Source organism: Meriones unguiculatus, chromosome 16 (assembly GCF_030254825.1).
Source record: "Meriones unguiculatus strain TT.TT164.6M chromosome 16, Bangor_MerUng_6.1, whole genome shotgun sequence".
Taxonomy (NCBI): Eukaryota; Metazoa; Chordata; class Mammalia; order Rodentia; family Muridae; genus Meriones; species Meriones unguiculatus.
The window spans coordinates 5,046,193-5,112,158 of NC_083363.1; the positions used below are offsets into that span (position 1 = coordinate 5,046,193).

At 57.4% G+C, this 65,966-nt stretch overlaps 2 protein-coding genes across 11 annotated transcripts; both read left to right on the forward strand.

The window, feature by feature from the left end:
• The first annotated feature begins 27,754 nt into the window (after positions 1 to 27,754).
• Cdkn1a (cyclin dependent kinase inhibitor 1A) lies at positions 27,755 to 34,124 on the forward strand. Of its 2 annotated transcripts, none has more exons than XM_021633485.2 (3): positions 27,755 to 27,887; positions 32,244 to 32,691; positions 32,799 to 34,124. In XM_021633485.2, the coding sequence occupies exons 2-3, from the start codon at positions 32,250 to 32,252 to the stop codon at positions 32,846 to 32,848; spliced, it is 492 nt and encodes a 163-aa protein (XP_021489160.1). In that variant the 5' UTR covers positions 27,755 to 27,887; positions 32,244 to 32,249; the 3' UTR covers positions 32,849 to 34,124. The 2 variants fall into 2 exon arrangements, with proteins under 2 accessions (XP_021489160.1, XP_060225165.1); XM_060369182.1 differs by lacking the exon at positions 27,755 to 27,887 and adding an exon at positions 27,927 to 28,063.
• A 4,363-nt stretch (positions 34,125 to 38,487) lies between these two features.
• Positions 38,488 to 60,287, forward strand: Rab44 (RAB44, member RAS oncogene family). 9 transcript variants are annotated; one of them, XM_021633488.2, is made up of 14 exons: positions 38,488 to 38,619; positions 42,304 to 42,522; positions 45,797 to 45,905; positions 47,121 to 47,295; positions 48,549 to 48,695; positions 49,067 to 49,157; positions 49,530 to 49,625; positions 50,164 to 50,351; positions 50,865 to 52,249; positions 55,827 to 55,908; positions 56,378 to 56,492; positions 57,270 to 57,371; positions 59,164 to 59,240; positions 60,053 to 60,287. In XM_021633488.2, exons 2-14 carry the CDS (start codon positions 42,316 to 42,318, stop codon positions 60,141 to 60,143), a joined length of 2,865 nt encoding a protein of 954 aa, XP_021489163.1. In that variant the 5' UTR covers positions 38,488 to 38,619; positions 42,304 to 42,315; the 3' UTR covers positions 60,144 to 60,287. The 9 variants fall into 9 exon arrangements, 7 of the variants coding, with proteins under 7 accessions (XP_021489163.1, XP_021489165.1, XP_060225166.1 ...); XM_021633490.2 differs by having other exon boundaries at positions 57,277 to 57,371; positions 60,053 to 60,190; XM_060369183.1 differs by lacking the exon at positions 60,053 to 60,287 and adding an exon at positions 59,865 to 60,040.
• The last annotated feature ends 5,679 nt before the right edge of the window (positions 60,288 to 65,966 follow it).

Below are 65,966 nucleotides of genomic sequence, written 5' to 3' on the forward strand. Positions count from 1 at the left end.
TGTCACGGGCTGCCTCAGACCCCTCTCTGAAGCGGAGGATGGCCTCGAACTTCCCATCCTCCTGCCCACCCTTCCCAACTTCTGGGATTACAGGTGTGTGGTGCAGATGGGACCCTGGGCTTCTTGCCAAGTGAGCAAGTGTTCTACCCACTGAACTACCCCCCACCCAGGTACCCGCTTCCCAAGCGGCCTCCACCAGGAAGACCGAGGCCCAGGGGAGGCCCAGAGGCCGCAGCTGTTTATCTTGGCAGTCATGAGTAGGCAGTTGTGAGTAAAGATGTGGTTAGCTCCTTTGTGTGCCATAACTGTTGGTCCAGCTTCCCGGGCTGGGCTGGGTGATGCTGTGTGTCAAACCTCCATCTCTGAGGGATTCTGACAACAGTGGCCGGAGCACCAGATTCCTACGCTCAGGCAAGCCGGCCCAGGAGCCTCTCGGGTTGGAGAGGTCTTGAGAACAGATAAGCTGGAGCCCCAGCAGGAGACAGACCCTGGGAGAGATGCTGACGGGAGGAATTGCTTAGACCCTGGGGGAGGGGGGGAGGATGTTGAGTGTTGAGGTGTCCTGGTCAGCCCAAACCCAGGAGGCCTTCTGGGCTTCCCAAGGGCCAGAGAAGGAAAGGGAAAGGCTGGTGCTGGAACCCAGAACTTGAGAATGGGCGGCGGGAGGGTTGCCTTCTGGAGGCACAGTGGCTCAGCAGGTGGGTCTGAAGGGAAGCTGGGGGAGCTGCTCTGCCCACTCCTGGACTGCTTCCGGCGCTGGGTTGGGAGGCAGAGGCGTACTGTTTGGGGGCCCCGACTCTGCTCACACTCCGTTTTCCCCCCAGGTAGGGCCAGCCCCGGCGCTGTTGGCTCCATTGATAGATAAGCAGTTATTGAACGGCCCTGGCCACAGCCCCGGGTCTCTGGAGGCACTGCCCAGCAAGAGCACCCACTGTTCCTGGAAATCCCAACTGCTCGTTCTTGTCCTCGGAGGCGCGGCCCTGGTGGCCTCAGGCTGGCAGCAGGCTTGAGCCTTACAGACAAAGGGAGGGGCACATGGGTCCCTATAGAGTGTGTATGCTTCTGCCAGGATGGTTTCAAGTTTCACTCTTGCTCCAAGCACACCTTGCCTTGAGCTCACTTACTATTACAGATGGGGAAACTGAGGCACGGGGATGACTCTAAGCAGCTGATCAGAGCACAGATGTGAGAGGGCCATAGGGAGGGTCCCTGGGAGGCAGTGACTAACTCATTCATTCATTCACTCATTCATTCATTCATTCAGTAATTCATTCAGTAATTCAGTAATGCTTTAGCCAGGTGTGGTAGCACACGCCTGGAGTCCTAGCTGCTCTAAAGGATGAAGCAGCTGGAGGATTGCTTGAGCCCAAGAGCTTCAAGGTGGCTTAGGCAACAGAGCGAGACCCTGTCTCTAAGATAGACAAATATAAGCAAACCTACAGACTGGTAGGCAAATCACACATATTCCACCAGACCCAGGGAAGGTTCCAGTAGGAGGCCCTCTGGGCTACATAAGACTGTTTTTACAACAGAGGAGCATGGGACGGGGACAGGACGGGGATGGACAGACACACAGGGACAGGAAGAAGAGATGACAGCCGTGACAATGGTGATGTTGTGGAGGACACTGGAGAAGCCTAGCTCACCCTTGCAGACTTTTTGGTCCCTGCTCCTGATTGGTGTGGGCAGCTGGCCGGCCCCCAGTGCGTTCCTGGTTCCAGCCAGGCAGGCGCTCACTTCTGATGTCAGCACTTTCTGATGTCAGGCCCCTGAGCCTGCATGTCTCAGCCTGCCATCTTGATTTCTTTATTTTGTGTTCACTACACAGGGGTACACAGTGACACCCTGTCTCGGGGGCAGGGATCTGAGAGAGAGAGAGGATCAGACATCTAAGACCATCCTTGCTCCCAAGGAAGATCAAAGCCAGCTTGGGATACTTGAGACCCTGTCTCCAAAGAAAATAAAAGAAACAGATTAGAGGGAAAAATCCGGACAGTTCAGCGACTGCCTCTGAACGGAGATAATAGGTGATTCTAACACTAAAATGACCCAGTGTTACTTTCGAGGCCGGAGGGAGTGGGTCAAGTACAGTCCTCAGAAATGACAGTTGGGTTCGGGAGCAAGATTATGGGTCATTTCTGTTGTTTTGTTCAGTTTTCCAAACGTCTCATTATGTGGTTTCGATGTTATTTCAGCCAGAACAAAACCAGCTCTGCCACAGGCAGATAAAGAGCCAATGTTCCTAATGGCTTAAAAAGGCCCAAGGGGCTGCTTGGGTGCTGGCAGATTGCTACTGGTGACAGGTCAGGGCGAGAAGGGAAACCATTTAGACGGGCTGAGGATTCCGCTTAGCTACTAGCCTGCCCAAACTGGACGTGGGGGTGCACACCTGTGATCCAGCACCCTGGAGGTGGAGGCAGGAAAGAGCAGCAGTTCAAGGTCGCCTTCCTTGGCCACGTGGGGAGTTCAAGGCCAGTCTGGGCTACATGTTACAAAACAAAGCACTCTGGAGCACTGTAACCCTTCAAAAACACCTTCCCCGGCAGATGTTTTCAGAGCCCCGAGGGCTGAGCTGGGGGCCGGAGAGCACCGCTGGCAAGATCTAGGCCCTGCCCAGTCTTCGGCTCAATCTCCCACAGCATTCCAAGGTGGGGTGCTCTGTAAGGATGCCAAGGGGGTCCAAAGGAGGCCCGAGAGGAGCCAAATCCTGAAGTCTGTGGCGAACTTTGCAAGGAACAATATATTAGGAGCTGGAGAGATGGCTCAGGAGCTAAGAGCATTTCCTGCATCCAGCACCCACACTGGGCAGCCCATAACTGCACACAACTCTAGCACCAGGGGCTCTAACACTCACTCCTGTCTCCACGGGCACCCCACACGCCACAAAGACGTTCACACAGAGATACACACAGAAACAAAAAAAAGTGAAAACGTGGTGTGCCCACACAAGGGGATAGCATTCAGCTAAAGCGGACTAAGGTACCGACACACGCAGCGATGCGTGGATGAACCCAGAACCGTGTTAGAGTATGAGAAACAAGCCAGACGTGTGTATATGGTGTGTGTTACATGGTTTCTTTAAAAAAAAAAAAAATTTGTACCTATGTTTACCTACATGTATGTATGTGTAACACATACATGCAGTTCCTGCAGAGGCCAGTAGAGGGGGGCAGGTCCCCTGGATCTGGAGTGCTAGGTAATTGTTAGTTGCTTGACTTGGGAGCTGGAAACGAAATCCCCGCCCTATGTCTTCCAGTTGTTTGGGGCCAGCCAAGGCTACATAGCAAGACCCCGTCTCAACAGCAACAAATTGTTTCCACAATTAACAATCAAAAGTTAATTGCATAGTAATCTCTCTCTCTCTCTCTCTCTCTCTCTCTCTCTCTCTCTCTCACACACACACACACACACACACACACACACTGTATTGCTCTATAGCACTGGCTGCCCTTGACTGATGTTGCAGCAATTCTCCTGCCATGGCTCCCGAGTTTAGATGTCCAGAATTTCAGAGCTCACTCCGAGCCGGGGCAGAGCGAGGGGGAAGGAAGAAATCCTACCTCGTCTCCCTCATTCCCCTTCTTCCTGATAGGGAGGAAGGACCTCCAGCCAGGGCCTTAGATGTTCCTAGCCAGCCAGGTTCAGCCAAATTCTCCCTGCCTGATAGTAGGGTGACAGAGAGAAGCCATTTTGATGACTGTAATGTGACAGGAATAATTGACTCCTTGGACACTCAGATGAGAAAATCTTGTTTCTCTCAGGAGACTCCCCGTGGGAACCACAGAGGGAAGGGACTGCTTTTGGGAAGAGGGGATCGTGGTTTACTCTTGTTTAAACTACACGGGACAGATAAACAGTCATTCATGAACAGGGGACCACCTCTGGCCACTCTGCCCCTCCTTCCCCCATGTCTCATGGGGATGGGGGGTTATCACACAGGCATCCTCGCCTTTCCCTTCTCCACCCGCCCCACAGCCCAAAGGCCCAGAGGCAGCTGTGCCCTCTCGGTCAGGAAAACAAAACGGCAGCTTTGTTGAAAATGCTCATCCATGTGGGAGGGCCTGAGAGAGGGGCCATTGCCGGGAGAGCCCTGCATCTTTCTATCTCGTCTCTCTCCCAGGAAGCCAGAGGGTCACTGAGCTGGAGCTGGGAATATAGAGGCGAGGTAGACAGGCAGAGACACACGCACGCAATACACACACAGATACATGCAGAGACACACAGAGATACAGAGAGAGATATGTACCCACAGACACAAACAGAGACACCGAGACACAGAAACACAGAAAGAGACAGAGATAACAGAACAACCGGTCAGGGCCTAAACGTTCACAGAGCAAAATCCCACCCACCCTAAAGCCTGACTTTGAAGATTTAATGTCAGCACTTGGGAGGCAGAGGCAGGCAGATCTCTGTGCCTTCCAGGCCAGCTTGGTGGTGTACATAGCGAGTTCTAAATCATCCTGGGCTGCATAGTAACTCTCTCTCTCTCTCTCTCTCTCTCTCTCTCTCTCTCTCTCACACACACACACACACACACACACACACTGTATTGCTCTATAGCACTGGCTGCCCTTGACTGATGTTGCAGCAATTCTCCTGCCATGGCTCCCGAGTGCTGGGTTTGTAAGATTACCCCAAACACTCACACTCGGCATGTACATGTGTGCATGGGAGTGCGCACTCGCAAGTCGCGAGTGTGTGTGTGTGTGTGTGTGTGTGTGTGTGCGTGAGAGAGAGAGAGAGAGAGAGAGAGAGAGAGAGAGAGAGCACGCGTGTATGTCGGCATCTCTATTCTTAGCTCTTTGGGGCCATCATTAAGGAAAGTCAGGGTCACTTGAGCATGTGTCCTGCCGGGCTGTGACTGTCAGTCTGATAGGCCAGCTGGCCACGCAGTGACTAACGTGGCCCCGAGGCAATGGCGGTGGCGTGTAACCTGTACAAAGGGCTGATTCACAGCCCAGCGGGACGGGGAGGGCTGTCGCAAGCCTGCATGCTCCTTAGGCTGGGGCACGATTAAAACCCAGTTGTTTACTTCTGGAATTTTCCATGTAATCTCTTCGGGCCGGTTGGCTGGTTCGGGACATCCCGGGAGGCTGAAGGGGCGCTGTAGATTGCCCACCACCCCTTGTCCTGGACTCACCCCTCCTGCTTAGGAGGTGCTGGGGATGGAACCCTGGGCGTAGCGTGTGGCAGACGAGTGTTCCACCCACTGAGTCCCGTCCCCAGCCCCAAGGGGACTTGTGTGTCCCGAGGTCAGAGTGAGTCAGAGCTTGCCGTCACTGGGGTGCCATTCCTACCTCGACACTGAGGCCCCTTGGGAGTTATCTCGTCCTCCCTTTCTGCTTTATAGCTGTGGAGGCCTGGCTTCAGGGAGTGAGAACGGAGCGGCCCCTCTGAGGACTAGCCGGAGGGCTTCGGCTCTAGCCCAGGGCTCCCCCCGGGCCTGTATTTGATCCATCATTCTGGGCAGTCTCTAACTGCCGCCACAACTTGCCGCCTAACCACCTGCGGACAGGAGAGTCCCAGGGACCCAGTCCTGCCAAGGGAACGCTTCCTGCCGTGTTTTGTTTTGGTTGGCCCAGTCTGGCCGAGAACTCACTAAGTGGCCCTCAATTCCTGATCCTCCTGCCTCTGCTTCTTGCGAGATGGGATTTCAGCCGTGTGCTACCAAGCCCGGCCTGAGCTGTGCAGGAGGCTGCTGGTTCTGCTGCTGCTCCTGTGCTCGCCTCCTTCCCCTTCCGCCCTTCTCCTCCCTTCCTCCTCTCCTTCTCCTCCTCCTCGGATTTCTTCTGGGGTGTGCGTGTGCCGTGGTGCACGCGTGGCCGCCGGAGAACAGCTGTGGCGGTGGGCTCTCCTCTGCCGCTCTTCTGTGTGTTTCTGGATTGAATGCCCCCTGAGCAAGCAATGGCTGCGTTGCTGCCCTCTGGCCGTGCCCTGAGCTTCCACTCAACTGCTGTGTAGTCGGGCACCTGAGGCCCTCAGGGGGACGATGAAGGTGGCTCGGGACATCCAGGGCGAGCGTGCTGAGCTCCGTGCTAACCCCCCAAATAGGATCGCTTTGCTTAATTCTCCTCTCGTCCTGCAAGGTTCGGGCCCGCACCCCCATTTCACAGTGATGAAACCAAGGCTCTCTCAGTGAGCTTCTGGCTTCTCCCTCCCCACCCGCCACTCTGAGACAGGGTCTCTCTGTGTAGCCCTGGCTGTCCTGGAACCTGCTCTGTAGACCAGGCCGGCCTCGAACTCTGAGATCTGCCTGCCTCTGCCTCCCTGAGTGCTAGGACTAAAGGCGTGTGTCGCCACCGCCCGGCAAGGATTCAGCTTTTAAATGAGCTGTCCTGGTTCAGTCCGGGAGTCCAGAATGAAATCAGAGAATCGACACCAAAAGCCGTCCTGTGACTGCCGCACAGGCGCACCAAGCCCCCTCCTCTCCTCCCATCTAAACGAATAATAGTTTTTTTTTTGTTTTGTTTTTTGTTTTTTTTTTACTGTATGTACGTGGGGTGGTTCCAATTCGACCGGCCCCAGAGGCTCGGACACAATTGATGCTAGAGTAGGTGGGGGAGGGGTCCCTACATCAGTAGACAGCGGGACACGGCGGGAAGCGGGACACAGCAGTGGGAGAGAAAAAGACCTGACGCTCCATTCCTGGGCTGAAAAAGAAATGCCCCAAACCTATGTCACAGGAAAAGAATCGAGTGCAGAGAAGCTATAATCACACATCTACACATCTACACTTCCTGTTCCCGGTTCCCATAAGTCCCCTCCCTGCCTCCTAAGCTTTTTTTTTTTTTTTTTAAATTTTGAGACATGGGGCCAGCTTAAACTTGCTGTGTCTGGAAGGATGACCTTGAACTCCTTGATCCTCCTGCCTCCGCCTCCCCAGCGCTGAGGTTGCAGAAGCACACTGGCCTGTCTGCTCCACCTTCCTCCGTCGTACGAAGAGGTCGGGGTTAGGCATGAGCTCAGCCCATGCCACGGTAGGTTCCTGAAGCGCCTGTCATGCTTCTGCTTCTCCAGCCCTGGCCTCTGGGCCTGGCATGAGACGCGGGGCATTCGCCACAGGAGAACAAAATGTCGTTTTCTTTGATGCTGAACCAAAGAGTATGAAAAGAGGGCTATGGGTGCTCTGTTCAGGCCTCCTCAGCTCCGGCTCCTCTTTCTGTGCTGTGCCCTACCTAAGAGCCTTGAACCACTTTCCACCCTCCTTGCAGCATTTGCTCCGGGGTGATGGGGGAAAAGCCAGCAGGCCTCAGGCATGAAGGAACCATGGTTGGGCACCCATGGAAATGTGACCGCCTTGAGTGAGGTAAACTCTAAGGCATAATTTACACTCCAGTCAGGCTGGGTTCAGGATTTTGCCACAAATTATAACCTTTCTTGGCTTTTGCCTCCTCTGTCCTGGCCCCCTCCCAGCCAGGATTCTCCTAGGAACTCGTCCTTAATAAATCACTTGCCCACAAACCCTTGACTCAGGGTCCACTTCTGGGGCACCTAACCTAAATACTTCTAACTCTTCACTGCTCAGCAGATGGCCACGTGACTCTCCTGTAGGAGGGGACCGGCTCAGCCCTCAGGGAGTCAAGCGCAGCCATGGGGCCAGCTCCCACCAACGGAATGTCCCCCGGAGTCCCTGACGCTCCACTGCCGACCGCTCACATGACCCCAAACTCCCTCTCTCCTCTGGGAAAAGCCCACGAGAGGGGCTTCTCCTTCAGCCAGGGCCCCAGAACGAGCCATGGCAAGGCAGGCAGCCCCAGAGCTGAGCGACTGCCAACCGTGGGCTGTCAGCAACAATGGGCCTTTATTGTTGTAAGGCCTGCAGAGACCTGGGGGCTGGGACTACCATCCCGCCGAACTGCTACCATTCAGGCTGAGCCCTACGGCTGGGGATGGATGGCGTGGGGACAGGGCCAGAGTCCACTTCACAGCCGTGGCCAGGCTACAGAGGCGCCCTGAACCCTAGTGTTCCCATTTATAGAGTGAAGAGGACATCACGCTCAGGACGGTGGCATGCGTCTGGAATCCCAGAACGTGGGAGGTGGAGGCAGGAGAATCCGGATGGAGTTTGAGGCCAGCCTGGCCTACAGGAGACCCTGTCCGGAAACAAACAGAAAGGGTGAGGTGATGAATGTTTCCCACCCAGGAGGTTATTGTGGGGGTCAAGCGAGTTAACATATACATAAAATCTTTCAGAGCAAGCCTGGCATACAGTAAATGTTTAATGAATATTAACTGAAGAGAACCTGAGTTATGAACGGCCATAATCCATGCTCAAGGCTTCACCCGATACCACTGAACTTGCTCGTGACCCCTCCTGGCTGTCAGTGGACTCCCAATCTTGTCTTATTTTATTTTTTTAAAGAAAATTTATCCTTCATTTGTGATTAATTGTGTGAGTGCTTGCACCTGTGTGGCTCTGAGGACCACCTGTGGGAGTCCCTTGTCTCCATCTGGGGGATGGAGCTCAGGTCCTCGGGGTTTGGAAGCGTCTTCACCAATGAAACCATCTTGCCGTTTGGCTCTGCAGGCAGCGCTGGAGAGCTGCCGCAGGTGGAATGCTTGGAACGGCCAGTCCTGATGTATACCGAGGAGGCTTCGGCCGCTCAGCCTGATGTGATCAAATATGCCTGACAGTGGTGGGAAGAGGAGGAGGAGGGATAGCTCCTATGGTGGGGGACAAGGGAAGGCGGGACCCTTTAGAATTTAAAGACCAATTTCCTCCACGGATGTTAGCCGTAAGGCTGACAGATATTTTGTAGTTAATCTTGATAGTTAGCTGGAGGGGCCTGTCTGGGTGAAGCTGTCAGGATTAAGTTCCCTGGAGTGGGCAGAGCCACCCTCACGGCCACTGTTCCATCCGTGGGCTGGGGCAGGGACTGAAGACACAGACACAGACATACATACACACACACAGAGAGAGAGAGAGAGAGAGAGAGAGAGAGAGAGAGAGAGAGAGAGAGCAGGCTGCGCACTGGTCTTCCCCTCTCTCTCTCTCTGGAAACCAGTGGCCGGCTGCCTCAGTCAGGCTCCTGCCGCCAGGGCGGACCCGCTGCTCAAAGGGATACAAAAATAACTCCTCTCTCGCTTTAGATACTTGTGTCAGCATGGAAAGTAACCAAGACACTGTTTATTGAGTTCAGCAACTCTCAGCTTGCGGGTCGCGACCCCGGGGCGGCAGAACAGCCCTTTCACAGGGCCGGTCTATCGGATATCTTGTATCTCAGCTATTTACTTGTGACTCATAACAGTAGCAAAAGTAGTTAGGAAGGAGCAATGAAAATAATTTCACGGCTGGGGGAGGTCACCACAGCACGGGGAACTGTATTAAAGGGTCGCAGCACTGGTTTGATTCCACCTCATAGCTTCTGGGAGGTGTCCCCTCCAGCCCCAATTTTTTTTTTTCCCAGCCGAATAAACCTCAGTTCCCTTTCCCTGCCCAGCAGGAAACACAGAAAGGCATCCAAAGGGGAAAAAACAGCCTACATTTTTGACAGGTTTGGGGCTCTGAGACTTGAAATTTCCGATCCACTTTCCTTAAACGGGGTCTGTTGCCAGCGTGGGCACCGGGGACCCGGGTGGGTATGTCTAGGTGAGTGTCCAGGGACGGACGGGCATTGGGAGCCTTGTCCCCTAGAGGCCACGAGAGGGGAGCTCTCAGCCACTCTGGCGTGGCCAGCGTGGCTCGACCCAACAGAGCCATGATTAAATGGGAACAAGACAAGCAGCCCAGCAGGAGAGGCGATACCAGGCCTGATGCCTCGGCTCCAGGGTTGACCCTGCCGCCTGCGGTGGGCGTGGCCAGGCCCCGAGCGCCCCGCCCCTAGAGCCTGGGGCAGAGTCACACTGGGCCACCGTCCTTCCCCTTCTCCCTCTGCATCCCACAGGCGGGAGGTAAGACATCACACACACACACAAACACATACACAGACACACACACACAGACACACACGCACACACAGACACACACACACATACACAGACACACACGCACACACACAGACACACACGCACCCCTATGCCTGCTCCCCCCCCCCAGACACTAGCATCTGCACACTCAACACTCCGTTCTGTGCTGGGGACGTAACTCACGCTCTTCGCCATCCCACCGCCAACCCAGCCCACGGACCGCCGCACTGAGCACGCGCCAACACAGACCGAGGCTAGTACTCGCCAGCTGCGGGCCTCAGCCCTCACGCCACGGCCAGTGGCTGCTCTAGGCCCATCGCACACCAAGCCCCGCTCACACATGCACATAGCCTATCTGTCGTGTTCTGTCCACGCAAGCGAGCTGTACATAGTACATACCACCAGAATAAGACTCTATTTACACCCCCGTGTGTGGGGGGAGCGGGGGCCCGCACATTTCCTGAAGCTGAGGGCATTACGCCTGCAGACCTAAGTGCACACACCCCGCCCTCTGTGTGTCTCACAGACACGCCACCGTGTCTTCCCGCGCGGGGCAACAACAGGACCCGCTGTGCACAAGCACGCCTAATCCACACCGATTCCGCACCTCAACACACGCAACAGATAACACACCGTACCCAATGCCACCACACCCACGCCTGGCTCGCCGCTGGGCCGGCCTAGCGTGAACAGCCATGTCTGCCTGCCTGGGGCTGGAGCCCAGCGCCTGAGCTCCAGAACCCCCCAGACCCTGGCAGTCTGGGACCCATTAGTCTTCACTTGACACAAAGCTCTCTCTCACACACACAGACACACACACACACATGTACCTGGCTGGACCCTGTGACTGAACCTGAGCTGCGGGGGTGGGACCGGGTTGGGGGATCTCAGTGGCTCAGGGAACAGAGGGTGCCAGGTCACCGCCCCCTTTGGCTGGAGTGGGCATAGCCATGGCTCACAAACCCAGCGAAGTGCCATCCTAAAGGCAACAGAGAGCATGAGGAAGGCTCAAGTGCTACCTTCCCGCCATGGGGAGGGAGGCGGCTCTGCTCTGGGCAAATGCACGCACAATCTCCCCTGGTCCTTTACAAAAACCCATGGGCTGGGCTGGTGTAGGTGTGACTGACACAGGCAGAGAAGCCCCGAGTTCCACGGCCCAGGCTTCCTCCCTCCGCAGGCCTTCTCTCTCACCCCCAGACTCTCCCAGGCCCGCTGAGACGCTGCGGCTGGAACCGAAGACCACCTGTCTTGAGCCACCACCTTCAAAAGCCTTTCATTCCGTCCTAATGGGCCCAGGCGCCCGGCCTGCCCCACCCTGGGGCGGGCTCCCCGGAGCTCTTTAAGTCACATCAAAAGGGTTCCTCTGACTGAAATAGCTCTCCCGGGCCCAGCCTGCCAGCCTGAAATTATACCGGGAGATGGTTCTTTTAGCTAAAAAGCGTTGGACAGCCCCGAAAGGTACCCCCCACACCGCCGTTCTGAATGCACCTGTGTGAGTCATGGGAGCAACTCCCCTGCCTCCAGCCCCCAGCCTCCCCCTCCACCCCTGCTCACTGTACTGCCCTCACTCGGCCTTTGCACAGCTGTCCCAGCCAGCCAGCCCTGGAACCGCCCTGTGGGGACAGAGCTCGGGATGGCGGGCGGGTTAGAGAAGGGCACAGACTGTTTTGGAGCCGGCGGCATGGATAGCAGACGCTGAGACTCATCCTAGGCAGGGCTAGAGCAGGCCCGGTGGGCCGTCCAAGACATAGAAGACAGAGCAGGAGGCGGAGGGTAGAGGATGAATGGGTTCGGATGCTGATGAGGCCTCTGTCTGGGAGGAGGCCGTTTGGGGGGGGGGTCACTCTAGATTGGACAACCCTGGAAACTTGTGGTAGAGAATATGACCTATTGACACAGGAGGGAAAAAAGGAAGGCTTGTGCTGTCAGTGCGAGGAGCCAGAGCCTGACTTTGCGACCCTGACTGGGAGGAGAGACCTGAGGTCCCCAGGGTGACTTTGCCTTTCCTCTGGACCCTTCCTGTGCTTTCTGCAACGAACTTGCAACGTGATTTCTCTCCACAGAGCTGGGCGCAGAACACAGGCGCTCACACACACACACACACACACACACACACACACACACGCCAGGCCAGGGTCGTCTCCAGCCCCCAACACTCTCCTGCTTTGCAATTTTATTTGTTTGTTTGTTTGTTTTTTTATTTTGAGACTGGCCCTCCCCGAGCGCCCAGGCTGGCCTGGAACTCACTACGCAGTAGCCACGGATGACCTTGAACTTCCCTGATCCTCCTGCTAGGATCATCGCATCCGGCTGAGGAGCCGCTGACGGAATGGTGGGAGGGCGCGGTACCATCCGGGCTGCAGATGAAACGTGGTTCTGCATCGCGAAAGGCGCGCAGAGAGAGGACGGTTCACTGGCTGGTAACTGAACCCTTGTCCAATTCTCCACTTCCGGCGCACAGCCGGGGGCGCGGAGAAACGCGAGCCTGGGTCGCCACGCTCGGGTGGTTCCGATAAGTCCCGGTAGGGTCAGCGCGAAGGGGGTTCAGAGCTGCCCTCCGGGGCTGTGCGACCGCGCAGGCGGCCTTTCTGGGCCTGGGCCGTCTCCTTTGGAAACTGCCAGGACCGCCCGCTCCCGTAAAGCTCACCCGAGCTCGCGCCGGTGCAGGTGCAGCCTGCGCAGTGTGCGAGCGCTCGGAGGTGCCGCTCAGAGGTGGGGGTGGGGGGTGGGGTAGGGGTGGGGGTGGGGGGTGGGGTAGGGGTGGGGGTGGGGTCGTAATCGCAGCCTGAGCGTCAGCTGAGGCTGTCATTAGTGGTTAAGGGCTTGGCCGCTGGAGCCAGCCTGTCTGGGTTCAAATCCTTGCTCAGTCTCTGCCTGGCTTGGGAAATAACATCCCCTCTATCTCTTCCTCGGTTTCCTAATCTGTAAAGTGGGGATGAAAGTCATGCTGCCTCCTTCGTGGGATGAGTAAGGGGAAGATTAACCGGGGCCGCGGGTACTGAGAGCAGAGCTTTGCGAATGGAAAGTGCTCAGCGAGGCCTCCACCGCCCCAGTGCTAATTAGCATCACCTTTATGGTTTGGCTGTTGGGGGCGGGGGTGGGGAGGCAGCCGGGAGGTGGGAGGAGCCACAGAGCACTCAAGAGTGTGGACGCAGGAGGGAGCACGGGGACACCAGGAGGGCGAGCACTGAGGCCTCCTTTCTCTTTCCGGTCCTATGGCGCGCGCGCGCGCGCGCGCGGTCGAAGCGAGACCGGCAGGGACTGAACTCGCGACCTCAGGCTCCGCAGAGCACCTCCCCTCGCTGTGCCATCAGCTGCTTTCCTGGGCTGGGAAGGTGGGTCACCCGTCACCGGTTCAAGCCCCAGGACATCACTCAGATCCCCGAAACTCACAGAGAGCTGGGGATGGACCCAGTGGTTTGTTTCTTCTTATTTCGTGTTGTTTGTTGAGGTGTGTGTGTGTGTGTGTGTTTAACTTTCTCTTGGGTGGTATTTGTTTATTGGGGGGCGGTGCTTGTGTGTCAGGGCGCACGCGCGCGGAGGGTGACTCTCCAGAGCAGGCCGTCTCCTTCTGTGGGATCAAAGCCGAGTTACTGAACACAGCAGCGGGCACCCGGCCCGCGGAGCGCAGGATCTTCTCCAATCCTCCTGCCTCAGCCTCAGGAGCGTGGGGCTCACGGGCGCCCAGGGCCACCACTCAGGGCTCAGGGGACGCGTCCAGGCTGTGCTCGGCGCCATGCTCAGTGAATGGTCCTCTCCTGCTTCCTCCAGGGGAGGGTCCCCGGCACAGCCTCTCACCGCCTGGTTAACTCAGCGGATGGATGGAGGCCTCCGCGGTCACCCGGAGGAGTGCTCCAGGCTGAGGAGCAACAGACGTGAAGCCCAGGGGCTCACGTGTTTGGGCGGGCAGGTTTCAGCGTCGACTAACATGACCCCTGAGGGGCGCAGGGAGGAGCGGGCTCTCCTTGGCTCCAGGTTTTAGGGGGTTCAGTCTGCAGCCGCCCCGGCGCACCCCCCCCACGTGTTTGGGTGGAGCACCGAGATGCAGGGAACGTGACTCATCAACTCCTGGATCCTAGAAAGGAGATCGGGGCTGGAGAGATGGCTCCGAGGTTAAGGGCGCTGGCTGCTCTTCCTAAGGAACCTGGGTTCAATTCCCAGCACCCACCAGGCAGCTCACAACCGTCTGTGACTCCGAGTTCCAGAGACACACACAGACATACGTGCAGGCAAAACACCAAGGCACATAAAAGGAGCAGGGAGGGTACAGAACCAGGGTACCAGGGTGACAATGTAGGGCCAGCCCCCACTGACGACCCACCTAGCCAGACCCTTCCTCCTCAGAGAAGCCATCGCTTGCAATCCACGAGCCTGCGAGCGCCCACTCACACCGGGACAAGTCGGTTCCCCTTTGGGATGGGTAGCTTTTGCCCAGTCTCTTAAAGGCCATAAGGGAAAAACACCCGAAGGAGGGAAAAAACAAACAAACAAACAAACAAAAAAAACAAAAAACCACAAACAACCAGGAAGATTGCCTGGAGAGGAAGGAAGTTGCCTGGAGTTGGCTTTCAGATGCCTTCAGGGCCAAGAGCGCAGCACCCCTGGCCTGCCCTGAAAATTACGGACTTGCCAGCCCACAATCAAAAGGGCCGGTTCTCAAAATAGATCAGTCTTAGCCCTCTCTTTCTCTCCATCTTTTCCTTCTCCATTTTATTCTGTCTCTCAGGAACTCTGACAAAGGTAGCAATAGGAACATAAGTTGTTTGCAACATCTTTCCTCCTCTTTCTTTCCCTTTCTTTCTCTTTCTTTCTTTCTTTCTTTCTTTCTTTCTTTCTTTCTTTCTTTCTTTCTGTCTTTTTCTTTCTCTTTCTCTCTTTCTTTCTTTCTTTCTCTCTTTTTTCTTTCTTTCTTTCTCTCTTTCTTTCTTTCTTGGCAGAATCCCGCATATGGGCTAGTTGAGATTCACTGTATAGCCAAGACTGACCTTGAATTTCTGATCCTCTTGACTCTACATCCTATATGATGTAATTCTAAGGTTTTTTAAAAAATATTTTTATTTATGTATGTGAGTGTTTGCATACATGTATATGTGTGTGTGAGAGGGTGTATGTAGCCTGTGGAGGCCAGAAGAGGGCATTGGATCCCTGCTACTGGAGTTTAGATGGTTGTGAGCTGCCAGGTGGGTGCTGGGAATCGAACCTGGGTCCTCCACAGGGACAGCCAGTGTTCTCAACTGCTCAGCGTCTCTCCACACCTGCCCCCTGTTCTCGGCTTGGATTTTCCCCCTTTGGGGTCAGGTCTCACTCTGAGGCCTAAACTGGCCTTGAACTGCCTCATTCCCCAGTGCTGGGTGCCAGCTCTCTGTCCCGGAACAGCTATTTCTAAAAGGGCTTTTGCGGGGGCCAGCAAGATGGCTCAGCAAGTAAGTAAAGGTGCTTGCTGCCAAGCCTGAGGACCTGGGTTCGACCCCCGGGACCCACACGATGGAGGAGAGAGGACCCTGGCTAGTTGTCCTGTGACTGTCACACAAGCACGCCATAGCACACCTGTTTCCCTGGTAACAGTGACGATGAAAACGGGAAAGTTCTGGATTCTGAGTGTCAAGGGTTTGGGCTGAAGAGCCGCTCTGGAAGGAGGCACAGGCCTCTGAGGAGGAAGTGACGGTGGCTGGGGTCTGTCTGGGGGCCGGAAAGACCTTTTTTAATTTTTATTTTTAACCAACATCCTTTTTCATCTTTTGACTGTGACTCCTGGGAATGTATTATGGACTCAACAAAATAAATACAGGAAATTATGGGGGAAAATGAAGCTGCACTTTGGACTGTACTACAAATAGAATTTTAAAGAGATTCGGAAAAAGAGGTGAGCGGTAAGCGGGCATCTGCTATTGATGGTGTCAAAGCGGTATTTGTCTTCTCAATCCTGCTGACTCCAGGGAGTCCTGGCCTGGAGCAGCTCCAAGCTCTGAGAGGGGGGGGAGGGTGTCACAAGCTCTCCGCTTGGGTTTTCTAAGACCCGATGGAGGGTGTGGGTGTGGGCGGGGGTGCGGGGGGGATGGGAAGGGACTCTTCTGCAGAATGCCCCGTAGCCCAGGGGCCCAGGGGCAATTTTTTTTGACACAGGGTTCTCCTGCAACCCAGGCAGAAGGATGAAACTTAGTATGTGGCCATTGATGACAACCTTGTAAATCCAGTCACTCCTCCCCCACCCCACCTCTGGAGTTCAGGGATTACCCTGTCCTGCTGGTTTCTGTCTTGCTGAGCCCAAGGTGTTGCTTGCTGGTGCAGCCATCTACTGACTGGACCCGCAGCCCCAGCAACTTGTTTTGTTTTTGTTTTGACAGGGGGTTGGGAGGGTCATGTAGCCCAGGCTAGCCTCAAACTTCCTGTGTAGCTGAGGATGATCTTGGACTCTGCACCCTCCTGCTTAACCTCTCCAAGTTGGAATAAAAGGCAATGTCACCACTCCCCAGTTTTAGATATTGTTATTATTTTGAGGAAAACAAAACAAAACCGAAACAAAACTGCGAAACACCCATGGAAAGCAAGTGGGAGCAGGCCAGGCCAGCTGAAGCTGTCCGCAGGCTCCTGCCCTGGGTCCCTGGTGATATAATTAGCTGGTTTTTCCAGCGATGAGTGGGTGGCTCAGTCCTGCAATCCTGGCAAAGGCCAGGAGATGATGCAACCAAAGGCAAGCCCGGGCAAGGCCGGTGGAGCACTGTGGCTGTGCTGGCTCCAGCAACTGGGTCCTGGGTGTGGGGAGTGTGGGTCAGCCTGGCGGAGGGCTCCGGTCACCTCCTCCCTTCCCTTCCCCCATCCCCGTGCCACCACAGCATCTACTCCCCGGGAGCTCTGCGGGATTAGATCATTAAATTGGGCATTGAGGATGGAGAGTCAGCTTGTAATCAAGGGGTGGGGGGCATCTTAAGGTCACCACATGCTCATTGGTGCTAGCCACCCTCCACCCAAATCTTGGTTTCTCATTTATTTAATGTGCATTCGTGTGAAGGTGTCAGGTCCCTTGGAACTGGAGTTATATACAGTTGTGAGCTGCCATGGGGGTGCTCAGAATTGAACCCGGGTCCTGTTGGAAGAGCAGGCTGTGCCCTTAGCCACTGAGCCATCTCTGCAGCCCCATTTTCTTGGTTTCTTGAGACAGGGTCTCAGGCAGCCCAGGCTGGCCTCAAACTTGCTACGCAGAGGAGGATGTCCTTGAACTGAGAACTTCCTTTCTCCATCACCCAAGTGCTGGGACCATAGCCTTGCACCCTCGCAACTGGCCATGGGGGATAGTTTATAATTGTGTTAATTATTATATAATTAAAGGCTGACAGGGTGGCTCAGGGGGCCAAGGGGCTTACAGCCAAGCCTGACAACCTGAGTCTGATCCTCAGAGCCTAGATGACGGAAAGAAACAACTGACTCCTGAATGCTGTCCTTTGACCTCCGAGAATGTGCTCTTGCACCAATGTGTGTCCACACACAAGGACTGAGGCAGTTTAAAAAATAATAGAACAGGGACTGCAAGGAATAAAAGTGAGAGACAGAGAGAGACTGAACTGGGCCAGCAGGCAGACTGGACCGGGTCACGAGAGAAACAGGAGCAGAGCAGAGAGAGGGACCTAGAGGGAGAGCCAGGAGGGGAGGAGGGAGACTCAGAGAGGGAGACAAGAGGTCGGGCAAAGAGCGAGCACAGCTGAAAAAGTAGGGTTATAAGGAGGAGTAGCTAAGGGAGGGAGTTTGGAGTAGGGGAGGAGGTGAGAAGAAGTGAGAAGAGCCAGGAAGTGGGCATGGAGTCTGAAATGTGTGACAGGGACTTGGGGTGGGGGGGGCAGAGTGTGCTTTGATGTGATGTGCTAACAGGCTCCACAGGTAGTCAGTTTGTGCCTTCGGCCAAGGGTAAGGGAAATGGCTCCTTTGTGGAGGGGACCTGGCTTCGCAGGTTACTGGAGGAGAGCTGGCTTTTGTCTAACAGCTGGAGTTTGGGGGAGAGAGTTTCCTTTTGGCCTGACAGGTGTCAGAGACCCTTAGGCTCTAAGCCATCTGGCCCCTGTTTGTTTTGAAGATAAGGCACAGACAGCCCAGGCTGGCCGGGAACTCCTACGTAGTCAGAGATGAACTCCCCATCTTCCTGGCTTTACATCCCTGGATCACAGGCCTTTGCCACAGCACCTAGCACACCCTGGACTCAAACCCGGGGCTCCGTGGACTCCACAAAGCAGCTGTTTTTCCTGACACCCGAGGGTTTGGTTTTGTCTTCCTTTTTTTCTTTGCTTCAGTTCAAGAGCCTTGGATCTGAGACCTCGTACGTGCTAGGCAAGTGCTCCTGCCACTGAGCTTTCATACTACCCTTTACCTCGAGGTAAAGTTCATTCATCCCAGAATTCACGCCAGAGGCCTTGAACCTCCCATCCTCCTGCCTCAGACACCCAGGTAGCTGGCACTAGATGCCCACCACCAGACCTGACAACCCCAGCGTTTCCCAAAGGCACAGGTCCCTTTCCACACCTCCCTCATCAGTTCAGAAACCCTGGCTTAGAAGGAGGGTCTGGGGCAGATGGAGCTGTTTTCAGCCTGTCGAAATTCAGAGAGGAAAACTGGACCCATTCTTGAGGTCTCAGGGAGTGAGGCCCCCACCCTAGCCGATCTAGGCCAAGCACAATGCTCCCGCTGTAAGAACCGCCAGGGCCTGCCTTCTTACAGATCCTCCTCCTGGGCCCCCAGGGGATTCCAGAAGGATTTGCCCCAATGAGGGATTTTCCTGCCTGTGGGCCTTAGCGACTCCCCAGGCTTTGATGTTAAGCTTTTTTCTTTTTTTTTTTTCCTCTTCTTGAAGCTGTGTAGCAGAAGGAGGAAGTGGGGTCCTGCTGTGTGACCAGACAGAGCGTGCTCTGTCTCCTTTGTCCCTGTGTGGACCTGATGGTTTCATTTCTGGTGGAGCCTGAGGATTGCACATATGAAAGAGGCCACTTCGCAGGCACCAAGGCAGAGGTCTCTCCACCCCCATCTCCCCGCCCAGCCCCCACCTGCTGACTCAGTAGAAAGAGCCTAGGGAGGCCGTCATCACTTCTGCTTGTTCACTGAAGTTGGGGAGACAGATTCCTTCAGGCTCTTCGCAAGAAGCAAGCAGTTTTGTTGTCAGGGGAGGCCCTGCATCCCATGTCACGGTGTCCCCAGCTGGGGACGTACAGAGACTTGTGCAGCCACGGGGTGGGGGGTGGGGAGGTCATCAGTTAGGTTCTCGTTCTGGACTGGTGTGGGGGAGGTGACTGGAATCCTCCTGAGCCAGGTGACAAAGCGCACACCTGCTCTTTAGAACCTTCTTCCCCAACCCTGGGAACGGGGAAGGCATAGGGTGGAGAGGCCCGATCCCCCCCCCCCAGTCATACCTCTCCTGGATACATGAGTGTGGGGAGCAGGGAGCCGGCTGTAGGCTTGACTGTTTAAAACCTGCCTTATTTGGGGTTCCTTAGGCTCTTTCTCCCTTCTCCACCCCAGCCCCTTCTGACACCCCAGCCCCAGGTTGGAGAGGAAGAAGATTAACAGGGACAGGGGATGTGGACGGTTTTTAGAAGTAGTTCTGGGTGATTCCACTCCTTGTCCTCAGGGTACCAGCAGCCCAGTCAAACAGCAAACTAGCAATTCAGCAACAGCAGCAGCAGCAGCAGGATTCAGCAGAAAGGGCACGAAGAGTTCTCCGGGCCCCTTCCTTTCTAGGAGTGAAGAGAAACTCTCTCTGTGGGCTCCTATTAATCTATTTTATTTTATTATATGTGCACTAGTGTGAAGGTGTCAGATCCCCTGGAATTGGAGTTACAGACAGCTGTGAGCTGCCATGTGGCTGCTGGGAATTGAACCCAGGTCCTTTGGGAAGAGCAGACAGTGCTCTTAACCACTGAGCCATCTCTCTAGTCCCCATTTATACCTTCTTAAAGTCCACACAAGGATGTTTTTCAGCTGGCCAAGGCAACCCACCACCCAGCCCCTTGCTCCCCGAACTCCTGCACCAGACAGTTCTCTGTTGACAAGGATCGCTCAGCGATGGACAAAGCATTCCCCCACGCCACACTTGGAGCTACCACAGAAGCATACCCATGCAACACAACCAAAACTTCCGCTAAAACCCACTCTGTTCTAGTTCAGTGTCAGGTTGGTCTCTCGTAGGATGAGCTGGCCTCGCACTTGTGGCAATCCTCCTGCCTCTGCCGCCTGAGTGTCAGGATCACAGGCGTGTGCTGCCACATCTGGCTCTTCCTTTTAGACAGGATCTTATTATGGAGCCTAGGCTGGCCCCAAAGCCATGATCTCCCTGCCTGGGATTATAGATGTGTACCACCAAGCAGGCCCTTGTCACACTTTCCAGCCTGTCTGTTCTAGGGGTCCGCGCCGTGGTCAGCTTCTTCCTCAGCCCAGGCCTAAGCTGCTGGGAGGTGCCCAGCAGGAGACCTGGCCGTTGGTCCTCCCCCAGGTGCAGGACTCTAAGAAGCCACAGAGCATCGTCAGAGGGCCTCACACCCCTCCTGGCTCTGCAGCCATCCTGAGGCCACCCACCTTCGCTGGGGCTAAGAGTGGCAGCTGCTGCGTTCCCGGGTGGCTCCAGTGCCAATATGACCTCAGAGGAACCCACCGCCACCTTAGGGCAAAGCTGAGCAGCTGATAGAAGGAGGAGGAATGGGCAGAGCCACAGCAGAGAGTGGGACTTGCCCTGCCCCCTGCCTGAGCCATTCCTGCCAAGGCCAGCAGCTCCTGGGGTCCTCGGGACCTGTCCTGGGTGGAAGGGGGAGGCGGTGGTTCTGAGCCACTGTCTCACTGTGCAGTCAGAGGCTCCAAGCCCCAAATCCTTGGCACTTTGATGGTGTGCGCTGGGGCTTGTCTTGGGAAGGGCTTTAAAAGGTTTTGTTAGGGAAGAAACACAGCAAAGAATGCCAAGTCCTCCCCTCAGGGATCATCCGGAGAGCTGGTCTTGAGAAAGCCTATCAGGCTGTTTGTTTTGCTGAAACAGGATCTCATGCAGCTCAGGGTGATTTCAACCTTCTTTCTTTTCTTTTTAAGACTTAGTTTTCAGTTAGGTGCATATGGGTATGAGGTTTGTGAGTGCAAGTGCCCGAGGAGGCCAGAAGAGGGCATCAGATCCCCTGGATCTGCAGTTACAGGTGGTTGTGAGCTGCGCAGCCTGGTTCCTGGGAACTGAATTCAGGTCCTGTGTAAGGCCACTATACAGTGCTCATTGCTAAGCCCTCTCTCTAGCCCCAAGGCCTTGAACTTCTGCACCTCCTGTCTCTACCTCCTGGTGCTGGGATGCCAGGTTTGTGCCACCACTCCCAGGTTATACGGGGTTGGCATGGATCCCGGGGATTTGTATCTGCTAGACAAGCTCTCTGTTGATGGAGCTGCATCTTCAGTCTATAATTAGACAGTCTAAAAACAAAAGCGATTGAGCTCTGCTTCAATTATGTGTTTCTACCTGACAAGCCACATTAAAGCCCGGTGGTGTGGGCTTGTGCCTCACACTACAACAAACGAGGAAGCAGAAGAACCCAGCGAGGACTGGGTGTGCCGGCACTCACTTTTAATCTCAGCACTCAGGAAGCAGAGGCAGGCTTTGGCCAGCACAGCACCATCAAACCTGACTGCCTGAGTTCTACATCAGGATCCATGAAGGAATCCAGGATTCCTCTGATATCCACATGCACTCCGCAGAAAACACACACACACACACACATACACACACACACACACACACACAAAGAGAGAGAGAGAGAGAGGGAGAGTAAAGAAATAAAATATAATAAAAATATTTTTTAAGAAACACAAGCTGAGTTGGGCACGGTGGCACACACCTGTAATCTCAGTGCTATGGGAGGCAGAGACAGGTGGATCTCTGTGAGTTCTAAACCAACCTGGTCTACAGAGTAAGTCCAGGACAGGGAAGGGTACACAGAGACAGAGAAACCCTGTCTCAAAAGAAAAAGAAAAGAAAAGTAAAGAAACACAAGCTGAGCCTGGCAGAGTGGCACACACCTTTGGTCCCAGCACTTGGGAGGCACAGGCGGGTGATCTCTGAGTTTGAGGCCAGCCTGGTCTACATAGTGAGTTTTAGGATGGCCAGGGCTATGCAGAGAGACCCTGCAAGAATCAGAAGGTGGACAGGACAGCACCTGAGGAATGACACCCAAGGTTGGTCTGACGTCACAGGCACAAATCTACACACACACATACATGAGCATTTAAACCTACACACAGGAACACACATATACAAGAAAAAAAAGAAGAAGAAGAAGAAGAAGAATTCTTTGGCATAAATTCTAGTCTTCATTAAGTAAGGTCACATAGGCAAAGGACCAAGCCAGGCACAAAGAAATCTCTCCACAAACATTATTGCTGTTGCTGTGTAGATATTCCCAAGCAAAGGAGCCCACTAGTCACTTAAACTCCTCTCTGGACATGGGTGTGTGTGTGTGTGGTGCAGTATACACACCTGTCTGGGTATAAAGAGAATCAGGTGAGGCAGAGAGCCAGGAGATGGGTTCTGATGGAGAGCAGAGGCCTGAGACAGGGAAGGCTGGTCTGCGCTTTTCCCAGCAGTCAGCAGTGAAGACAGGCCCTGAGCAGAGAACCTTCCTCTCTGAGGCATGTCTCCAGGAGGGAATCAGCTACACAGAGCATCAGCCAGAAACAGAGCTTTGGGAAGCCTGTCCCAGTCCTTCAGGGACCAGCGGAGGTGAGGAACTAAGGGCACGCCACTCCTTGCCGCGCGCCTCTCGGACCTGGCACCTGGCATGGAACTGGCAAGATGGACCATGTTCAAACCCCAGGAAATCTCAAACTTGGGCTTTAAGACCTCACCCCGAGGATGGAAGGTGTGGGGCGCCTTCCCTGTTTCCCTGCCTCGGGGTCACGGCCCCCGAGGTGCCCACGGGTGGCCAGTCCTGTGAGCCTGTCGTGTCCCCTGTTGTCTGTCCTCGCGTAAGTGAGCATCCTAGCCTGTTCCCAAAGCAGCCATTCTGTTCGCTCGAGCCAAGCCGACCACTGCCTGGCTCAGCCCCGGAACCCGAGTTCCCGCTGGAACCAGATTTGGGGTCGGGTGGGCTACGGCGCTTTAGCCAAAGAGCTCTAACTCTGCAGGTCCCGAAGCCGCAGTTCTATTTGCCCGAATCAGGTCGGGCTTCCTCTGCCCTCTGGTACCCGCGGTCCAACTAAAGGGGCCATAACACTCTGCAGAGGAGCCATCTTCTCTCCCTTGTTCTGTGCTCCACCCCTTCCCGGCCCAGGGCCTACTCCGCCCGGAGCTCCATCCTTTCCTGCCTGCAGGGTTGACGATGCTCAGACCTTCCGGTGGAGAAGCGCCCACTTCCGGCTCGGTGCCCAGTGGCCTCCGGGCAACTCAGAACCACGCTGGCGGCCAGGCATGGCCTGGAGCGGTAGCTCAGAACTCACACGTTGAGACACAACCGTAAGACAGACAGAGAGGGCTACTAACGGGGGATGGCGCGGGATTGTGAAACCTGGAAGCTGGCCCACAGCGACACGCCTCCTCCAACAAGGCCAAACTTCCTAATCCTTCCCAAACAGTTCCCCTGGGGACCAGGTTTCCAAGTCTGAGGCCCGGCTTTACTTTCCTGACTTTTTTTTTTTTTTTTCCTCCATTCCTGCTGTTGTACCCTGGGAACAAGCCCCAATGAAAAGATTCATCTTTTATTCACCTTTGTACCGGGAGGCCCTGCACCTCCGTCTGAAGCTCATGAATTTTATGGCAGCCCGTTTTTAGCTTCAAGGCCTCTGCACACTCCTGCTCATCCAGACAGACATCAGTTTCATGTGTTTACAGAAATAATACCATAAGCTTTTACTGCCCAGACTAGAAAGTGGACTGTATTGCCAGTCTGTCTTTCCTGTTCTGTGCTGGGCTCTTGGCTCTTATGTGTAACTATTTAAAGCAAGCACTGGCTAGGCAGTGGTGGAGAATACCGTTAATGCCAGGACTATGGAGGCAGAGGCAGGAGAATCTCTTAAGTTTGATGCCAGGCTGCTCTACAGAGTGGGTGCCAGGATGGCCAGAGAAATCATGTTTTGAAAAACCATCAACCAATCAGTCAATCAATCATTGTATTACACATTGCCTAGACCACAATGCCCTTTCTTTCTCCAGGGGTTCACCCACAGCCCCCAGCTCACTGCTGATGAAAGTTAGACAAAATCATATGACTGACTCCAGACAAGGAAACCCCGGCTAAGGCCAGCCTCCAGCCTTCCTGTCCTCCTCAGTCAGGGCAAAGGCAAGGACTCAGTCTGATGGTGGTCTCACTGCGCTATGGTAGAGCCACAGTCAGCCTGGATCCCCGAGAGACCGTATGGAGCAGGGTGTCCCACAGTTTCTTCGGGATAGACAACGGAGAGGTAGTCTGTGATAGCTTTTCTGTCAACTTGACCCAAAAAAGCAAGGTGAGTGAGCCAGGTACAACAAGCAAGCGGGTAGCCAGAGTTTCCACGAGGTGACAGGGACCCTGTCGCTGTAAGAGAAAACTAACCCTTTCCTCTCCAAGTTGCTTGTCAGCGTTTCTTCACAGCAACAGAAACCCTAACCAAGACATTCATGGAACCATCTTGAGGGCTGGCCTGCCCACTTTTGTTTGTTTGTTTGTTTGTTTGTTTTTGAGGGTCTGATATGCCTGGAGCTGGCTGGGCGGGCTGTCCAGGGAGTCTCAGCAATCCCCTATGCTTCTTAGTGCTGGGAGGTTACGAGAGAGCATGCAGCTAGGCCTGGCTCATTCCTGTGGGTGCTGGGTTTTGAACTCGGGTCCTACACTTGCAAGGCAAGCAACTTCACCAACCAGGCCCCAGAGGAATACATTTCTAACAAAGAAACTCCAGTTGTGGGGAGTTGGACACATTAGAGAAGCCTCAGTTCTGCCTCAGATTTCTCAAGGATCTGATACTACGTCCCTTGTGTTAGGCCATTTTCTGTTCTGTCTTTGTTCTGGGGTCGCATTTCTTGGGAGTGTGTGCGGAGGTGAATTCTCTGGAAGTCTGACCGTCCCTGTTTGGGACTCCCCAGTCCTTTTCTGGGAAACGGTGATATGGTACCCACACTTCCTCTCCCTTCCTGGGCAGCTCGAGCAGCTAGTAGAGAGTCTTCTTTCTATCCTCCTTCAGCCTTGGTCCCACTTTTCCTTCCTGTCAGCCTCAGAGGGGGCTCTCCCAGGCTCTGTCTCCTTCCACTGCTGGCTGTCGCCTGAGACCAGCAGCAATCCGAGGCTCAGCAGCCTGTGGTGGGTCGGGACTAGCTCTCTGGCCTCCAGGAACATGTCTTGACATGTCCAGCCCCGGGACTGAAGAGGCGGGGCAGCTCCGTGCAGGGAGGTGGGGACATGACCCTCCGCAACTACCTGCTGTGGAGGGAGGAAGGACGAGAAGGGAGGCAGAGACCCCTGTACAGCCAAGGATGCTCCACCCCGCAAGCCTGAGCTTCTGCCTGCAGAACATAAGACACCGAGCATCTTGTGACGTGTGCCGGGTGAAGGGCGCTTTGTGTATGTGTGTCTGTGTGCCTAGGGGGTCAGATACTCTGTCTAGGGCCTTACTCTCTGTTGTTTAGGAGGACGAAGGGCCCCTCCAACCGTGTGCCAGGCTATCCACTCAAGTGCGATTGGGTGCCTGACTATACATTCAAGTGCAAAGCCAAGATTGTTTGTTAGAGACCAAGCAGTCCTAGACTTAATAAATATTTGTTGAGTACTTTCGTGGCTCTCCGGGAAGCCAGAAGTTATTTTAAAAATCTCTCCAACATCAACAGGGCAAAGGCACAGGAGGTCACAGTAGTCAGCAGTTCCCTGCAAGCCTTTATTAAAACTGTTTTCTCCCAAAGTAAACAGACAGACAATGTCACGTCTATCTGAAATGCCTGGAGGCCAAGGGGATTTGGGCAGTTGGACATCCTGTGCTGGCCCGTGACAGCCTAGCCCTGGGACGGCCCCGGGTGCAGGGAGGGGACAGTTCAGGAGCTGGGGTATCCTGGGAGTGGTCCTGAGGTCTGTCTCTCGTCCTGGCTTCAGTCCAGAGCCAGGCTGTTGAGGGGGATGGGGAGGGCGCCCCCACACCCTCCCCAGGCTTCCATCCCCCACTGCAGAAGAGGAGGTCTGTCCTCCTTAGGTCAGCTAAACCAGCAGAGGAAGCCTGGGCATGTCTGGGCAGAGAGCAGCTGTCAGAATTTACAGCTGCTCCAGGGGAGGATTCTATTCTTTTAACTAAGATTTCTATTCAGGTTTTCGTTTCTGTTTGTTTTGAGAGAGGGGTCTGCTTCTGTGTTTGAGGCAGGGCCTCCCGTAACCTAGGCCGGCCTCAGGCTTGCTGTGTAGCCAAGGATGGCCCTGATGAATTGCTGCTCTACCTGCTGAGGGCTGGGATTGCAGGCATGTACCTCTGTGCAAGACTGAGATGGTGGTCTTGCTATATAGCCCAGGCTGGACCACATTACAAGACTGTCTGAAGAAAACCCCCAGTGGGTGTGGTGGCTCAGACCTCTAGTCAGGAAGGACGTTAAGGCAGGAGGATTCCCTTGAGTCTGAGGCCACCTTGGGCAACACAGCAAGACCTTGTCTCAGAAAACCCAAAGCCGGAGAAAACAGAAGGGACTGGAGACACAAAGGAAGGTGGGAACTGACGACACTCCAGTTCTCTGTGTCCGGCTCCTCAGCGGGTATTTCTAGAACTGTCCTTTATCAGTGTCATCCTAGCAATCTGACCAGAACCGAGGGGTAGTTGGGTGTGTCCCTCATTTTGGACCCAGAAAAAGAAGGCAGTAAGCAGAGAGCTCTGGACACTGCAGCAGACCCCAAGCAGTGGCCGGTTCTTGGTTGTGTGGTCTGAGCTAGGTCTGAGCAGTGTAGCTACTGTGTGAAAAATGTCCTCACGCTGGCCCCCGCAGAGGTGAGTGGGAGAAACTGCCCGTGTCTTTCCCGGTAGCCAGTGTCACTCTCTGGACTCAATTTCCTCTCTTTCTGAGGCAGTTGACAGCAAAAGTTTGGCATCCTTTGCCTCTGCGGGCCTGTTTTTCTCAACTGTGAGGAGGAGAAGATTGAGTTCCGGACCTAAAGATGGTTGTGGGGTATCTGGGTGCCTCAGCTGCTTCGGGGGAAAAAAGCCTACTGAGGGAAGGTCTCCATGAAGAGCGGGGATTTCTTGGAATTTCAAAGTCTCACTACTTTTTTTTTTTAAAGGAACATTTTGTTTTGAGAGGGTCTCACGGTGTAGCCCAGGCTGGTCTTGAACCTGTAACACCCTCCCTGCCTCAGTCTCTCACGGGTAGGATTTCAGGCCTTTGCCATCACTCAGCCTGGATATTGATTCTTTGTATCTGTAACATTTGTCATGTATTTCAGGCTGGTCTGCATCAAGACCACCTCGAACTCCGGCTCCCCCTTGTCGCCACCCCCTCACCCCAGCGCTGTCATTACAGACGTGAACCCTTAGGCCCAGTTTTCGGGGTACTGGAGATCCGACCCAGGGCTTCCCGCAAGCTGGGCAACCATCGCACCCGCGGACCCATCCACCTCCCCTCGCCCCAGGCTTTTCTCTAACTCACATCAGTGATTTTTTTTTAGAAAGGATCTCGGTCCTTTCCCAGAGCTGCTCGGGAAACATACCGATCAACGCGCAGCCCCTGACCGTCTACACAGGCGTGTGACTCGGCTGGCTGGCGGGGGACGCGACGAGCAGATGGCCCAGGTGTGGGGGGAGGGGAGGGCGCGCCCTGTCCGCGCGCGCGCGGGCCCGGGCTGTCCGGAGCGGAGTCAGGCGCGGGCTCAGCTTCCCGGAGGGGAGGGCGGGGCGGAGCCGGCTAGCCACGCCCCCGACGGGGCGGGGCGCTGCGGACTCTATAAGAGCGCAGCCCCGAGCCGGCTGCACCAGCCGAGAGGCGTGAGCCGCCGCAGCGTGAGGGACCTGAGCGCGGAGCCAGCTCGATCGCGAAGCGTTCAGAGGTGAGGGCGTCGCGGCAGGTCAGCGGGGTCCCCCCCGGGCAGCTCGGCGCTGAGCCCCGCGGCTGTGCCCGGAGGCGCGTGCGCGCATGCGTGCGCGCGTGCGTGGGGATGCGGGTCATCCTCCCCGGCGGCGGCGTGTGTCTGCGTGTGCCCGCGTGTGCCCGCCGGACTCCCAGGTGTGTCCGCGGCAGGTGAATGACCGGGGTGGGTCTGAGCGCCGCCGGCTCCTGTGTTGGAGTGTGTCACGGGGACAGGCTTGGGGCGAGCCCGTCTCTGGGGTCCGATCCACGGTGGGTGGCGCCCGGTCCCGGCTCTTGCGGTCCAGGTGCCCTGTGCCGCCGTAGCCACCACCGCCCCGCCGGGCACTGAGGTCAGCGCGAGCTGTGTCCCCCGCCCTCGGGAACGTGCCTGGGCACGTCCAGGAGGACAGGCGAGGAGGAGGTGACTCACCGTGACCGGGAGACCCCGGGCACGGCACCGGCGTGACAGCAGAACCGCACCCCAAGTTGGGGATGGCAGCCCAGAAGCCCCTTTCCCTGCCGGGGCACAGCCCCGTCCCTGCCCCGTCCCCTCCCCCGCGCGGCACAGTGACCTATTTGGCGGGCACAGTGTGTTCCCAGGGAACCCGGGACACGGGGAGGTCCGGGCCGCGGTGTCCGGTCCCCGCTCGGCGGCGCGCCCTCGGGGACGGGGAGACTGGGCGGACCCCGTGCGCCCTGCCAGCCCGGGGAGCGCAAAGAGTGCCGCCCACCGCGCCCGGGACCCGAGCGGGGCGCGAGGGGAGCCCGCCCAGCGGGGCAGCGGGGGTCCCAGCGCGGCAAGGCTTAACGGGGTGCCGCAGCCGGACGGCCCGGGGCCGGGGGACCCGGACCCCGTCCACACCCAGCGCGGGAAGGTGGCCGGGCCGGGTTGGCTTGAGTGCGCCCGCTAGGGCGCATCCATTCCACTTGGAAGTCCTAGGGCTGAGGGCCACCCCGACCACCTGGTCTGGCGGGAACGACTTGGGGTTTGGCTTTTGGGGGGGACGCGCTGGCGGCTCCTTCCCTCCGGCCCCCCGGGTCCCCCTCCGTCGCGCTTCAGCGAGGACACTCCAGCGGTTTTCTGTTGTCCTCGCCCTCGTCTATTTTTATTTTCCAGGGATCTGACTCATCGCGTGCCCTGGGCGTGGGGATCAAGGTGGAGGGGGCCAGGGCCAGGAGCACTGGTTTACTCTGCCCGGGAGAGTGCGAGTGAGCGTGCGCGCGCGCGCGCGCGCGCTGCGTTCCCAGCCCAGGCGGGAGTTTGGGAAGCCCGGGTTCCTCGTGACGTGTCTGCGGCCCGGGGTCCCCCGCCTTCCCTCCGCTCTCCCCGCCCCGGGGTGACGCGCGGCTCCGGTGCCCGTGGAGTTTTTGCGGGCGGGCCGCGCCGGGCAGGAAACTGACTCACCACGCCTCGCTCGGCCCACGCAGCACCCCCGCGCGGGGGGCCGTTTCCTGGGGGCGCGGCGCCCCCTGCCGGCCGCCGCGGGAACAGCAAGGGCCGCCTGTGCGCGGCCAGTGCTCCCCCCCCCCCCCACGGCAGCCTTTAAAGAGAGCCTTTCTCGCCCTGGATTGTGCTCAGGGAATTAGGGTACGCGCGGCCGCCGGCGAAGGGAGGCGTGCTGCTGTAGAATGAGGGCTTACGGTAGCAATGGTTTTGAGCAGGGTGCTGGGGAGGACTATGGGGGGCGTGGCCCTTGGAGACAAGGTGGGGCGCCCTGTGCGCTTGCAGGGATTCTGGTCCCCCCCATCTTTGGCGGGGCACTTCCGTGTGCCTAAGGAACACTGGGACCATTGGTGTCCTGCCTTCCTGCCTCCTCTGGTCTCTATGGGTGCCCTCTGGGGAAGGGCACTGAACTGGGTTTTGGACTCAGTTTGTCTGCAGACCTGAGCCCTGTCTCCACCAGCCTGTGTTTCTGTATCTGTACCCATGGCTGCCTTCCTATTTTTTTCATTCTGTGTGTGTGTGTGTGTGTGTGTGTGTGTGTGTGTGTGTCAGAGGGAGAGAGACAGCGTCTTATTATGTAGCCCCAGCTAGCCATTACTGGCTATGTAGTTATATAGACCAGGCTGGCCCGGTGGCCCAGAACTCCTAGAGATCCACCTGCCTTGGCCGGAGTGCTGAGATTAAAGGCCCTCGCTGTAACAAAGGGCCCAATCTATATTTAAAGAAGAAAGAAAGAAGGAAAAAGCTTTCCCAAGTGGTTCTAATGGATCTCTCTGCTTGTGACCCTCAAAAAGACTAGAGCAAATGGGTCTGTATTAAAATCCCCATGCGTCACGTGTGAGCCCCGTGACTTTGGACACCTTATCTAGTTTCTGAGCCTCGGCTAGCTCTGCCTAAAACGGAAGTGAGCTCAACATCCACTAACAATACGTGTGGGGGCTCACATCTGTGATCCCAGCACAGGGGAGGCTGAGGCAGGAGGATGACTGTGAGTTCAGGCCAGCCTGGCCTACATAGTGAGCCCCTGCCTCGGATACACCCGAGGGGTGGGGGAAAGCAGACAGAAAAAGGAACTGGTATCGCCAGGTTTTAGGGAGCGTGGAATTGTAAACTGCTTAGCTTTGCATTAGGAAAAATAATGTGACTGGACCCCAAACCACAGCAGGGCAAGGCGGCGCACACCTTTAAACCCAGCACTCCCGGAGGCAGAGGCAGGTGGATCGCTGGGAGCTGAGGACAGCCTGGTCTTCAAAGTGAGTCCAGGACAGCCAGGGCTACACAGGGAAACCCTGTCTTGAGGGGAAAAAAAAAAACCCAAACAAATAAACAAACATAAATTAGAGCCCAAACCCAGCCGGTAGCAGAGGCTGTTCTGAGACCCTTCCCACAGCACCATGGGACCCCTTCCAGGGGCAGTGGGCGGCTTAGTCCTGTGCTTGTTTTTGATACCAAGGTCTCACTCTGTAGACCAGGCTTGCTCTGGACTCAGGGAGATCATCTTGCCTCTGCGCCCCCAGCGCCGTGTTTTGGGGAGGAGGGTGTATTTTACTTACGCTTTGAAAGGGTGTCTAGCCCACAATGCTGGCATACATTCCCTGTGTAGTAGGCAAGGTTGACCCTGGACCTCTGCTCGCCCCACCACACCCAAGTTTATAGAGGCCGCCTTGCTTGCTGGGCACAGGCTTTGCCAGCTGAGCCCCACGCTTTTCGTCTCTTCTGGCTTCCTGCCTTGAATCCTGGTCTGAGTACCTCCCTCTCCCTTCCAGTCGTGGGCAAACTCATCCAGAGGTCCTGAGGAGCTGGGGGGGGGTGTATGTGGTGCGAGCCCAGGGCCTCTTGCCTCAGAAAACCACCGGGCACACCCTGCAAGCTCAAAGGCTGGCAGGCTGGACCGGTGCCCAGGAGAGCCCAGGTCCTCCTTAGGACCTGTATCACCTAGCTCTGGAGTCAGGCCAGGGCAGGCGGGATCGGCCTGGGCCTCTCAGCTGGGCCTGTCTTCTGGACGACCCAGGCTAACCAGCCGGGCCAACCAGCCACCTTCCATTCTCAGGGCCTGCAAAACGGGTTCCCTGGGCACAGGCTGTAGGCCCGGGCGGTGTCTAGACTGCAGATTTACCTGAGCTGCCTGGCAGGATGTGCTGAGCCCGGGAGAGAGACAGGAGTCCTGCCAGCCTGTCCTCTCTCCCCCAGGCTGCTGCCTACCAGCCTGTAGCGCAGGCTCTGGTGGCGGCCCTCAGGGACGGGGTCAGGGAGGACCCTCCGTCAAAACTGGGGGCAGAGAGGCCTGCTCCGGCTTCCATTTCCCAGGGTCACCCACGCTGACTGAGTCCATCTTCACATCTGTCCTCAAGCGGGACCCAGGTGTTAGGGATTATACCTGTGCTCACCAGGGTTCTAACCTAAGCAGCCTGGCTCCAGCGTGTCCTCTCCTCCCTCCAAGCCACCTTGCCAGCTGCCTGAGCATGAGAGGACGGAGGGAGGGACGGAGTCGCAGAGTCAGGCTCTTAGATGGAGCTAAATAGCAGCATAGATGCTGCAGTTTATGTGTCCTATCCCAGGGTCCGGGTCTTTTGATTGGCAGGATGGAGTTACCCCCGCAAGGGCAGGAGGACAGGGCACCGAGGCATGCCCAGGTGCGCGCGCGGGGGGGGGGGGGGTGTTTGGGAAGCCACTGGACCTCGGGGTGTTGGCACCCGCGAAGGACCCTTTAGCAATAGACATCGATTTTGGCTGATCGCAGTCCTGCTGGTAAACAGGGCGGTGACCCCCGCTATGGCAGCCGGGACCTTGGGGCGAGGCTGTCTTGGGGCGGTGGGGAAAGCCCCGGGGGAGGAGCAGCAGCAGGGCGGTGGTGCCTGGCCGTCTCCGGTGCGACCTGGCTCTCTGTTGCAGGGCGCCATGTCTGAGGCCGAGGACCCCCGAGCGACCCCGCACCGGAGCAAGGCGTGCCGCCGCCTCTTCGGGCCGGTGGACAGCGAGCAGCTGCGGCGCGACTACGACGCGCTCATGGCCGGCTGCCTGCGCGAGGCCCGGGAGCGCTGGAACTTCGACTTCGCCACCGAGACGCCGCTGGAGGGCGACTTCGTGTGGGAGCGGGTTCGAGGCCCGGCGCTGCCCAAGCTCTACCTGAGCCCCGGCTCCCGCCGCGGCCGCGACGACCTGGGAGGGGACAGGAGGCCCGGGCCCTCCTCCGCCCTGCTGCAGGGCCCGGCCCCGCAGGACCACGCGGACCTGTCGCTGTCCTGCACCCTGGTGCCCCACGCCCCGGAGCGGCCCGAAGACTCCCCGGGTGGCCTCGGGGCGCCCCAGGGCCGCAAGCGGAGGCAGACCAGCCTGACAGGTAGGGAGGCCCCGGGAGGGAGGCCTGCGCAGGGAGGCCCGGGCCAGCAGGTGCGGTGTCCCGGCGTCCCCACCGCCCTCAGCCTCCCGCCTGTTCTCTCTCCACAGATTTCTATCACTCCAAGCGTCGGCTGGTCTTCTGCAAGAGGAAGCCCTGATGTGTCCACGGGAGCCTCGCGTCCTCTTCTGCCGTGGGCCGGGAGACCCCTCCCCCCTCCTCCATCCTCTGCCTCGGCCCCGCCCTCACTCTGTGTGTCTTAATTATTATTTGTGTTTTAATTTAAGCTTCTCCTGTATATACTCTACCTGCCCTCTCCAAGCCCCCAGCCTAGAGTTATTTAAAAAGCAGTAAATCAGCAGGACGGTAGGCCCCCTTAGTGCCAGGGGTTTTTATTATGTGGACTATTATTTAAGCCCTTCTCAACCCAAGCTCTGTGTTTCCCGTCCCGCAGGGAAGGTCTGCCTGGCATCGGCCATCTGCGCCCTTCTCCACACCCCCTTCCCCATCTCCCTCCACCCCCTGCCTAGGGGTATTCCCTTAAAATGGCCCGGCTCCTTGCCGCTTGTTCACGCGATGATCCTCAGGCCTGAATAGCACTTTGAAGGGGGACCAGCTCAGTAGGACTTTGGGGTCTCCTTGTCACCTCTCAGGCCGGTCAAGGTGATGATGAAGTGGTCACAGCCTGGAACACGGATGAGGTTTAGCCGGGTTAGGACCCGACCGTAACGTCCTGGCCCTTGACATTCACTCAGACCTGTGAAGACAGGGGGAACCCCCCCCACACACACTCTGGGTCCCCTTTGCCATCCTGCCTCCCCCGTGGGCCCCTCTCTTTCTGGGGTTCATCTGGCACTCTGCTGCTCTTTCCCTCCCCTCCAATACCTGGAGGTCAGCAGGAGGCATCTCTCTGGGCGTGTGCCCGTAGCTCAGTGGGCTGGAAGGGAAGGGGTGCCCCTTAGCAGGGTTCCTACCTCAGGGGGCTCCCTGTGGCACTGCTGGGCAGTGGGGGGGGCTTTCTCTGGGACGGGGACCTCACATGCCTCAGTACTTTTGAGTAGCACTTGTACAGGGAGTGAGGCAGAGACGGTCCCCCCCCCCCCCCAGGCACAGCGGGCTAGCAGGAGGCAGAACAGCGCCTGACCCTTTCCCAGTATTGAACACTGAGCCCCCGTGGACGCCGAAGCACTTAGTGGGTCTAACCCCCGCCCTAAACACCCCTGTTTCTGTAACCTCCTGGTCTGGATTGTTCACCCTCAGCCTCTACACCCCCGTCCCCGCCCCGCCCCACCCCGAGAATGTGTATTTTGGCCCCCTCCTTGTCTCCACTCAGACTGTAAAGCTCCCGAGAGCAGGGCCCCGCCCTGCGCCCTTCCCAGCCCTTCCCACCCCACCACAAACCAGGTGCTCAATAAATACTTGTGGATGACTTGTAACAACTTGTCATTACAGCGAATTGGGGGAGCATTTGGGCCGGGTCGGCTGTTTGCTGTGTGTTTACCTGCCTGCCGTGCTTATGTGTGTGCCTATGGGGAGGGTGTCTGTGTGTCTACAAGTGCACATACATGCAATATATATATATGTTTTTCCCCCCAGTGCTGGGAATTGAACTCTGGACCTCTGGAAGATCAGCCAGTGTTCTTAACTGCTGAGCCATCTCTCCAGCCCCTGGCCCTTTGTTTTTCATTTTGAGGCTTAAGTTTGTGGGGTTTTTTTTTTCCCCATTTGATAAGAAAATGTTCCCATCTTCAATTTAATCTCACAGGAGTATTTCTTTAAATTTTTAAGAAATTCTGTATTTTTTATTTTTGTGTGCATGTCGTGTGTGGGCACACGTGTGCTGTCTCGAGCATCCTCTCAGAGGCTCCGTCAAACCCAGGTGGTCAGAATTGGTGGCAAGTATCTTTACCCACTGAGCTGTCTCGCTGGCCCAGGAAAGATCCCAGTTAAGTTTTTAAAAGTTCATCTCTCTGTCCCCCAACTGTGTGTATGATGGATTTTAGTCCCCCCCCTCACTTCCTGTTACCTGATAAGTTGCTTAGACGGGGCTCGAACTTGCGGCTGTGCTTCAGCCTCCTGAGTAGCTGGGACTACAGGCCCTATCATCTGGCCAGATGCCTTCAGCCTGGCTACACGTTTGATCCCTAGGACTCATGTGATAGGAGAGTGACACACACAGTTGTTCTCTGACCACATGTATGTGTGTGTACATACATGTGTTCACACACAGACACACACAACCTACTGGATAAGGTTTTTTGTTTTGTTTTCCTCTTTTCATTTTCTTCTTCTTGACAGGGTTTCTCTGTGTAGCCCTGGCTGTCCTAGAACTCACTCTGTAGACCCCGCTGGCCTTGAACTCAGAGATCCGCCTGCCTCTGCCTCCCAAGTGCTGGGACTAACGGCGTGCGCCACCACATCTGGTTTGTTCTGGATAGTTTTGTGTCAACTTGGCACAAGCTAAAGTCGTTTTGGAGGCGGGAGCCTCGGTGAAGAACAAGCCTCCATCAACAAGGTCAGGCTGTGGCGAGGCTGTCCATCAGCCGTTCTCAGCCTCCCCGACGCTGCCACCCCTGAATACCGTTTCTTACGTTGTGACCCCAGCCATAAATTATACTGTCGTCAATCACAATGTAGATATCTGTGTTTTCCGGTGGTCTTGGGTGACCCCAACAACCCCCACCCCCACCAAAGGGGTTGGGACCCACAGGTTGAGAACGGCCCTGGGTTCTATGAGAAAGGCTGAGCAAGCCAGGAAGCAGCACCCTCCGTGGCCTCTGCCTCAGCTCCTGCCTCCAGGCTCCTGCCTCCAGGCTCCTGCCCTGCTTGAGTTCCTGTCCTGACCTTCAGTGATGGACAGTGCTGTGGAGGTGTCAGCCCAGTAAACTCTAAATTGTTTTGGTCATGGTGTTACATTATAGCAACAGAAACCCTAACGAGGACAAAATAAATGTGAAAATATCTTGACTTTGCTTCTTTTTTTTAAAATTTATTTATTTTTATTTTACGTGAATTGGTGTTCTGTCTGCATGTGTATCTGTGGGTGTCAGATCTTGGAGTTACAGACAGTTGTGAGCTGCCATGTGGGTGCTGGGAATTGAACCCAGGTCCTCTGGAAGAGCAGTCAGTGCCCTTAACCGCTGAGCCTCCTCTCCAGCCCCTTCTTTTTTTCTTTTATGTATATGAGCGTTTGCCTATGCGTGTGTATCTGTGCTCCCTGTGTGTGCCGGTGCCAGCAGAGGTCAGAGGAGGACATCAGCTCCCCTTGAACTGGCATTCAGATGGCTGTGCACTACCACGGGAGCACTGGGAACCAAACCCAGGTTCTCTGCAAGAACAAGTGCTCCTAGCTCAGAAGCCATCTCTCCATCTCTTGTCTTTTGCGACAGGGTCTCACTGTGTAGCCCGGGCTGGGGTCTAGTTGGCTATATAAGCCAAGGCTGGCATTGAACCCTGATCCTCCTGCCCAGCTGTCTTAGATGGTTTGTCCCATTTGAACCAACCTTCACCTCTGGTTCACAGATGAAAATCAACAACAAACAAACCCCCAAGCCAAACATGGCAACAAACTAAAGTCCCAGGCCCAAGGTCACTCCCCTCCGGAGCATCAGAACTCTAGAGATCCAGCTTGAGGTCTGCAGACCACACAGCCTGCTTGGTAAAAGGGTAAAAATAAAAAGCGGAAGTGGCCAGGGCTCCAAGTGGGGATTCTCGGGGCCCACTGTGCCCTTTGAAATCTTTGACGTAACGCAGGCTTTCTCAATGTTCCGGAAACGGCGGCCCAGATGCTATCTGGTCCCACCTCCTGCGGCCCTCCTGCCCACCCAGGCTCCTGCTAGATGGAGTTTGGAACTGGCAGCTGGAGGGGGCACCGAGGGGGCTCTCTCCACTGCCCCCTGGGACAGACAGTGTCTGCATCGGGGTTCACCACGTTGACAAGAAGCCAAGCAAGCTGTGGGGAACTGGAGACGAGCCTGGAAGCCTTCTTGGCTGTGAGGGGCTCTGATGGCCTCTCTGCTCATCCATTCCAGTCAGTAAAAGTTTTTTCCTCAGGTCCAGCGACACTGGGTTTTAGAACATTAATTATTATTATTTCTTCATTTTAACCCTTATTTCCTGGCTTGCGTGAAGCCTTCTACCACATGGTGGAACGAGATGCCCTCACATTGTCCTCTGACTGGGGGTGCAAACCATGGTTTGTACCTGTGACCTTGGCATGACCCCAAGGATCTGGGACCAGCTACGAGGTAGAAGGTAGAACTGACTCCTGCAAGTTGCCCTCTGACCTCCAGGTATGAGCTGTGGCTACCTAGGCACCCCCTTCACCCCTCCACACACACATAAGCCCCACACAAATATTTGCATACACAAAATAAGTAAATTAATAAGTATAATACATTGTTCTTTCCTTTTCTTTCTTTCTTTTTCTTTTTTCTTTTTTTTTTTTTTGGTTTTTCAAGACAAGGTTTTACTATGTAGCCCTGGCGCTCCTGGAACTCACTCTGTAGACCAGGCTGGCCTCGAACTCACAAAGCTCCACCTGCCTCTGCCTCCCAGGCATGCACCACCACTGCCTCGATAAGTGTAATAATTTTTAAAAAAAAATGACTAAAACTTACACCTACCTGATTTGCTTTTAGAATTAGAGCACCCTGGCTGATGCAGCGCCCTAACCCATTTGTCCTAACAACTAATTCAGTACCTCATTTCTTCACTTGTTTGAAATTCGATGTCTTTATCATTCATGAAGTTCTCACACAGGTTTATATGGCTGGTCTTTCTACTTTGTGGGTTCTTTTCCCCCACCCTTTAGCTCCCCGGTTTCACCTCCTACCATTAGATAAGAGATCCTGGAATCGAATTTCTTTCTTCTTGTTTCATCTTTGAGCACTGCTACCCCTCACAAACTGCAACCCCTCACACCCCTAACGACCACCAGTGCCTCTCAGGGCCCTAGCGTTCACATACCCTCTGAAAAGTTCCCAGAATTCCCAACGCCACACAGCTGCAGAAACTGTCTGCAGCTGGCACAGCCACGCCTCTGCTGGAGCACGAGGCAAAACTCGATCGGCTGCTGTGGATCCCCACACCCAGGGTTAAAACGTAAACACACTCTTATACTATTTCTGTGTTTTTAAAGAAACCAAATTTCCTGTTTTTTCACTACATATTGGAGTCTATTGCTGTCTATTTTCTGCTTCTTTTTCCTTCTTTCTTTTCTTTTTTTCTCCCCAAGGCAAAGCCTAAACGTGTAGCCCAGGCTGGCTCTGAAGCCAGATCCCCCTGCATCATTCAGATTCTAGGATGGAAGCTGCATACCAGGCCCGCCTCATTCTCATCTATCCCCGGCGTCCTCTGCCTGCTTCCATCCTCCACCTGCCTTCATGCTCCAGGACCACGCTGTTGCCATGATTGTGGCTGCACAAAACTTTGCTGTTAGCTTAGTCTGTTTCCTGAGAAGGGAGAACTCCCCTCCGGGTCAGACCCTCTGTCCCTGAGCAAGGACCGGAGCTGAGGTGGCATCATTTTCTGCACTAGCTATAGCTGCAGGGTCTTCTCCTGACTGATCTTCCTCCTGGGCTTGAGGACACTCTGGCAGGAAACTGAGGGCCATGTCCTGGCCTTGTTAACACACACACACACACACACACACACACACACACACACACACAGCCTATGCTCAGAGTCCCTCCCCAGCGCCAGCTTTCTGCTGTAGTTCCAGGATCCAGGGCATCAGGCAAGAGCAGAGCAGCCAGGGCCCCTTTCTACGGGAAGTTCGCTAGATGAGGACAGGAGATCGGGCAGCCAGGGAGCGGAAAGGGGCGGTTGGGCAAGAGACTGGTGACGGTTGAAGAGAGCGGGGGCTCCGTGGGCAGCGGACAGTACCCTACTCACCGGGACCAGGAGCACCGGCCTGCAGACGTCAGAGAGGTAGGCTCATGCAGTTATTATTTTTTCCTTCTTTCCTTCCTTCCATCTTTCCTTCCTTCCTTCCTTTGAGGCAGGGTCTCTCTGTATAGCCCTGGCCAGCCTTGAACCCAGAGATCTGCCCACCTCTGCCTCCTAAATTCTGGGAATAAATGAGATGCTGTTCAAGGCTGGCCTTGAACTTCCCTGTGTAGACAGGGGTGACCTTGAACTCTTGGCCTTCCTGCCTCCACCTCCGGGAGTGCTAGGATTGTACTCCAGCTCCCATCCAGCTTCCGTGCGTGTGACAGGGGCTCAAAGCTGAGCTTCTGCGCGGTGTCACAGAGGGGCCCAGGCCGTGCATGTGATCTCCGGGCAGTGAGAAGTAGACCGGGGCTTTGTGACCCCGAGTGGCAGGTCTTCCGGCTTCTGAGAGCCCCGGATTCTCTGGTGGTTAGTGAGTGAAGGTGGTTCTCGGGGTGCTGGCGGGGGGCCCACCGTGTCCCGCTGCGCTGACTCAGTTTCTCACCCCTCTGAGGGGTGGGGCTGGGAGGCCCTGCGGCTCTGGCAGGTGGCAGTGGCCTCGCGTCCCCTGCTCTTCCGTCTTACTTCCTCTCGGGTTCTGGGTGACAGGCCCAGGGCGCTGCTCTGCTGGCTGACACCCCCATTGTGGGGAGCCCGGTCCTGAGGGGGCGCAGAGGCCAAGGCAGGGACAGGCGCGTGGGTGCAGAGGGACCCTACGGCTGGCCTGAGGGGAGGGTGACCACAGGAGGGGCCTAAGCGGTCACCAAGGGAAGGGGGAAGGGCGCTGAGTGTGAGGGAGATAGATGATAACTGAGGAGGGAGAGACAGAGACAGAGAGAGACAGAGAGATGTTCAGACATGGGAGGTTCTTGGTGGCCACTCCTGCCCACGAGAGGGACCCAGACTGATTTAGGGCCCACAGTTAAGGGGGAGAGACACAGACACCGTGGCCTGTGGTGACCAGTGTTCTGACATCCTCCTGCCTCTGCCTCCCTAGTGCTGGGATTAAAGGCTCGTGACACACACACACACACACACACACACACACGCACGCACACATACACAACCAAAACAGACAAAAACTGTGCCACCACACCTGGCTCCAATGACAGCTTCTAAAGGAGGGTCCAGTCGAGACTCTAACGCCTTCAGCGCTGGGTCACTTCTCGGGGGCAAAGGCTTCCGGACGCAGTCTGCGTGGTTTCCTACTTGTTCCCCGAGCAGCCTTCAAAACCCCACTTTCATTTAGCATGTGTGTGTGAGTGTGTGTCTGTGTGAGTGTGTGTGTCTGTGTGTCTGTGAGTGTGTCTGTCTGTCTGTGTATGTGTCTGTGTGTGTGTCTGTGTGTTTGTGTGTGTCTGTGTGTTAGTGTGTGTCTGTGTGTGTGTATGTCTGTGTGTCTGGGTCTATGTGAGTGTGTGTTAGTGTGTGTCTGTGTGAGTGTGTGTGTAAGGAAGTGAATGACCCACAGGGTCAGGTCTCTATTTTCCCGAGTGGATTCTGGGCTCTGACTCAGGCCCTGGAGCTCATGGTGAGAATCTGTCCGCTGGGCCGAGTGACCAGCTTTGCTATCTCTACTTGTGAGGCAGGGCCGTTCTTCGTGTGTGGCCTCAGACCTAGGGATCCTCCTGCTTCAGTCGTGTGTGTGGGTGTGTGGGTGTGTATGCCCATGTGGGTCTTCCTGCCCCCTTCGTCCTCCCCCCTGCATCTCCCTGCATCCTCTCCTCACCCCCATCCTCCCCTTTGCATCCCCCCCCCCAGTCCTCCTGTCTTTGAGCTGCAGGCTCCGGGTCCCGTCTGGCTTTTGCGTGCTGCCAGGGGTTTGAACCCTGGTCCTCACACTCAGCCTCTGCTCCTGCCTTCCCCCGTCCTCGCTGGGGACAGGCTGAAGGTAGTCGCTGTCCTTCACTCACGTCCTCCTCCTAGTCAGGGCCTGCTTCCTCTGCTTTCACCAGTGTTTATGCCCAGAGGCTGTCCTTTGGGCAGGGAGAGACCTAGAGGGACAGGCTGGGCTGCCATGGGGTTGGGGAGGACAGAGAGAGACAGAGACACAGAGAGAAAGAGAGATAGAGACTGAGAGAGAGAGACAGAGACACAGAGAGACAGAGAGATAGAGACAGAGAGAGAGAGACAGGGACACAGAGAGATAGAGACAGAGACACTGACACAGAGAGACAGAGAGAGAGACAGAGACAGACAGAAAGAGACAGACACACAGAGAGAGACAGAGCGAGAGCGAGCACTCACTTTCATTAAGGTTCAGTCCTAGACAGTGTGCGGCTGCGTCCTTGAGCCCGGGCCGAGGGGTGGGTGTGTGGTGCCTGTGTCAGGGGAGAGCCGCCGGATCCTGTCCCCTGGACTGCCCCCTCCCCGGGGCCCTCTGCCCCCTCCCGCCCTCCCTCTCCTCAGGAGGCTGCTCCCCCTTCCCCCGGACGATGTGCCCTCCCTCCCGAGCCCCCTCGTGCACTGACACCCTGATGGCAGGGTCCCCCACTGCATTAGTGCCAGGGGCCGAGCCTGGGAAGCAGAGGACAGGAGGGACGAGCCAGGCACCTCCATCTGTGTCAAAGGAAGTGAGAGCCGGCGCTCAGCCCGTCAGGCGCCTGCCGCACAGGAGTAAGGACCGCGTTCAGTCCCCAGCTCCCGTGAAAGCCAGGCGGGGCAGCGTGTGCCTGTGACCTGATACCCTGAACGGCACGCCGTGTGGCCAAGCACACTGGCCAGCGAGGCTGAAAAAACAGCCAGTTCAAGGTTCAGCCAGAAACCCCGGTCAGTGGCTGAGGCACAGTGAGGGCATCTGTGGCCTCCTTTGGCTGCTGAAACACACACACACACACACATACACACTCACACACACTCACACACACACACATGCACACACATAGACGTACACACATGAATGAATACATACACTCTTACACAAACATACACACACATGAAAACACACACGCACACATACACACATGTACACATACGTATGCATACACACATACATGTACACACATGTACACACACATAAACACACAAACACACACAGCTATTGTGAAGAGGGGAAGGTGGAGGAGTGAGGCTGGGAGGAGGTGACTGGCGGTGAAGGCCAGCGACTCCTGCTGATGGAGGCAGCGGAGCTGAGGGACAGCCAGGACCCCGAAGTCTTCTCCCGGGCCGGGACCCCGACGGTGCTCCCCCACGCAGCCACTGGCCATGGCAAGCGCGGAGACCTGCAGGAGGGTAGGCGGACAGCCCGAAGTGATGCTCCCAGGGACACTGAGGTCGTGGTGGACGGAGCAGGCCAAGCGGGGCCCGTCAGCCATGCCGGGATAGAACACCCAGCCATGCCGGGACGGGGACACAGGGCCCAGCCATGGACAAGGGGCCCAGCCATGCCGGGATGGGGCCTGGGCAGCCGGGACACAGGGCCCTGCCATGCTGGATGGGGCCTGGGCTGTGCTCAGCAGCTGGGACACAGGGCCCTGCCATGCTGGATGGGGCCTGGTCTGTGCTCAGCAGCCGGGACACAGGGCCCTGCCATGCTGGATGGGGCCTGGGCTGTGCTCAGCAGCCGGGACACAGGGCCCAGCCATGTCGGGATGGGGCCTGGGCTGTGCTCAGCAGCGGGGTCACAGGGTTGGGGCTCTCTGCGTCCAGCGGCCCATCCCCGTCTTCCCTCTCCTCCGCCCCCAGGTCTGAGGCACCATGGAGAAAGGAAAGGGAGCGTCCAGAAGAGGCCGGAAGCTGGCGTCCAGCCGCCGGAGGCAGGCACGGGAGCCGGCTGATGGCCACGATGCCCCCGCGGCCCCGGGGCCCGAGTCCTGGCCCCCTGGCTTTGATGCGGAGCTGCAGGCCTTCTTCCGGGACTGTGGCGCCGCGGAGAGGGGCTTCGTCACCCGAGAGGACCTGGCGGTGAGCATGAGGCCCGGGAGCCAGGCCTCGAATCCCTTCTGTGTACATTCCTGCGTCGTCCTCGTTCGACCGAGGCTCAGCCTGCCTGCTGTTTCCCGGGGTTAACACGGTACCCTTCCCGGAGACATTTGCATTTTGCCGCGGGAGAGGACTTCACGCCTCCAGCTAGCTCGCAGACTTGCTTAGGGTGTTACTGTTCTTTTTGTTGTTACTATTATTGTTGAGGCAGGGTCTCTCCACGCAGCCCTGGGTGTCTTAGAATTCACTGTACAGAACAGGCTGGCCTTGAACTCCAGGATCTGCCACCCTCTGCCTCCCGAGTGCTGGGGTTAAAGGCGAGCGCTACTAGGCTTGGATAGTTGTGTTATTTTTAATAATGTGACACAGTTGCACACGCCTTTAATCCCAGCACTCGGCCTGGGGGTGAGCGCAGGGGCAGGTGTTAAAGTTACTTTTACACAATTGTGTTTGTTTCTCCCTCTCCCTCTTAACCCGGCTGATACTCGAGACTCCTCTATCGCTTCAACAAGCTTCACAGCACAAGAACTGAGCAGTTTACGACTCTGTTCTTCACCCTCTAAGCTGTCTCCGCTTCCTCCCAGCGCGTGTCCCAGAGACACTTTGCACTTTCCAGCTGTCCTTGCTCCAGTTGCTCCTCCTGATGTCACCTCTCCTGAGTCCCCTACTGTCCTCCTCTAACTCCGCCTCCCCGGCTGGCAGGAAGTCCCGCCCTCTTCTCTCCCCTGCTCAGCGATTGGCTGTGAGCTGCTTTATTGGTACATCAGGGAGAAAATGGGGAGCTTACACACCACTGAGACAGGAGAGTCTCAGAGCAAGGATTGCCACCAGACAAGGGGGAGGTGCGGGGATTCGAACTCGGGTCTTCGGCCAGAAGAGTGTGCGCTCTCAACTCCTGGGCCGTCTTCCTAGCCCCTGCGGGAGAGATGTTTGTGACAGGTCTCTCTGTGTAGCTCAGGCTGGCCCCTAACTCAGTCCTCCCAGGCCTGGGGTGACAGGCGGGCTCCACCCCACCACCCCGATCTGGGGTGCTTGGAACAGAGGCGCGCACCTCGGGGAGCAGCCAAAGCTGTGGGTCCCAGGGAGAGGCCTGCGGCCTGTGGCCGAGGTGCTCTCTCACGGGGTCGCTGTCACCTCTGCCGCGGCTCCCGCCATCTCGTCCTTCCCCTACCGAGAGCCTCGCTCTGGGGCCCCGGGCGTGGCTCAGCCGCAGAGGGCTCGCCTCACACGCGCACATCCCAAACCCTCAGAGATTTTATTTAGCGCGTGAATTAGCGTCACGAACGGCTCAAAGGGAGCCTTAAAAAGCTGGGCAGCTTAACAAAGATAGAGTAGAACCAGATTGCCGAGTTAGGTTATTATTTTTTTCTTTTTTTACAACTAATGAAAGTCCAACAGGCCGTAAATCTTGGAGTTATCTGTCTCCTTAGACAGCAGGACCGATGACGTCTCCTGAACAGATCCTGCGAGTCCCCACCTGACCCTGCCTCAGCCAGCTCTGTGGGTGAATTAGCCGCCCTCTGTGGTCTAGCCCAGGCTTCTCAAGCCCTCTCCGCAGGCTCCCTTCACCGGAGAAACAGTTTGCAGGCTCTGGGGGACACAGGCCTATAAACAGGGTGTGAACATCAAACATTAGCCCCAGGCGGAGGGAGGCAGGGACGTGCAGGCCCCAGGGAGAGCCCCAGAACAGTGAGCCGCTCAAGAAAGACGGACGGTGCCCGGGTACCGACGCGCAAGGTCGTCCTCCCCGCCCACAAACACACTCTCCGCCGTGCCAGTGAGTGCTGGTGCGTGCAGGAGAGAGGTGGAGGGAGTTGGCTCTCCCCGGAGCTGGAGTTCCAGGCAACTGCAAGCCTGCTGGAAGCAAGCTCTGAAGAAGCAGTTCAGGCTCTTAGCCACCTCTCCCGCCCACTGCAGCAACTTTGTTACTAGTTTGTGTGTGTGTTTTGAGACAGTGTTTCTTGGTGCCGCCCTGGCTGGCCTGGATCTCCGAGATCTGCCTGCTTCTGCCTCCCAGGTGCTGGGACTGAGGGTGTGCGCCACACCTGGCTTCACACCTGCACTTAAAATGAAACATTCTAACAGAATACAAACCGGACACACTGATTGGATACTTTCGTGGTGAAGAGTGTTGCTAGGAAAATGCTGAATGTCTTTTTTTCTTTTTTCTTTTTTCTTTTCTTTTCTTTTCTTTTCTTTTCTTTTCTTTTCTTTTCTTTTCTTTCTTTTTTTCTTTTCTTTCTCCTTCCTTCCTTCTTTTCTTTCTTTCCTTTCTCTCTCTCTTTCTTTCCTTTCTCTCTCTCTTTCTTTTCTCTTTCTCTCTCTTTCTGCTAGAGGTGGTGTTGAGACAGTCTCTCCGTGTAGCACAAGCTGTCCCGGAACTCATTATGTGGGTCAGGCCGGCCTCAAACGCACAGAGATCCACCAGTCTCTGCCAACGGTGCTGGGATCAAGGGTACACCACTGCACCCTGCTCCTCATGGCTTTCCCAACGGCAGAAAACTCTGTATATGAAGTAAAAGTTCGTATAAGCAGTTCAAGACACTCTGTAGCCTCAACTCTCAGCCCGGGTATTTCCGGAAGTGTTCACTGCTGCCACCACGGGACGGGATGGCACCCACTCGGTGTGTGTTCAGAACTGTGGCTGCAGCGAGCCACACAGCACATAGTGGCAAGCTCTGCCAGAACCATCTCAGATTCTGAACGTGCGATTCCCAATGAACCCGGGTTCTTCTGTGACACCCCTCATTCAGCTATGCACCCTGAGAGCCGCGGTTCTAGAAGCTCTGTGGTCCTTGTCCCTGGAAGGACATCCTGCCCACTGTGTCAGCTGGCTCCCTGGCGTGATGATGCATTTCCTTGATCCCAACACTCTGGAAGCAGAGGCAGGGGGATCTCTGCGAGTTCGAGGCCAGTCTGGTCTGCTTAGTGAGTTCGAGCACAGCCAGGGCTGCATAACAGAGAGACCTCATTTCAACGCCAAGTGTCAGATGGCATCTGAAGCCATCCCGCCAAAGGCTGGGGGGAAGGTGGCATAAAAGTGCAAATTTGAGGTGTGGCAACATGAAGGTGACTCGGAGCCTGCTGGGGGGCACTGAAGGATGGCTGGGGAACTGCAGGTCAGGCCTGAGCCCCCCTGCGCCAGGGAGGAAGGAAAGCAGGGTGACTGAAGACAGACGCCTCCCCTCCTGTGCATGGCTTGTTTCTCTCCCGTGGGAACAGTGGCTGACTGGACTGGCTCACCCTTCTCTTTCAGGAGGCCAAGTTCAGCTTCCTGGGTAGCGAGGAGCCGCAGATGATTTTCGACTGGGTGGACACTGGGAGCAGAGGCCGCCTGTCGCTGGAAGAATTCAGTTCTGGACTCAGTACGTCCGTCCTGGGAGGGTCTTGGGGACTGCGAGCACATAAGGCCGAGTGGCAGGCCAGGGGCCTCCCACGACATCTGAGAGCCAGCAGCTGCTCCCCTAGAACCCTCCCTTGTAGGTAGGAAGAGGAGGGTAAAAGCTGGCTGGCTTTGATGTGAGGCCATGGGCTATGATGCTCCCAGGGGCCCACGGGGGGAGGCACAGGGGTCACAGGTCCCGGAGCGTGGCATCTGGGGGATGGAGAGGAGGTTGGGGTGATATTCCACGGCCTGCCCCTCAGGGGGACCCAGGCAACAGGGCGACTCTCCTGAAGGAGCCTTTCAGTGGGGCAGGAGACGGGTTTAGCCTAAGGTAAGGCAGGGGACCGCCTCTCGGGCCCCAGCAGGACAGCTCGGCCTGGAGCGGCTGGGCTGGGAAGTTTAGGGTGTAGGAAGGAGACAGCAGAGGTGGCTGGCTGGGATCAGCATGCAGGGGCTGTGGTCACCCATGTTTCGGTGCTAGAGAGGTTGGGTCGGAGTGAGGGAAGTGGGGGTGGGTGGTGCCGCCGTTTTGCTTTTTTCTAACATGGACTCGTTGCGTAGCTGAGGCTGGCCTGGAACTCCCCGTGTAGACTAGGTTAGCCTGGAATGCAGAGATCCTCTGACCTAATTCTTGAGGTCACTTAAATTATTTTTTTTTTGCTTTATGGAAAAGAGGAGAAAAAGACCCCTGTAAGATGGCTTAGCAGGTAAGGGTGATGGCCACCAAGCCGGATGGCCTGAGTTCAATTCCCAGAACCCACTTGATAGAAGGAGAAAACTACATACTGTGAAACACGTGCTGCATGCTTGCACGCGTGCGCACACACACACACACACACACACACACACACACACACGGGAGAGACATTTCCTCCTTGCCTCTTGAGCTAGACCGTCAGCTCCCTCAGGCCTGGCCCTCGGGTGACCTCTGCCAGCAGGGCACAGTGAATGCTCAGAGAGTAAATCCCCAGTGAGTAAAAACCCGTTAGCTACCCTGGAGCCGCTGCGTGACTTCCAGACAGTCTCCTTTCTGGGCCCCCGGCGATGTGTGACGTGGGCTCCCGTCCTGTGAGACTTCCCAAGGCTGACCTGAGGCATTCATGAATGTCTAAATGTTTAAATGTGGGTGACGAGGAGCAGAGGAGCAAGGGCAGTCACAGCCTCATCTTCCCTCTGCGCCCCTCTGTCCCCGCAGAAAATGTGTTTGGCTCCGGCCCCAGCACCCAGAGGCTCCACACAAAGGGGCCACTGCCCTCTCATCCGGGATCTGTGACCTTCAGCTTCCCTGCCCTTGAGGAGGCCGATGTGGAGGAGAAGGAGGCCTTCCTGGCCCTTGCGGGGCAGTTGGGGACCGGCCGCTCCCTTTCTGAGTAAGGCCCTGCCAGTTGGTGGGGGTGAGGGCTCAGGGCAGGGCTAAGCAGCCGCTTGGCAGTGTGTGACCCCTGACCTTGGAAGCTTCGGAGAGACTGAAGCCCTGTTCAAAGGGTGCGGGGAGGGTCCCCTCACTCCACACTCCGTAGAAAGATCAGCCAGTTGGAGCATCACCCCTGAGGGGGACCCAACGACTCCCCAAGGGTCCCTCAGTAGGATGGCTTCAGACATGGTGGTTCTCTGGCCTGGGTGGGTTTGGGGAGAGAAGGTCAGTTTCTGTTTCGCGTCTTGGGTTTGGGCTCTGGGCGTACGGGGGGGGTTCTCTTAGGTGCTGGGAAGCTGGTGGGGTGCTTCCTGAGGCTGGCTGGGGCCAGCCAGGGACCCGCCCTTACCCCTGCTTGCTCTCCCCCACTTGCCCCTCCACCCACAGGCCTCTGAAGGGTGAGGTTTCTCCCAGCTGGTTCAGAGGGTGGGGCTGCCGCCTCGAGCCAGGCCTGGGCGCGACCTGGCAGAGCAGGTGGAACAGGGAGCCGCTTACCCACTTGGCACCGTGGTCCTGCGCCCTCGCCCTCTGGGCCTCTGTCTTCACGGCTTCACTAAGCCCCTGTGAAAGGAGAATGTCCCTAGTGCCAACCACGGGCGGGGCCCCCGGGCTGGCACTCACCCTTAGCGTGTCTCTCATTCCCCAGACAATCTTGCTTGGCAAGTGTCGGCCTTCGTATTTTCCCAGTGAGCCCGGGGAGGGTGAGGCCTTGCTAGAAACCGCACAGCTCCAGACCGGGAGAGGAGGTGGATGGAAGCCTCGAGCTGTCAGCTGCTCAAGTTTCCCCCACCCGAACGCTCCCATTCGTCACTGAATCGCAAGGGAGCAAGCAGTATGGGGGTTCAAGAAGGGCCAGCTCACATACGGAAATGTCCCAGGAAGGGGGGACACTCAAGCTTTGTAGTCTTGCCGATAGAATTTGTGTGGGTTTCAGGTCCCCAAGTCTCTGGGAGAGCTGCTGTTAAGACTGAGGACTTGGGGTAGAGATAGGGCTAGCCCAGCATACATGCACCTATGTGTGGGTTTCCTCCCCCGAACCCCATAAACTAGAACCCAGTAACCCCGGCCTTCGGGAGGTGGGGGTAGGAGAGCCGGGAGTTCAGGGCTGGCCTTTGCTACATAGCAAGTGTGAAGCTAGCCTGGGCTACAGGAGCCCTGCCACTCCCCGGCCCTCTGTGTCTAATCCTCTGGAGGTGTCTGGTGCTCCAGGCAGACAGAGATCTGGAGGCTGTGGCGGGAGTTGCGGCGGGAGGAGCCTCAGCTGGCCGGCAACTTGGAGGGCTTCCTGGCCAAGATGAGCAGCCGCCTGCAGGAGGCCCGGGCGGACCGAGAGGCCCTGGAGTGGACGTTGAGGAAGTGAGTGGGGTGCTCCAGGTGCTCCCTGCACACCGTGGAGCCCTGGGTGAGGTCTGCCCCCGTCTGGGGGACACACAGCCAGCGTTTGAGGAGGAGGAAGCTCCAGGGGCCCTGTTTCCTGTGACCCTCAAACGGTCAGGATCACAGCCCTGTCATGGGGGCCTGAGTCATGGAGGCCAGCATGGTGACTGAGGCTTGGGGCAGTGGGGACAGCAGACCGGGCAGGGGGGAGGGGGTGTGACACCGATAGATGTGTGACTGATGCCACAGACCCAGGGCGACGTGACAGGGGTCTGCGGTCCCTGAGGACAAGGCAGGAGGACCCCAGATGTCCTCAGGGGCTTTCTGGTGCCCGCCTCCTGCCCCTACAGGCGACGCTCTGACCACCTCCAAGAGGTGAGGCAGCTGTATGAGGAGACAGAGGAGCAGATCCGCAGAGAGAAGCAGCAGCTGCAGGCCCAGGTGCGTGTGGGCACTGGCCATGCCATCCGTGAAAGATGGCCGCCTCCCCAGGCTGGGCAGTGGCCAAGCAGAGCAGCAGGGGGGATGGGAGTCTCCTGCCCCGAAGCTCACGATCCCCAGAGAGATGGGGCGGGCCTGCTGGGCGTGTGCTCCCTCTCTGCAAGGTAGCCATGTCCCCGGGGACTGACCTCAGCATCCTGGCTTCAGTGTCCTTGTGAGAGTCTAGGGGCAAGTGGGGGAAGCCCCAAAGTCCTCTTTTCGGGTACCTTCCAGCCCCAGAACCCCACCAGGCCAGGGCGGAGGTAAGGTGGGTAGGACCAGCCCGGCCGAGCTGTTTCTGGAGTTTGCAGGGCTGACCTGTCCCCTCTGCAGAGCGATTCCCGGGGCATGGCCCTCAGTGCCCACATGCAGGAGGCCCTGGAGGCCAAGGAGCAAGAGGCACAGCGGCTGGCACAGGGCCAGAGAGAGGTGAGTGCAGGCCTTCTGGGGAGCCCGGACCCCGGACGACCTTTTCCCGTTCCCAGCTGGACAGGTCTCAGGGGCAGCCAAGAACTCCCTGGGCTGCGGGCTGCCCGGGCAGGGCTCCCCGCCGGTGCCCTGGGAACACCGCCACGGGTCAGCTCAGGTCCCAGACACAGGGAAACGGGTCGGGAGCGCACCCTCGCCTCGGGTTCTCGGGCCTCCCCGGCACCCCAGGCCTCACGTGTCAAATGACGCTGTGTGTGGGGACAACTGGAAAAGGAAAAGCTTTGGCCAGCATGGGTATGGTGGCACGCGCCTGTAACCCCGGCTCTCGGAGGTGGGGGGGGGAGGCGGGTAGGAGGATCAGGAGTTCAAGGCTAGCCTGGGCCTTGTGAGACCCAGAAGGGGGAGAGAGAAAGGAAAGTTCTGGACCACAGGCACTCACAGGCTCGTTGTCATCTGATCAGCCTTGGGCAGGTCATGTCAGGGCCTGAGGGGTGGTGGGTTTTGTCACCGTGGAGGACAGTGCCACTCCCCCCAACAGCTGGAGGCGCAGCTGCTCCACCTCAGCAGCACGCAGCAGGAGGCCAGCTGGGAGAACCTGCAGCTGCGGGAGGCTGAGCGCCACCTGGCTGGGCAGCTGCAAGAGGTGCGGGGGCAGCTGCAGGCAACGCGGGGATGCCTGGGTTCTGCCAGGGGCCGGGTGCCCTGGCAGACAGAGGAAGAGCCAAGGCAAGTAGCCGAGCGGGCACTTGGGGAGAGAGCGGTGCTGCTAGGAGCCAGGAAAAGGGTGTGTGCCCCAGCGCTGGCTGGATGGCCAGTCACACCCACTCCCCCACAGCACACACTCACAACCACACAACCCACACCTACAACCACACAGTCACACACACACACCACACACAATCACACACCACACATACAGCCACATACAGACATGCACACACAGTCACACATACAATCCTACACACATGCATAATCACATATACACAATCACACACACATAATCATGCACACACACACACACATAGCTCCCAATCAGGGACTTGCTCTGTTTGTAATAGCTCAGAAGGAGGCTTGCCTAGTCAGGGCAGGCTTCCTGGAGGAGGTGAGGCTTCACGTGGGTTTTTCGGTACAGAGTATCCAGCCCTGGAGGAGAGCTAGCCTCGGGGAAAGTTAGGCTGTCAGGATTTGGGGGGGACACTAACTCCCCTGACTGTCACCTCCCCCTTCCTGCCTGCCCAGCGACCCCAGGGAAAATAAGGCCCCGGACCCTCAGGCTGGGCCCGCTGAGGAGCCCCCACTGCCGGAGCTGTTTGGCGACAGTGACGATTGGGCCCAGCTGCTGCACAGCTTTGGGGAGCGTTCCCACAGAACCCTGCGACTTTGCTGGAGCCCACCTCCAAGCCCTGGGGGCTCCTCCACCCCACCCACGCCCCGGATTGTAAGACAGATCTCCATCTCCGAGGCGCCTGCTCTCCAGTCTGCCCAGGGACCAGCCTCAGACCCAGAGCCTGGGACAAGAACCCCCCGTGGGGTTCCTCCCGGTGCTGGAGACAGAATGGGGCTGGAGGACCCCGAAGGGCAGGATGAACAGGATGGGGGCTTGAAGCAGTCTGCGGATGCCCCTGACCTGGAAGCTGAACTCGAGGCCCCCTTCTTCTGGGGTCTGCCGGAAGCCCCGGCTGGGGAGTCTGGGAACACGGGGGTGCTGCTCCCTTCTGAGGTTGGGCCTTCTCCTCCTGTGCCCTCTCCTCCTCAGTCCCCGGCTGCATCCAGAAGACAGACCCAGGCCCCAGATCTAGGTGGCAGGAGCCCTTGGCCTGGACCCGACCCCGCCAAGCCGCCCATGGAAGGAGATGTCCTGGCAGAGACCCTGGAACAGGGCTTATGGTCCCGGGGAGCCTCGGCCCTCCCTGAGGGGACCACAGAGCCCTCCCCGAGCCTGGAGGCTGCAGGCCAGGCGCCCACAGAGAGGCTGGTGCAGGGTGCTGCTAGGCAGGAGAGTCCCCTTGGGGGGCTCCTAGAAGCCCACTGCCAGGCCCTTAGTTTGGATGGCTCGTTCACCCACCCCCAGGGTCTGGGAGAGCCGTCCAGGCCTGAGGAAGGAAACTCAGGGGCCAGGGGCCCGCAGGACCCCGGATGGGAGCGAGCCCACAAGGCTGGGGGCCCGGAAGCCAGGGACACAGACACGCTGCAGCAAGATGACCTCCGGCCTGAGGTGTCACAGGCCCCTGCTGGGACTGAGGTCCCTGCTCCTGGCAAAATGTCCCCTCCTCCGAGGGACACTGCCCTCTCAGGGGCCGGGCCAGCCGTGGGAGCCTCAGAGGGTGCCGAAGCCCGCCTCACCCCGGCTGAGACGCAAGCCCAGCCCGGGCCCGGGTCCGTGCCTGCTGGAGCGGAGGGCAGGCCGAGCGGCCCTCAGTCCCCGCAGCCGGGGCCAGCGGGCAGGCCCGAGGACCCGAGAACAGCAGCCTCCTCCCCCGGGGACCTCGCGGCCGGCCAGCCTCGGGCTGACCCCGACTATCTCTTCCACGTCATCTTCTTGGGGGACTCCAACGTAGGCAAGACGTCATTCCTGCACCTGTTACACCACGACACCTTCGCCACGGGGCTCACGGCCACCGTAGGTAAGGCCTGTTGGGGAGGTGGCCCTGGACAGGGGGAAGATGGGAGGCCTGGGCCAGGGCCGGCTGTCTCTGAGTTTCTGAGCCTCTGAGTAGGCCCTCCCAGGAGAAGCGGCAGCTCCTGCCTTGGCCAAGGGCCTCCACGAGGCCTTATTTCATGTGGGCATAACCTTGGCGATTCACTAATCGTCTCTAATTACGGGTAATTTGCTTTCTCTGCATTGATCTGAGTAGCTCATAAGGTGCCACAGCAACAAAGCGCCGTGTGATTTAGGTCCTGGTGTCGGTGGGGGGTGGAAAATGGGCCAGTTTCCACCACGTGGTAGGCAGTTCCCTGCAGCGCCTAGCTGGACACGCTGGTGACGCGCCTCGGGTCTGTTAGCATGCCCTGGCAGGAGACCACAGGTGGGGGTGTCTTACACGGGATATATTCAGAGCGTGGCAAGTTGAGACGCTAGGAGCCTGGGTTCAAATCCTAGCATCACCGCTCACTGGGGGCCATGAATACAACCCACCCCCATCAACTCCTCAGAGGCAATTGGCTTATACTGAGAAGGTTTACTCTGGTTGGCTCAGCGCTGGGAGGTTTCGCTTCCCAGCTGGTCCTGTTGGGCCTGTGGTAAGGCAGCATGTTCTGGCGGGAGACGTGCTGAGCCGGACTGCTCAGGGCGCTGCGGGGAAGAGGGAAAGAAGGGCCCGAGAGGTGAGCCGCTGGCCCAGCTAGCACGCCTACCGTTCTGGGTTTGGTCTCAGCACGGCATAAGCAGAGCTGGGTGGTGCACGCCTGCCATCCCGGCGCTCAGGAGGAGGGAGGGTCAGAAGTTCAAGGCCATCGTTGGCTACTTCACCAACTTGAGGTCGGCCTGGGCTACGAGAGACCCTGTGAAGATGGGTGGGAGTCGGGAGTAGAGAAGGAAGAAGATGAAGCCAGGCTCCCGTGATGCACTTTGAGGTCATGTGCCTAATGACCAGAAAACTTCAATGCCAGCCAGGCCTCCCCCCCTGCCTTTTTTTTTGGGGGGTAGGGGGGCATGGTCTCTCTGTGTCGTCCTGGCTGTTGTCCTGGAACTCACTGTGTAAACCAGCTCGGTCTTGAACTCATAGAGATCTGCCTGCCTCTGCCTCCCAAAAGCTCTCGCCTCTTTTTAAAAATTATTCATATGTGTGTGTGTTCTGCCTACATCACACGGTGCCTGAGGCCCTCAGAAGCCTGACGGTGTGGGCGTTGGCAACTGAGCCTGTTCCCACAGCTTCTTCTGACAGCCGGGATGGGAGTAGCCCCCACTTCCTGCGCTCAGTCCGTGTTAGGCACGGGTCCTGCATTCTAAGTGACTATTTGAGCACCCTAATTCAGTGGCTCCCAGGAGAGGGACAGGGGGAGCGGTGTGCCTTCCTGGCAGTCCAGGGTGCAGGCTGATTAAAGGTCAGTGCCGAGCCACGGCTTACGATCTCCTCTCTTGTCGTGGGAGGGTTTCTCGGCCCGGGAACCCTTACTGGGTGTTCTGGTTTGCCCTCCATTGCTGCCACAGTACCACGGTCAAAAGCCACTCAGAGGAGGGAAAGGTTTCATTAAACCTGAACCACAGGCCACAGTCCGTCCCTAAAGGGAGACAGGGCAGGACCGTGGCACTCACTGGCTTGGGCCCGGCTGACTTCCCTATACTGCCAGGCTCATCGGCCCAGCATGGCGACTCCGCTGGTGGGCCGGGCCCTCCCACCCTGATCTTCAAGGCACTGTCATGCCGTAAGACACGGCCGGTCTGATGGAAGGTCTTCAGCCGGGGGCTCCCTCTTCCCAGGTGACTCCGGCTTGTCCAGGCTGACAAAACTAACCAGGACACCACGGATCCAATTAAACACTCTCGTCCTTGAGAAAGAGGGAGCCGAGGCAGGCCCGGCCTACTGCGGACCACAGGGGTGCAAGGTCATCGCCATTAATCACCCATTCGGCTGGGCTTGCTGTGTGTGCCCACCCTGGCAAAGCTGGGGTTCTTGACTTTGCCACGGGGAAGAGTTTCAGGAGGAGGCGGAAAGAGACAGAGGCAGAATTTGTTTGAGAGTTTAATACAGATTGAAGGTCTGGTGCAGACAGGGAAGGGGCCAAGACACACAACGAGCCCCAGAGAGCCGCCTGCCTGTCCCCACCACCCTGAGGCTGGGCTTATAGCGTGTTTTTGCCTGTACATGGAGGCACAAGTCCAATGTCGGGAAATGTCCACTGTGGCTCTCCGGCTTCTTCACTCAGGCAGAGTCTCCCAATCAAACCCGGAGCTAGCCAATATGGCTGCTCTCTAGTCAGCTTGCTCTGGGGCTCCCCCCTCCCCCCACCTTCTGAGGCTGCCACGCCCACCGAGCATTCACGTGGGCTTCCGGGTGTCTCGAACCCCTGCCTTCAGGGTTGCGTGGCAAGCGCTGAAGCCCCGAGCCATCTCCCCAGCCCCGTGCTGCCCTGTCCTTGTCAGCTCCACACCATTGGACGGCACAGACTCAGACAGAGCAGGCCTGCCTCTGTGGCCAGCCAGCTGTTGTCCTTGTCATCATCGTCATCATCGTCATCCCGTCCAGCCCGCGCCCACTCCACCCCAGCCCCTCTCAAAAAGCCACAACCCTTGCATTTGAGGCCGGTGGGTGGGGACACAGATCCCAGGCGGTCTGACTTCTCAGTGTGGTCCTTTCTGGTGGCAGAGGACTCCTAATGAGGTGCCCTTGCTCAGCCCCAAGGTTCAGGCTCACTCCCTTGCAACCTCCCCTGCACCACTTTCACCGCTCAGGCCCTTTCTGGGAAGGCCTGACCCCCTGCGTGCCTGGCCCTGCCCCTGGGTGTTTGGAGGTAGGATAGGTGTGGGCGGCCCCCTTGAACCAGTGCTGCCCGGCAAAGATCAAACCTTGCGGACCTGACGGCCTGTGTGGCTTAGCTGAACGGAGTGTGGAGTGCCGTGAGGGTAGATGAGGGGGTGGCCGTCGGGGGGGTAGCGGTTGCAGGATGTCTGAGAGTTGTTTGTAGCTCAATGTGAGGGTCTCAAGATCCTGCGGTCCTGGGCTCCTGAGCCCCTCAGGACGGGGCTGTAAAGAAAATGCCTAATGTGGGTCCTGGGGCCTGACCTCAGGCCGTCTGCAGAGCAGTGAAGGCTGCTGAGCCATCTCTCCAGCCCCCTTTTCCTGGACTCCCTCCACATCCAGAAGGCTTCCTTGACAAGTGGGGGTTGGCTGGAAGGGGCCGGAAGGACCCCACCCCCATCTTCTCATTCCAGGACGCAGCTCTGACCCCGGCCAAGGGTGGGGCCGCGGAGGGATGGCGAACGCAGTCATGAGGTGGCTGCGTTAGGCGCAGGCCGTTTCACTGGGGGCTTTTAGATATCACCTCGCAGTGGAGAAGGGGGTGGGGCCCAAGGAGGGCCCCGGGGCCCCAGAACACACAGCGTGACCCCTGGGTCCTCTCTCCACCTGAGGAAGGCGCCCCGGAGGGGACCCGCTCGGTCGTGGGATGCTCTGGAGAGCGGCGTGGCCCCGCCCTGCTCCGTTGGGAGTGGGCGCACCCCCACGGCATCTGGAGCTCGCTGGTGTCTTCCGTGTTCCCTAGGGGTGGACTTCCGGGTCAAAAGCCTGCTGGTGGACAGCAGGACCTTCGCGCTGCAGCTGTGGGACACAGCGGGACAGGAGCGGTAACCCACAGGGTCCCAGGGGTCAGGGTCCTCGGCTGTGCTGGGGGCGGGGGAGGAGAGGGTGGCCCGCGCCCTGGGGGACAGGGGACAACTACCCATGACAACCTGGGGGACCACGAGACCCTGAGATCCAAGACCCAAGGAGTCAGGAAGGAGGGGCCGTGAGCCCGGGGGGCCCCCACTCTGCGCTGCCCTGGGGGGGCGGTGCTGGCTGGTCCTCCCTGACCTGCCTTCCAGACACAGGCCTCCCACGGAACCCCGCAGCACTGGACACCTAAAGGTCGTAGGTTCGGCGCCGCCATTCGGCTTCTGGAAGCTTCTTCTGGGGATGACGTCATCCCCAGAGCGGACACCCCGCTGCGTCCCCGGGGTCCGCGTGGGAGATGGCCGAAGTCCCCCCTCCCGGATAGGACGGTGGGGGGGTCCCCGGGCTCTGGAGGGGGTGCCCTCACGCAGACCCTCCCGGCAGGTACCACAGCCTCACGCGGCAGCTGCTGCGCAAGGCGGAGGGGGTGGTGCTCATGTATGACGTCACCTCCCGGGAGAGCTTCGAGCGCGTGCGGTACTGGCTCGGCTGTCTGCAGGTGAGCGCGCCTGGGGCCGCCGGCGGATGCCCGTGAGCAGCGCGGTCTCCTGGGGGGGGGGGTCCCCATTGTCAGCTCCATCTCCCACGCCCCTCGTCTGGACGCTGGGGTTCTGCAGGGCCTGGGCCCAGCCTGAGGCTGAACCGGGACCGGGAAGCGGGCGGCCTCTCTCTAGACGGTCCTAGTGTAGGGGGAGATTGCAAAAAGAAGGAAGGGAAAGCCGGCTAAGGTGGCAGGGGGAAGGACTCTGTCCGGGCCAGCAAAAGCAAGAGGGAGAGAGAGAGAGAGAGAGAGAGAGGAGAGAGAGAGAGAGAGAGAGAGAGAGGGAGTTCAGTGGTTGGAGCCCTTGATGCTCTTTCAGAAAAGCTTTCCACACTCATGTTGTTTTTCTCACAACTGTCAGTAACCAAGGGATCTGACACCCCTCTCTGGCCTCTGCAGCCTCTGTACACACATGCACACACACACATACAGAGACACACACATACACAGTCATAAAGAAAGAAAAAGGAAAGCAAAGCAATTAGAGACAAGTGTTAGGGCAGCCTTGGCAGCCACAGGCACACAGTCATGAATTGCGGGCAGGAGCTATCCAGGAAGGCTTCCAGGGGGAGGTGCCCATGAGGTTCGCCATGAAAGCAGGCGGAGCGTTTGGTAAGCGGAAAAGAGAAGAGAGGGTCCCCGTGAGAGGCTGCCCGACAGCGCCTAGAAACTTGTGAAGGCTCCTGCCTTGGGCATCCACTGGTGGCAGCTGAGGGCATATATCCCGTCTGGAAGGATGCAGGTGTGGAAGGAGTGGCCATGGTCCTGCTGGGAAACAAGATGGACTGCGAGGAGGAGAGGCAGGTGCCTACGGAAGCCGGCAGGAGGCTGGCCCAGGTGAGCACCGGGACATCGCCGCTGGGTAGGTGAGAAACGGGGCTTCCTGCCCCTCCGGTGCCTGCCTGGGGCAGAGGTGTGGCCCACTCGGCGGTGACTGACCACTGAGCCTCTCTGCCCTGGGCTCAACCCCAGGCCGTGCCGGCCGGCGCCACCTTGAACATAGCGTGGAATTAGCAGATTCCCACGTATTCCCAGCCCACGTGAAAAACATCTTCAGAGTGAAAACAGTTTTAAAGGCTTCGCTGAAATCCCCAATCAAATCTTCATTTTATCTCTGGTCTCTAATTAACATGCTCCCTTCTCATTTAGTCTATTTTAAGACTCAAATGTTTTCCTTGGGGAGAGGACATCAAAAGCTTTGCTGTCAGGCGGGGGATACTATTATTTATAAATGAGATTTAACCACATTCTAGAGAAGCCAGTGAATAATAATATATGTATACACACACACACACACACACACACACAAATATATATTAAATGTATGGAGAAAGTCACTCTCTGCCCCGCCCCTGACACAGTCCTTAGGTCCCTTGCCAAAGCCTCCTTGTTGATCCTCCTTTCTCATGAGTGTGACTCGCCACTGTGGCTCCAGATTGGCAGATAAGCCCCTCCCTGGAAGAGTAGTCCTGTCCCTTTAAGAGTTCCTTCTCCGAGAATTTACCCTGCTAGAAGACTGAGAATTAATGGTCCCTGCAAATTCCCTAGGTGACTCCCTCCCAGGACATCCACTCAGGTGCCAGCAGGAGGCCGTTGTCGGTGAGGGACATCGGCAGAGTTTGGTGGTTAGGTCGGCCATATTGGAGGTTCCCAGGAGAGGCCGGTGTTTACCAGGGAGGGTCCTGTGCTGGGGGACGGGCGGGCATCTGGTGGGGCCAGGGAGAGACTTCTGAATGCCTCTGTGGCTCCCCTGGAGCAGATGGATGAGAGGTTTTCACTGGAAAGGATGTGGTAAGACAGTGGTCAGGACCGGGAACCTGCGTGCCTCCCCCTCCCCCCAGACTCAGTGGCCCCTTAACTCAGCAAATTCCCAGGACGGCAGGAAGGGAGCTGAGGCCGCAGTGCAAGGGCTTACGGCCTCAAGAGGAATTGGTGACATTTGGGGATAAAAGAAGAGGGAGAAGGAGAAAAGGGGGGTGGGGGAGAAGGAGAAAAAGGAGAGAGAAAAAGAATCCTGTCCTGTGGCCCACAAGATGGCTCGGGTCCAAGGGCTTGCCAGCAAGCCTGAGGTCGTGAGTTTGATCCCTGGGATGCACACGGTGGAAGTAGCGCTCTGGCTCTGACCTCCACATACAGGCCCCAGCATGAGAGCCCTTACCGGCTGGGCCATCTCCCCAGCCCCCTTCTTTGGCTTTTTGAGGCAAGGTTTCATGCAGTCCGGGCTAGGAAGCTGAGGCTTTTGCTAAGAAGCTGAGGCTGACCTTGAATTCCTGACCCTCCTGCCTCTGCCTCCCGAGTGCCAGGTTACAGGTGCTTGCCACAACGCCCGGCTCCTGCCGTTTTGCTTGATTTTTGTGCTGCTGACCACTGAACCCAGGGCCTTGGAAGGGGGCATAGCCCAGAAGTATTTTAGAAAAACACGGAAACAAAACCCTGGGCTTTAAAGGAAGTCCCTGTGTGTTCCCTCAAGTCAAGCAGGAAGTCTGTCTTCTACTCCATGTCTGGGGGGGAGTCTCCAGGATGGCACCCGTGGTCTGCAGCCAGCCGAGGAAGAGTGGCGGACAGAGCTGGTGGTGCTGGGGGCTGGTGGGTTCTGGCCCTGCCTCTCAGCTGCTCTGTGTGGCTGCAGGAGCTGGGGGTCTCCTTTGGTGAGTGCAGTGCCACCCTGGGTCACAACATCCTGGAGCCCATGATGAACCTGGCTAGGTGAGTGCTTTTGCCTACCCAGAGTCCTCCGGGGCAGCCCCACCCCGGCTCTGCCCTCTCCAGGAGACCCGTGCTTCCAGACCCCGTGCTCTGTAAGACTCCTGCCCTGGCCTTCTAGAGACTCCCGTGACTTAGAATAATGGCCTGCACTGCCATCCTGCCCTGTGGAGCCCTTCTTCCCGACTCTCTGTGTCTCTAGCTCCCATCTCTCCGGCTCTCACATTCTGTGCCCCCGTCTCAGGTCTGTGCCTTCCTGGACTGTTTTTCCACCTGTTTTCTTCTTGCTGTCTGGGAGGGGCCCATCTGTCTGTTAAGCCCCTCCTTCTGTGGGGCCTTGCACCCACTGGGGCTCAGGGCATGGCTGAGGTGCGTGCCAGGAGGGGCATCGGAGGCCACCAGCACCCCTGGCATGTGGTACCTACACAAGATAATCTCTTGTGCTTTCCCAGCTCAGGTTTGCTCTTGACCTTGAGACTGGGCTTCCACAGGAACACAACACACCCTCCTGCTGTGGCACAGAATGTCCCTCTCCTCAGCTCAGGCTCAAGCCCCAGAATTCGATTTCTTTATTCCTGCGGAAGCTGCTCATTTGTGTGTGTGTGTGTTTGTGTGTGTTTTGCTTAGCACCCAGCGGCCCAGAAAAAGAGACAGAAGGTCACAGGTTCCCGAGTCCCATTTCCTCACTGCCATGAGCACATGAGCAGAGAGCACAAGGAACGGGGGTGTGGAAGCCTCCCAGCCCCTATCCCCACCCCATTCCTCCTGCCCCTGGAGTCCAGAGGGAGGAGTGACTCGGGGACACCATCACACAGGTCGCTCAAGATGCAGGAAGACCGCCTGAAGGCCTCGCTGGTGGAAGTGCCCCACCAGCCCCAACCCAAGAGAGCCGGCTGCTGCCGCTGAAGGCCCGTTTGGGCCCTGCATGGCTCCCATGGAGCCTCACGCTTAGTCAGCTTTTATACGAGGCCCAGGCACACCTGCCTGGGGATGGCGCCGCCCACAGTGGACTGAGCCCTCCCGAGGAGACAGTGCCCACGGACACGCCCATGGTGGAGGCGATTCTTCATTTAAGTCCCCCTTTTCTGCTGACTCCACACTGTGTTAAGTTGATAATAAAAACTAACCAGGACACAGGACACGTAACGGGGTGCTGTTTTCCCTTTGAGTATTTTTTCCCCTCATCGGTGCCTGCCAGTGCCTTCTACAAAGGGGCTCAGATGTGGAGAAGGAAATAAACCCTGAGGGAGTCTGATGCCACCTCTGAGTTCACACATCCTGTCGGCTCCCACCGCCCCTGTGCCTGCCTTGGTTTCCCCTCTCAGGTATGGATTTTCTCCTTGCAGAATTCAATCCTGAGAGTAGTGTCTTTCTGACAGCCCCCATAAACCCCAAGCCTTCCGGCCTTCCTGTGGAGGGTTCCTGGATACCTGATTGGTGGGGCCTGGACTGCAGCATGGAGACTAGGAGGAAAGCTGGGCCTGGGGCCTGGGTGGGGGGCAGGATGGCCTCTGAGTCAGCATATCTCCCACCGGCTCAGCAGTCACTTCAGCACTGAATACAGAGCCCACAGGAATGGGGGCGTGTGTAGGGGATGGAAGCTTTGCAGCCTTTTGAAGACAGGGTGCTGAATCAGGAAGGGCCTCAGTGTCGTGGAGAACCGGGGGAGATGGCCAAGAGGAGAGTGGGGCGGAGGAGTCCTGGCAAGAGGCGGGGACACTGCTCCGGTCTTACCCATTAGCCACGGTCCCCACGCTTCAAGCCAGCACCTTCCTCTGACTGTTGAGGGGGGCCTCAGAGGCTGGAGCTGGCACAGGGCGGCAGGTGATGGCTGGTCAGGGTCAGAAGGTTCCCGCATCCGCTGCCCCCAAAGATGGGGTTAGAGGCCCTTAAATACCAAACTACAGTCAGGTGCGGTGGCTCACGCCTGTGATCCCAGCGCTCTGGAAGGCAGAGACAGGCGGATCTCTGTGAGTTCGAGGCCAGCCTGGTCTATAAGTAAGTCCAGGACATCCCAGGCTACACAGAGAGACCCTGTCTTGAAAAAAATGGAAACAAAAGAACCCCAGGTTCCACTCCAGCCTGGATGCAGTGACCCCAGTCTCCAGGCTTGCTTTCTCCCTGGATCCTTCACTGGCTCTCCCTCACCTCACTCTCTTCTCCTTCCAGACCCTCCCCCTTTCTGGGCAGTTCTAAGCAATGGCACTCACTAGGGGAGGGGCCAGTCCCTGCCACGCTCCTGCCATCTCTGGGGTCCAGCTTGACAGGCCCCGGACACTTCCATTCTGTGGTCCCTGAGGCAGGTAACAGCATGATGCCTGGGAACCAGCCACTCTGGGAGGTGAGGGGCAGCAGGCTCCAGGCAGCCAGCTCAGCGTCCCTGGAGGGGGCGTGGGGAAGAGGCGCCTCTCTGAAACTTAACTTGGCCTGCTGTGGCTGGCTCCACCATGTGTGCCGAGCCCAGCCGTGTCGGGCAGTCAGCCCTTCTGGGAGGCTAAGGGCTCACAAGTCAGCAAGCAGATACCTGGAACCCCAGGTGGGCAGAGGACAGTGGCAGGACTCAAGGTAGACAGCAGAGGGAACCGCCAGGCAGCTGTTCGTTCCTCAGGCTGTGTCAGCCAAGGGGGATCCGAGAAAAGCCTGGGGGGACCAGGCTGCTGGGGCTCCGAGTGTGGATCAGGAAGGAGGAGGAAGGGATGGGGTGGAGGCTGGACGGGGGCATCAGAAACAAGGTCTTGCAAATTGAAGATGAGTAGGGATACACCTAAGCCCTTTCTTTGCTTTGTTTCTCTGTGTATGAAGCCTTGGCTGTCCTGGACTCGCTTTGTAGACCAGCCTGGCCTCGAACTCACAGAGACACGCCTGCTTCTGCCTCCCCGAGTACTGGGATCACAGGCGTGCACCACCACGCCCAGCCTTAGCCATTATTTACTCAGGATCTATGTGACAGGTGCTGCTCTGAGAATTGGCCTCAGGGGACCACACAGGCCTCATGCCGCAGCGGCCCTATGAGAAAGGGCTGGGTGGATTTTATTGTTACTTCCTTTGTGGACCGGGTCTCACGTAGTCCAGGCTAGCCACGGACTCTCTACATAGCCAAGGATGACCCTTCCTTCTGACCCTCCCTCCCCCTCCCTCGTATTGTACACCAGGGTTATGTGGCGCCAGCGATGGAACCAAGGCTGTGCAGGCCGGGCTAGCACTCAGCATTCCCGGCTCTTGGGTTTTGATGTTGTTGGCAAAGGTCTTGCTGTGTAACCCAGGGTGGCACAAACCCCACGGTCCTTCCCAAATGCTGCCAGGAAAGGTCAGAGCTGTGTGATTTTCTGTGGTTCTGGGGATTAAACCAAGGGCTCCAGGCATGTGAGGCAAGGGCTCTACCACTGAGCCACACTCCTAGCCATGTTTTTACGTAAGAAACTTACACTTGCCATTTGTGTGGACATGTATGGGGGCGTGTGTGCGCGTGCGCGCAAGTGTAGAAGTCTGAGGACAACTTTCTGGAGCCCAGTCCTTCCTCCCGCCTCGTGGGCCTCGGGGATCAAATTCAGACCTGGCAGCAAATGCCTTTGCACACGGAGCCAGCCGGTAACCAGCTCCCATCCTTTACCTTCTGTTTCAGGACAGGGTCTCCCTAAGTTGCTCATACTGGCTTACTCGGCAGCCCAGGCCTGAAGTTGGCATCCCCCTGCCTCAGCCTCCTGAGTACCTGGAAGCCTGTGCCACGGTGCCTGGGATTGATGCTTCCCCCTCCGTTCTCTCTCCCTTTCCCTTTCTTTTGGGTATGTGTGTGGCGCACGCGTGCGAGTGTGCCGGCATTCGTGCCCGGGGGCAGGCATGCAGTGGCCAGGGCCAGACCTGGCTCTCTTCCCTTGCCACTCTCTGGACTTTGGCCCTGAACCAGGGTCTGTCACTGAACCAGAAGCTTGCCATCTCGGCCACTGGCTCTCGGGGCCCGCCTGTGCCCGCCCTCCACAGCTGGGGTTGTAGGTACGGACAGTCTGCTTTTTACCCGGTTCGCTGGGATTCCAGCTCAGGCCCTCGTACTGTGGAGCAAGGACCCTTATCCCAAAGGCCTGTTCTTCAGCTTGATCCTCTCCTCTCTGCTCTGCTCTTCTCTCCTCTTCCCTTCCCTCCCCTCCTCTCCTTTCCCCTCCCCTCTTCTTCTCCCATCCCCCTCCACTTTCCTCTCCTCTCCTTTTTCTTCTCTCCCCTCCCCTTTCCCTTCCTCTCCTCTCCTCTCCTCTCACCTCTCCTAGCTTCTCATCTTCTCCCACCCCCCTCTCCTCCTCTCCTCTGCTCCTCTCCTCTCCCCTCCTCCCTCCCCTCTTTCCTCTCCTCTTCATGACACTGTCTCACACGTCCTAGGCTAACCCTTCAACTGAAGACATGGCCAAGGATGACCTTGAACTTCACATCCTCCTGCCTCTAAAGCTCCAGTGCTGGGAAAACAGGCGAGAAGGGCCTCCTCGCCCCACACCCGGTTTATGCGGGCACCGGGCACCGGGTCACACCTAGGGCTTTGTTGGTGCAGACTAAGCAAGTGCTACCTACAGAGCCACACCCAGGGCCCCGAGGCAGGGTCTGGAAGCTTGGGCTCCAGCACCACAGGCTGAAGGCTGGTGATTCAGAATTTCTCAGGGGAAGATGAGGATGCTCAGAGCAGGCACGCGGGCGCGGGGGCACTCGGGTACACACTCACGCACGCACGTACCTGGTCAGGAAAGTGACATGACAACATTCACCTTGTCTCTTGGTGTCTTAGTGTTCATTACTCCCTGGCCCCCTGCGGCCCCTGGAAGCTGTGTAGGAGTAGGAGACCACTCTGTCCCTCAGCTCCCTCACACCAAATGTGGCTGTGAGGCTCAGGCACTGTCTTAGACACTGTGTCTGAAAGCAACCTGGGAAGGAAAGTTATTTTATGTTTCCAGGTCACAGTCCATCACGGAGGAAAATCCGTTCAACTCAAACGGGGCAGGAACCCGGAGGCGGGAACTGAAGCAGAGGCCATGGGTTGGGGGAGGGGCGCTCACTGGCTTGCTCCTGTGTCATCTGCAGTTTGCCTTCTCATAGCACTCAGGACCGCCAGCCGAGGGATGGCACCACCCGCCGTCAGCTTGGCCTGTGCATATCAACCATCAATCAAGAAAACGCCCCAGCGCCTTGCCACAAGCCGATCTGGTGAGGCATTTTCCCAGTTGAGATTTCCTCTTGCAAAATGACTCTAGCTTGGGTCAGGCTGACATAAAATTAGTCAGCACAGACAGCAAACAGGCTCCCAGGTCAGGGTCCCTGCAGGAGAGGCCTGGAGACCCCACAGGCCTGGCAGCAAGCTGGCAGGGGGAACCTGGCTCCTCAGGCCCCAGTGTAGGAGGGCGGACTCTGGCTAGGGCTGGCAGGAGACGGAGAGGAGAACAGCCTGGCTGGGTTTTCTGCCGCCGAACCCCCAGTGCCTGGAGCAGAGGGAACGTGGCAGCATTGGGGGGGTGGGGATGGGCAGGGGCTGTATGACCTCCCCCAGCTGCTTCCAGCATGGCAGCCCAGCCGTGTCTCTGGCCTGTGCGCTCAGAGGGCATGAATGACAGGAAACGTTGCCTCACTCCCTGCTAGAAAGGCACCCTGGTCCAGCGTGGGACAGTTACTGTTGCCCCTGGTCTGTTTCCTCTGTCCTTACAGTTGAGGACACCGAGGCTAAAGAGTGCTGTGGAACCTTTTCAAGTCCCCCCACGTCCTGAGTGGCAGAGGCAAGATCGGAACCCAGGCTGTGCACGCGGACCATCCTGTCGGGCTACCACAGACAGACAGACAGACAGTAGCGTGGTGGGGACCTGTTGTAGGGAGGCAGACAGCAAGGCGGTGTTCTGAGACCGTTCAGTAGGCCCACCAGGCAGAGCGGGCATCCGTTCTTGTACGACTCAGAGGAAAGCGGGGGTGGGGTGGAGGCTGGGGGCTCCTGTAGTCAGGCTGCCTCTGATTCCCGACTGGCCGGAGGGGAGGTAATTCTGGGATAGGGATGCGTGACTGAGGATGTGGGAAGTGAAGGCAGACTCATAGGCTCTTCAGTGTCTCTCCCTGAAGTAGTGGGGGCCCGAGGGAGGATGGGTGGTGGAGCACCCCTTTAATCTCGGCCCTCAGGAGGCAGAGGCAGGCAGATCTCTGAGTTCGAGGCCAGCCTGGTCCACAGAGTGAGTTCCAGGACAGCCAGGCCTACACAGAGAAACCCTGTCTCAAACAACAAAACAAAATGAGAGAGGATGAAAACAGATGCCGAGACCCCCAGCTAGACATTAGGTGGAGCTGGGGAAATCCTACTGGACAGGAAATGATTGTAGGAGCTGGAGAGGTCTAGGACACCACAAGAAAACCCGCAGAATCAACAAATGTCTCCCAGAGGCTCACAGAGACGGAACCGACCACCAGGGAGCCGGCGTGGGATAACCCAGGTCTCCGGCATATATGCCATAGTTGCATAGCTTGGTGTTTTTAGGGGAGTCCTAACAGAGGGAGCAGGGGCTGGGTCTGATGCTTCGCCTGCTTTGGGGACCCTTGTCTTCCTGGGTTACCTCATCCAGCCTTACTAATCTTACTGCAACCTGATATGCCAAGTTCGGTTGGTATCCCTGGGAGGCCTGCCCTTTCCTGAAGAGAAACAGGAGCGGATGGGGAGGGCGTGGAGGGGCGGGGAGGATGGGGGATGGGGTTTAGAGTCCCAGTTTTGGAGGCTGCTGG

Excerpts from the sequence above, each read along its gene's own strand:
- Rab44 (XM_021633488.2), top strand. The coding sequence starts at position 42,316 with ATGGAGAAAGGAAAGGGAGCGTCCAGAAGAGGCCGGAAGCTGGCGTCC. Across the intron at positions 45,906-47,120 it reads AGAATTCAGTTCTGGACTCA|AAAATGTGTTTGGCTCCGGC; the intron begins GTACGTCCGTCC and ends CTGTCCCCGCAG. Across the intron at positions 49,158-49,529 it reads AGCAGCAGCTGCAGGCCCAG|AGCGATTCCCGGGGCATGGC; the intron begins GTGCGTGTGGGC and ends TCCCCTCTGCAG.
- Cdkn1a (XM_060369182.1), top strand. The coding sequence starts at position 27,974 with ATGCGTGCGCGCGTGCGTGGGGATGCGGGTCATCCTCCCCGGCGGCGG. Across the intron at positions 28,064-32,243 it reads TGTGCCCGCCGGACTCCCAG|GGCGCCATGTCTGAGGCCGA; the intron begins GTGTGTCCGCGG and ends TCTCTGTTGCAG. Across the intron at positions 32,692-32,798 it reads GAGGCAGACCAGCCTGACAG|ATTTCTATCACTCCAAGCGT; the intron begins GTAGGGAGGCCC and ends CTCTCTCCACAG.